The sequence below is a fragment of the Saccopteryx leptura genome, chromosome 8, assembly GCF_036850995.1.
Source record: "Saccopteryx leptura isolate mSacLep1 chromosome 8, mSacLep1_pri_phased_curated, whole genome shotgun sequence".
In the NCBI taxonomy this organism is placed as follows: Eukaryota; Metazoa; Chordata; class Mammalia; order Chiroptera; family Emballonuridae; genus Saccopteryx; species Saccopteryx leptura.
Genome location: NC_089510.1, coordinates 9,061,655 through 9,133,743, shown reverse-complemented (window position 1 = coordinate 9,133,743; position 72,089 = coordinate 9,061,655). Strand labels below are relative to the sequence as shown.

Below are 72,089 nucleotides of genomic sequence, written 5' to 3'. Positions count from 1 at the left end.
ATAATTTAAAAATAGCTGTGTCAGAGGAATGTGTACCTCAATCAAAATTTCACCCTTACTCTTACTACAGAATACCGAAGTGCCGTAGTCTCAGCATACTAATGTTACTTTCTACATCATACTTCTGCATATGATCCAATATATAGCTTTCCTACTTTCTGAAATTTCTGCAAATAATAAAATTGCTTCAATAAAATGTTTTAGAATATCTTTGTCTAATAAGTAAAATGATTTTCTTTTCCTCTTCAAGATACAATTAATAAAAATACCTGGTTTTGCAGGAAATTTCCCACTGTAACAATGTTCCATAATTTGGGACATATTTATTTTTTTACTTTCATAAAATTGAATGAAAATGTAGGATGTTGTAAAAATAGAAAAGTTACTTATTATACAGTATTTATTGATAATCTAGTATGCGCCAGGCCTTGGGAATATAAGAATGAGCAAAATAAAGAGGTCTTCGCCCTCCTTTGGAGTAACCTATTTTAGTGTAGGATGAAAGACAGCAAACAAAATAAGTAAATAACATATTGGAAGGTAGTAAGTGCTACTGGGAAAAATAAAGCAGGAAAAAAAAAAAAAGGATGGGAATAGGAGAGGCTTGTAGTTTTAAATAGCACAGCCAGGGTAGGTCTCACTGAAAAGGTAACATTTCAGTAAAACTTGAAGGAGGTGAGGGAATTAGGCATGCAAATATTTCAGGGGATAAGCAGGAAGTACAGTGCATGCAAAGGTCCTGAGGCAGAAGAGTACTTCATGGAATCAGACAATAACTAGCAAATTTGAGGGTTACCAAATTTGAAGCAAAAAAAAAATTGTGAATGTATTTATGCGCAGGTTGTTGCATGCAAAACCAAGACTATAAACTTATCCTTTAAGAGTCTTGATTCATAAAATTATAGAACCAAAAAGAGTCATCTTCTTAATCAACCTCTTAGACTGTACAGATAAAAATATGAGACCCAGAGAGGTTATGACCTGTCCAAGGACAGGAAGCTAGCTAGAATGCTACAGAGTCTACAAACAGATCAAAGGTTTCAGTCACCCCATTTTCCTTCTCATATTTTAATTACTTTCTATCCTTTATGTCCTTTCAATTCCCTGTTTATTTCATAAATTAACTCTTTTTTTTTTTTGTATTTTTCTGAAGCTGGAAACGGGGAGAGACAGTCAGACAGACTCCCGCATGCGCCCGACAGGGATCCACCCGGCACGCCCACCAGGGGCGACGCTCTGCCCACCAGGGGTCGATGCTCTGCCCCTCCAGGGTGTCGCTCTGCTGCTACCAGAGCCACTCTAGCACCTGGGGCAGTGGCCAAGGAGCCATCCCCAGCGCCGGGGCCATCTTTGCTCCAATGGAGCCTCGCTGAGGGAGGGAAAGAGAGAGACAGAGAGGAAGGAGAGGGGGAGGGTGGAGAAGCAGATGGGCGCTTCTCCTGTGTGCCCTGGCCGGGAATCGAATCCGGGACTTCTGCACACCAGGCCGACGCTCTACCACTGAGCCAACAGGCCAGGGCCTATTTCATAAATTAACTCTTTAATGTATCTTTGCATTAATTTAATTCAACCACAAAAGGCACTAATTATTCCTAATAATATCTTTTGATGGCATTCAAATATATACTATTTCTGAGGGACAATTTATCTTTGGATAGTGATTATGAAGAGACATTCATCACATAACTAAACTGTTGTCTATTGTTATACTTTTACTTTTGATTTAGGTGATGTGTGTGGGTACAATTTTTACATAAAAATCATATGTTATTATTGTGGGAAATTTGGAAAATATTTTAAAATCAGGCAAAAAAAAACACCTATTATTTCATTACCTAGAGATAGCCCCTATTTAAATTCTGATGTATTTCCCCAAAATTCTTTTCCTATCTATGCATGTAATTTTCTTTCAATGATGAGATACAATTTTGCTTAATGTTTTAAAATTTTATATTCTACCATATTTAGCATTTTAAAAATATCATTAAACAATGTTGCTACATTCATCTTCAAAATAGTTTTGATTTTTGAAAATAGAAGTCAACTAGAAATAAAGTTCATTCATTAGGCGGGCTATATAGGTAATATTTTTCAACCCATAACATGGTGCTATTATAAAGTAATATGATCAATATTCATAAACTTTATAATTTAGTCATAAAATTGCTTCAGAGTTTTAGAGTAATACTTAACAAAAATGAAACAATAGGACACGTGTATCCCTCTAAAAGAAAGGCGACCCACCAATACCACAATGTGTGGTCTGGCCTCCTACCTCTTCCATCAGTTACCTTCTCTGTGGCTCCTTTATGACGATCTGAATGCTTCAAAGTGTCCCTAGATTTACCTATGTATATCTTTATCTCATCGAAAAAAGGAGGCTCAGCTCTGAGCCTCCCTAAAATTAGCTCTACTTGTTAGAAGTTATCCTTGTCAGGTGGTTCTCTCACACTTATTTAATAATTACATTTAAGCAAAATGGTTTCTTTTTTCACTGTTGTTCAGAGTTGTGGTTGGTTTGGTGTTTTTTTTAAGTGGTGCATTTCAAGTTCTTCTCAAAATCACTGCCGTTAAGTTACTTAGGGTTTCACTGAAGAAAAAAAATGTTTTTCTCTCTTTTTTTAAGATTTAAGATTTAATTAGTAGTTTTGCTACAATGTTATTAAGTCTCTGCCTAAGAAATGTCATGTAAATTCTTAAATATTTCTACCATTTCTGTATGATATAATATTATGGCCCTATAAAAGTAAACTTATCTTTGACTCTGTAAGAGACGTTTCATTAGACCTGTCTAAACAAAATACTCAGTATGCGCTAAACTACTAGAGGGAAAGAAAATAAGAAAGGTTACTTTTTACATGTAAATCGGGTGATGTTAACCCTGTGCTTATAATCTTCTTTTGGCTTCCTGTTACATTTAAAATAAAACGCTAGTTCTTTTATTTGGCCCCCAGAGTCCATAAGGTCTGGCTCTTGACCCCCTCAGATACCACCTTCCTCCTGCCCGCCACACACTAGCTTCTGTCACAGGGCCACTGTCTGCACCTGGCTCTCTGCCTTAAACACTGCATGTTCTCGGCTCAAAGCGCCTTTCCTCAGGCGCACCTGCCAGACGCCCAGGGTGCCCTTGCCCCCCACCTTCCGCTGTTAGTTTGTTTCTTCTTAACACTTAGGAGTATTTGAAAAGACCACATTTAGTTGTTTATTCCTTGGCTATCTGTTCCCCTATTAAAATATAAGGCCTATTAGAACAAGGCAGTGGTGGGATTCAAATAATTTAACAACTGGTTCTCTGCCCTAATGACTGTGTTTAAGTATAAAAAAAATAACATACCAAAAGGCAGTTTATTATTTCATGCATTTTATACTTAAATAAGAATAATAAAAGAAGTACACAAAACTAGTTTGCTATAAGAAAAAGTTTTAGCCTGACCAGACGGTGGCGAAGTGGATAGAGCGTCGGACTGGGATGCAGAGGACCCAGGTTGGAGACCCTGAGGTCGCCAGCTTGAGCACAGGCTCATCTGGTTTGAGCAAAGTTCGTCAGTTTGGACTCAGGGTCGCTGGCTTGAGTAAAGGGTTACTCGGTCTGCTGTAGCCCCGCGGTCAAGGCACATATGGGAGAGCAGTCAATGAACAACTAAGGTGTCACAACGAAAAACTGATGATTGATGCTTCTCATCTCTCTCTGTTCCTGTCTGTCTGTCCCTATCTATCTCTCTCTCTGACTCTCTCTGTCTCTGTTAAAAAAAATTTTTAAATACGAATGAAAAAATATTAAATAATACCTGACAAAAAACAATAAAACCGTTATGTAAGGTATTGCCATATTGCTTCTTGACTGGCGTCCTCACTTGCAATTTTTTTTTACCTATGGACAGAATGAACATTCCTATGGGCGTTTAGAATATTCTGTTGCACAGATGAACTTAGTTAAAGAAGAGTAAGGAATGTCAGTTTGTGACTTCCACATTGGGCGGCTGCCCTGGTGCCCCCCTTAGAGAGGACCCTGATGATAAATACCATTTTAACAACAGGGCCACTGAACTCAACAAAGAATTAGGTATCAGTTCTGCCAAACTGGCGTGAACCAGCTGAATCCCACCTCTGGAACAAGGGCTTCCTTTTCTGGTCTGGTTCATAACTGTTGTTCACAAGCGTGGCAAAGAAGCCTATGCATAGGCGGCTTCTAAATATACATTGAATAAACGAACAAACAGATATTTGGAGCTGTTTGTTCAAACTATAAAGTTGCCGTTACTAGGAAGTTTGTTTTTACACCAAAATAAAGTATTTCAAAGGAAACAGTAATAAGCAAAAATATTTTAAACATAGTAGTTAAGCTTCCAGATAGATATTCAGCAGTGAATACTTGACCAATATGAATCTTTACCCCATAATTGATCTTTCTTGAAAAGATGCATTTTTGTGGGATAGGTTGATTTTTTTCTCCTTACCTAGTAGAACCATTGTATTAATAGAGTACTTGTAAAATGGATATGAGTGTAGTATTTATCATCTAAAAACCTAGAATTAGATTAGTTGTTGAATAAACATATGCAATATGCAAAAAAAAAAGATTAGTATCAAACACCAGAAATAAAATGGGATGAAGATAAAAAAATCTTCTAAATATTTGAAGATGAAAATATATTTGTATCTAATCAATTTAGTATAAAAACAGGTGCCACAAAATGGGTGTCATAGTAATGCGGTTCTAATTACTCAGGAATATCATGGCCACAACTGAATTGACTCTATGGTTAATATTTCACCTTAATTTTGCATCTTCCACCTATATATTTCTACTATCTTTCTTCTTCTCCAAAGATCCCACTGTACAGATGGGGAAGGGGAGTAAGTATAAATATGTAGGGAAGCAAGCTTATTATATAGCCATTTAAAGTACCACCCAAGTCCTTGCGCAAATATAGATCATGAGTTGCTTTTAATGAGTATAAATGCTGTCAAAGTAGGATTTCAAGTATTCTAACATCAAATGCTAAAAGTGTTTTGTGTTTAGTGACTAAAGAGCTAGTTATTTTGGAATTAAAACATAATCTGTGAATACAAAGTAGCCAAGATCATCCATACCTTTCAACCCTTGGTTCCTATAAATTACAAATAGTTCATTCAGCCAGGTGAAAATGACCTTCAGATAGATTATCAATCAAGAAAAAAGAGAGAGAGAAATAGAGGACCCAAAACAAATAAAATAAGAAATGAAAGAGAAGTAACAACTGACATTACAGAAATACAAAAAATTCTAAGAATGACTATGAACAACAATGTGCCAACAGGTTGGAACTAAACAAAACAGATACATTCCTAGACATGTATCAATATATAGTCTTCCAAAACTGAATAAAAAATCTGTATAGGCGAACTACAACGAATGAAATTGAAGCAGTTATAAAAAAAAACTCCCAAAAAATAAAGTCCTAAACTATATGGCTTTGCAGGTGAATTTAACCAAACACTCAAAGAAGAACTAATACCTATCCTTCTCTATTTCAAATTACTGCAAAAAATTAAGAAGGAGGAAGGACTCCAAAGCTCATTTTACGAGGCCAGAACTATCCAAATTCCAAAACCAGATAAAGACTCTACAAAAAGAAGAAAATTATAGGCCAATATCCTTGGTAAACAAATATGCTAAAATCCTCAATGAAATATTAGCAAAACGGATTCAGCAATACATTAAAAGGTCATTCACCACGATCAAGTGGGATTTATTCCAAGGATTCAAGGTTGGTCAATAACTGCAAATCAATAAATGTGATACACCACGTAAACAAAATGAAGTATAAAAATCAGATAATCATATCAATTGATGCAGAAAAAGCATTTGCTAAAATCTAGCATGAGTTATGATAAAAACTCAGCAAGGTGGGACTAGAAGGCTTCAACATAATAAAGGCTTTCTATGACTCACAGTAAACATCATACTGAATCGCCAAAATCTAAAAGCATTTCCCTTAATATCGGGAACAAGATGGGTGTCTGCTTTCATCACTCCTATTCAACATAGTACTGGAAGTCCTAACTACAGCAATCATACAAGAAGAAGAAATAAAAGGCATTCAAATTGAAAGTTAAACTGTCATTATTTGTAGATGACATAATTCTATACATAGAGAACCCAAAAGATTCCACCAAAAAAACAACTAGAAGTAATAAATGAATTCAGTAAAGTGGCAGGATACAAAATAAATATCCAAAAATTAGTTGCAGTTTTACACAGAATAAACTATCAGAAAGGGAAACTAAGAAAACAATCCCATTTACTATTGCATGACAAAATAAAATAAAATACCTACAAACAAATTTAACAAATAATGTGAAAGACCTGTACTTGGAAAATTATAAGACACTGAAGAAGATATGAATAAGTGAAAACATATACTGTGTCCAAAGATAGGAAGAATTAACATCATTAAAATATCTGTACTATCCTGTGTGCACCCAAACCAGAATCCACCTGGTGACCCCATCTAGGCCAATGCTCAAGTACCCCGCTATTTTTAGTGCCTGAGGGTGATATGCTACAATGGAGCTATCCTCAGGGCCCAGGGCTATGCTCAAACCAATCAAGCCACTGGCTGCAACAGCAGAAGGGGAGGGCGGAGTAGATGGTAGTTTCTCCTGTGTGCCCTGACCAGAAATCGAACCCAGGACCTCCATATGCTAGGCTGATGCTCTATCCACTGAGCCACCAGCCAGGGCCCCCCAATTTTATAAAATATCCAAAACAGTAAGTCCCTGAGTTAGACATCTGACTTACCTACAACTTGTACTCAAAAATGAAGCGCCATGAGGGCTATTAGTAATCAAATGCAAACGGACATCAGTGAAAATGATATCATAGAGTTACTCGACTCTCATGGCACAGAACTAACCAATGAAGACCTTAGGGTAAGAGAGTGGCGGATGATAGCATTTAGGGAAGAAAACAGGGACCTAGAAACTCCAGAACTGAAGAAGTTCTCTATAAAAGAGTTAGCTGATGCTTTCTGTCTCACTGAAGCAGGATAGGCAAAGTTAGAGGAGCGAGACCCTGACACAGAGAGGTTCACCAGAGTTTACCGCACAGAAGGCCTGAGATGCTAAAGGGCTATCTCTGATGAGAAGAAGAAAAGCTCTGTGCAAACCTCCCTTGCAGCCTATTTCAAGACACTGACTCCAGCAGCAGAATCAAACCGTGACTGTAACACCAGTCCCGTACTCTCCAAGTCCATCATCTTCTGCATCATCCAAGATTATTTAACATTGTATTTGAAAATGCTTAAGTATTTATATGCACAGAAAAGTAAAAGTAAATACTATGTTAAGTCAAACATCTATCTAAATTGCATTTAATAGGTAAATGTACTTGTTCCAACTTACATACAAATTTTACTTAAGAGCAAGCCTACAGAATACAGTGCGTCTGTAAAGTCATGGTGCACTTTTGACCAGTCACAGGAAAGCAACAAAAGATGATAGAAATGTGAAATCTGCACCAAATAAAAGGAAAACCCTCCCAGGTTCTGTAGGATATGTGGCAGCATGTGCGCATGTGCGCATGTGCAGATGTAGACGTAACACTGTGTATACAGCGGAGCAGCCCACGACCATGCCAGTCGAAATGTGGACGGTACAGAGGCAAGTTCAGTGTGTTCTGTGGCTCGCTAAATGCGAATCCATGACCAAAGTGCAACGTGAATATCGGTGCGTTTATAACAAAGCGCCACCCTATAGGAATAACATTACTCGGTGGGATAAGCAGTTGAAGGAAACCGGCAGTTTGGTGGAGAAACCCCGTTCTGGTAGGCCGTCAGTCAGTGATGAGTCTGTAGAGGCTATACGGGATAGCTACCTAAGGTGCCCTAAAAAATCTGTGCGTGAGCCCACATCGAACTGCACTGAATAGGTATGAAACTGGGAGAGTTTTTCTTTTATTTGGTGCAGATTTCACGTTTCTATCATCTTTTGTTGCTTTCCTGTGACCGGTCAAAAGTGCACCATGACTTTACGGACACACTGTATATCTTGTTTGTAACCTGGGTACTGTCTGTGCCTGAGTAGTCAGGGCCACTGACCTCTTTTCCCTTTGATTGTCAAATATTTTTTAAATGACACCAGCCATCACAACAATAATTGGCTGGTTTGAATGTCCTGTCTTGAACTTTTAATATATAAGTCATAAAACAGAGTTGTATCTTATTGGACACATCATATAATAAGTTTGCATCTGATTAGTTAATTCATGGTACTGTATTAGCACTCCTTAGAGATAAGTATAGGCACCTGATTTTTTTAAAATGTCACTTTGGAGCAAAAAGGGTAGGTAATTACTACCATTATTATTATGTAAATCAATCAAAATTACACAGATTTTTGGTCAGATCAGCAAAAAATATATTTTTTGGTGTGACACAGAATTTTAGTAATTAGTTTATGTGTACCATGAGATGAAAAAGGCGAAAAGCACTGCTCTAGGTCCATCCACGCTGTCGCAAATGGTAAAAACTCATTTATTATGGCCAAGTAATAGTCCATTGTATATAGTACCATAAAAACTTTATAAGCTGATAATAGCAATATTCAGAAGGAACTACAATGCAGAAGTCTAGAAATTGGCAATGTCTTTTGATGTTCTTTTGTGTTAAAGTTACAACTTAAAATTATAAGAATATCACCCACCAGTTAAAGAGATACAAAATCCCACCTGCTCATACAATCCAAATTTATATACACAAGAAAAACAAAACAGATGGTGATGATTTACCTTACAAAGGATATACCACTAAATATCTGTAAATAACTACTTCATCTATGATAGAATATGGCTTCTTAAAAAAATCATGAACACCTTAGAAACTGTTTTCTTTTTTAACTAACAAATGGCATTGAAAACATTATTGCCAATAGTATCACATCGAATTATACTCCTTTCTCCCAATGCTGCCAAAACACTGCTACATGTGTTACCTTTTCCCATCCACTGTGTCAATGGTATTGGTGGTTTAAGACCTCATCAGCACTATATTGCTTATTTTTAGTCACAGGAAACTGAGTGATTAACAGACTGGTGTGCAATCACAAAACAAGTTTATAGGAAAACTAGAGTGTGTTCTTGACCTCACGTTTTTCCAACTAGGCAATGTAGATTTCTTTCATTTTATCCCGGGTCGTCACATGTAATATAAAAAAGAAGACCCTGGCAGGATAGCTCAGTTGGTTAGAGTGTCTTCTCCACAAGGTTGAAGCTTTGATCCCCAGTCAGGACACATACAAGAACCAACCAATGACAGCATGAGTGAGTGAAAAAACAAATCAGTTTTTCTCTCTCTCTGTCTCTGTCTCCCTTTCTTCCTCTCTCTCTAAAAAATCAATATATAAAAGTTAATAAAGAAGAAATATAGTCATTAATAGATTTTCTACTAAGGTTGCCATACACTGCATCATTTAAGCTAGATTTCAGAACCACAGAACATCTTGGATTCTAAATTAAGTTCCATACTAAAAGAAAACAGGCTTTAATGGGACATTTGTTATTAGTTCAAAATGCACCCCATTTTCCTCCACCAAATTGCTGTGTTTTGCCTGACTTTCAAAAAAGGTCTTTGAAATTCAAGGAAATCTTTATTATTTGTTTCGTAGTATAGCAAACTCTAGAAGTGTCTTGTAGAACTTTTCTTAAATGTGAACATTTGTGTCACACACTTTATTCTCAAGTAAAATTCGTGCATCTTAATCAGATTATGTTTTCCTTTATAAAAGTATTCATGGAATTTCATTAGTATTAGTCCTTCTTTCATTGTATTTATTTTTTCCCTTTTTGGATAATATTACATAGTGGCCTCTCTACAAAGAGTTATTAATAAGATATTCTTCCAGTGATGGGACCCTAGGAAGATCATAGTAATAAATCAAGAGCTGATTGTTTAGACAACTGATATTTATTTCAAGCAAATGCTTTTTGGGACATGACAACTGTCTTCCATTTTTTTATTTTTCTAACAATTTGGTGATTAAAACCTAGTAAATAAATAAAAGCTATTTTTAAACCCCAGTAAAACTTGTTGTCTGGGATACAGGCTGTCCAATTCCTATTGCACACAGGCAGTGATCAATAAATATCACTGTCCGACTGACAGCATTAGTTGTAAAGGGTTTCTTCTCTTAACCTAAGCAGTTGCTTAATTTTTACAAAAAGTACAATTTTCTTTTCTCTATCCCAGCATGTTTAGATTAACATGCCATTAGTATTTTAAATACACTATGCATTCATTCAAAAAACAGTTTTTCTTGAGTATCTGCAGCTCACATTCCAAGATCTTATGACTATTTACCATCTGGTACTGATATGGTTGGAAAGCTAGTAGAATTTGGGGGTATGGTGCTTTCAAATGATGAAAAGATCTTGCTGCAGTAGTTTTCTTTTTCATCAGTCTGAAATCCTTAGTTTCTAAGTGGTTCCCCGCCCCACCCCTCTGCATCATTCTTCCTAAATGCACTTCGCATACATTCCCTCAAACTGTCTTTGAGGGAAGTACCAGGTATAGGACAGTCAAGTTGGGGACTCTGGAGCGGTAATCAGAGATTCCCACAGTTTACACCTGTGGTTTCCGGCTCAGGCTTGGAGTTAGGATTGCATTAAGACCCCTGGTTTTGAGGTTTGGGGCTCCAGGGATCCCCCCATGTCCAGTGAATTAGGGTACCATGATTACTCTCTATCAGCTCTCCACACACACACAGCACACATACTGGCATATAAATCCTGCTTTCTATTATTTTAATTAATTATGTGAAGGCTTTTAATCCTTTGTGGACCAACCATGAATCACAGAGCTTTTTGTAGTTTGATAGTTATACAACTTTTTGACTATCTCTAAAATGATTTCAAACATACTTGCAACAACTGAAATTCTTATTATTTATAGGAGTTTTATGCAATGAAGTCTTTACATTTTTAAGGAGCAAATGTATAAAAGAAACTAGGACCTTTAAAATGCACGGAAAACTTACTTTTAAGAGAACTATTTTATTAGTTTAAAAACGCACAAAGCCTTCAACATATAAGTAAAATATTTAACTTTATATTTTTTTGCCAAGATGTGACATTTTTAACCCCATTCTTACCAGAAATATAGCCCACTTACTGATGATCTCCTCTAAATTATCTTTATCATCACTTTAATTTTATAATAAATCCTAGAAATGGTTTTATAGATTAAGATTTTCCTTAAACTGTGTGATCTAAGAGTACCCTAGCAAGTAATCAAGAAGTTTATGTAATGGGACAAGCAGGCATACAATACTTATTCTTCCAAAAGCTAAATGCTCAACATCATGCATTTATCACCACTTTTAACATCTGGTAAATCAGTACAAAATTACAGTAAGCTTTTATAAATTCATATAGGATTTAATCAGTGATCTAACCTATTGATGAAAAAAATGTCTCTAACAATTACTGAAATTACAGATTCAGAAATGAAATATTCCATTAGCTATCTCTGCCACAATAGTAGCATAATGCCTGACCTGTGGTGGTGCAGTGGATAAAGCGTTGACCTGGAAATGCTGAGGTCGCCAGTTCGAAACCCTGGGCTTGCCTGGTCAAGGCACATATGGGAGTTGATGCTTCCAGCTCCTCCCCCCTTCTCTCTCTCCTCTCTCTCCCTTTCTGTCTCTCTCTCTCTCCTCTCTAAAAATGAATAAATAAAATAAAAATAAAATTTATAAAAAAAAAAAAAAAAAAATAGTAGCATAATGTTACACTTTGTTCCTTTATTCTCCCTGTCCCTTTGAAAAACAGGAATGTGGTTTTATTTCACATCCTGATCTCAGTGACTTGGGTTTGGAACACATGATTACTAAGGTTAAAAGATGTATCTCCATATATTATTTATAACTAAGGACCTAAAATATTCTGTGTAAATTATAATTATCAAAATATCCTTTGGGGGAGAAAAGTATTTCTATTCTTCAAAGATTAAAGAACTGAATATAATGACTGATTTATGTAAGTGATCACATGACTGCTAAAGCTGTCATAGAAATGACATGATCTCCAGCAACACTCTTAAGCTTTACCTAAAAGATGCATTAGTATGTCAAAGTTCAAGAGCCTTCTTCCTCATTTAAAAAAAAAAAAAACTATTTAAAAGAATGGGTTTACCATTTTCTTTTGCCTGAAAGTAGCTAAAAGATAATAAATTTGCCAGTACCTTCATTGCTGCTCTCTGTACTGGGACAGGAAAGGGTGCTTGCTGAATTGTTCTGGTTTTCATGGCCCAATCCAAACCATATAACACTCTGGCTCCAACTAAGAGTTTTAAAATAAACAAAAGAAAGAACTGTAACCATTTAACGCAGTAGGTTCTACATTTATGGAGCCTATAAGCTGATTTCCTGGGGCAAGTGAAAACAGTCTCAAGACTTTAAATGAACCCTCATATGCTGGAATCAAAGCAAATGTAGGAAAATTAGGAATATGTTGGTAACCTCTAATCTTTTTTTAAACTGACCTCACCCTGGGCAAGTAACCATCTCCTGATGCCATTGTTGGAGACAGAATTTCTGGCTGAAAGATCATTTTTCTGATTCAATCTGGCTTGCTATTCTTGGTTAATCATCCGCATTTCTCTCAACATTTCACGCCTCTGACTATAGTGGTCAACATTTACTTTCAGGAAAGACTAAGTGATTTGGTTCCTCCAGCCGGCTCCCTCTTTAATCTGGCTAAATCCCCCAGACCCCATTTCTATCGCCCTTGTTTCACTAAGATTGTGCTCAACATTAGACACAGCACACGACCTCTTTCACTCCTCGGAACAGATACAAAAAACATTCGATTGGTCTGGCTGCAAGCTTCTCTAGGCTTGGAATTTAATAAGCGACATTAGCACTTCGGTTCTTAAAGACTTACTGCACAAAATTTAAATTTAAAAAAATTTAAATAAAATAACCGCTCCTTCTTTTTAAGCCTTAGCCACGCCCACCGCCTCCCTCCTTCGAGCCTCCACCCGACACTGCAGGAAACCGGAGGGGGCGGGGCGGTGACGTCACGACGCCGGTGCGTCACGGCACGGCGGCGGCTGTGGCGCTGGCGGTGGCTGCGGCAGCGGCGGCATTTTAGTCGACAGCGGCGGCGGCGGCGGCAGCGGGGCCGCTGCTCCTCCCAGCATCCCTGGCGCGGCCATTTCAGCCCCATCTTGGCCGAGGGGAGGGAGCTGCAGCCGCCGCTTCAGCAGTTTGAATTTCAGTTTCTCCAGGGTCAGCGAACCGGGCGCACCGAGGAGCAGCCGGAGGAGCGGCCGCCGCGACCTCACCTCACACAGCCGGAGCGCGTCCGCTCGCCGGCCGGCCGCCGCCCCTCACTCTCAGGAGCTGCGAGGGGAGGCCGGGGCCGCCGCCGCCGCCGCCCGCGGGGGTGGCTCCCCCTGGAAGGGGAGGACCGAGCCGGCCTTCCCCTCCCTCCCCCGGAGCGGGTTTCCGCCGGAGACGGGCGACATGGCCCTGGGGCTGCGCTCCGGCTAGCGCCGGCGAGGAAGGGCCGCCCGCCAGCCGGCCGCAGCCGACAGCCCGGCTCGGGGCCCGCCGCCCCTTCGCCCCCTTCGGCGTCCGGGAGCCCGAGCGGAGCAGCGCCGCCCCCCACGCCGCCGCCGCCCCTCCGCCCGCCCACTCCCACCCCCAGCCGGGCCTGCTGACCGCGGCGGCCGGCAGACGGGGGCCGGAAGCCGCCGGCCCGGCCCCGGGATCGCGCCCGCTCCGCCGGCCGCGGGATTGAATTGAGGCGCCGCGGCCGCGAGAGGCGAACGAGGAGGAGGAGCCGGCGCCGCGCCGAGAGCCCGACCCCGGAGGGACCCGAGCGGAGGATGCCTCCCCGAGCGGCGGGCGCCCGCACCAGCCCGTGACTGCCCCGGCGGCGGGCCTCGGACCCCTGCGCGGACTCGGACTTTGACTCTGGGGGCCCGGCCCCGCCCGGCCTGCTTTTCAGCAAGTTCGCAGAGGAGCCGGAGCGCCCCTGCCCTCCGGCCTTCTTCACCATGTCCAAGATGCCGGCCAAGAAGAAGAGCTGCTTCCAGATCACCAGTGTCACCACGGCCCAGGTGGCCACGAGCATCACCGAGGACACCGAGAGCCTGGACGACCCGGACGAGTCCCGCACGGAGGACGTCTCCTCCGAGATCTTCGACGTGTCCCGGGCCACGGATTACGGCCCCGAGGAGGTGTGCGAGCGGAGCTCCTCCGAAGAGACTCTCAACAACGTGGGGGATGCGGAGACTCCCGGGACGGTCTCCCCGAACCCCGTCCCGGACGGGCAGCTGGCGGCCGCTCCCGCCAGCGGAGGAGGAGCCGTGGCGGCCCGGAGCGTGGCCGGGGCGCTGGCCGGCACTCTGGCGGCCGCCGCCGCCACCGCGGGCGCCCCCCAGGTGGCGGGCCCGTGTGCGGGGCCCGGGACTGCGGCGCCTCCGCAGCCCCCCGCCGCCTGCAGTTCCCGCTTCCGCGTCATCAAGCTGGACCACGGCAGCGGCGAGCCGTACCGGCGCGGCCGGTGGACGTGCATGGAGTACTACGAGCGGGACTCGGACAGCAGCGTGCTGACCCGGTCCGGGGACTGCATCCGGCACAGCAGTACTTTCGACCAGACCGCGGACCGGGACAGCGGCCTGGGCGCCACCGGGGGCTCGGTGGTGGTGCTGGTGGCCTCCGTGCAGGGGGCGCACGGGCCCGACTCGGGGCCTGACAGCTGCTTGACTGCTGTGTCACAGCTGCCCCCGTCGGAGAAGGGCAGCCTGCCCGCCCCGGCCCCGCCGCCGCCCGCAGGGGGGGCTGTGGCTCCGGGTTCGGCTCCGCTGCCGCCGTTCGCGGGCGCCCCGGCCGGGCCGCCCAGCCAGCCGCAGGGAGCCGGGCCGGGCGCCGTGCCCCCGGCGCCCAGCGGGCAGGGTCCGACGCCGACGGCTGTCCCTTCGGCTCCGCCGGGCCCTGCCCTGCCCCCGCAGCCGCCCCCGCAGTTTGCGTACCCCCAGCCTCAGGTCCCGCCCGGCCATCTGCTGCCCGGCCAGCCCTCCGGCCCGACTGAGTACCTGCAGCAGCAGCAGCCCTCGGGCACCGGCCAGAACGCCTCCTCGGGGACCGCGCAGGTGGGGGCCGCCTCTTCCCTGCCCGCCGAAACCGTGGCCCCGGGACCGGGACCCGCGCCGTGTCAGCCGGCTGCTGGGGGAGGCGGGGTGCAGCCGGGCATGGCGCCCGCCGGGGTCGGGCCTGGGGGCCCTCACGCCGTGGTGCCCGGAGTTCCAAACGTGCCTGCCGCCGTGCCCGCCCCAAGCGTGCCTAGTGTGTCCACAACTTCTGTTACCATGCCAAATGTCCCCGCGCCGCTGGGCCAGCCGCCGCAGCTGAGCAGCCACGCGCCAGTCAGCAGGAGCAGCGGCGTCGTCCCGCCAGGCGGGCTGCCCTTAGCGCAGGGCACGCCCAGTGCACCAACCAGTCTACCCCAGGCCGACCTAAGCCAGTTCCAGACTCAGCCCCAGCCTGCCGTCGGGCAGTTTGACGATACCAGAAGAAAATCGGAACCCCTACCTCAACCGCCACTTTCTCTCGTGGCTGAAAATAAGCCTGTTGTGAAGCCTGTTGCCGAGAGCCTGGCAAACCCCCTGCAGTTAACGCCCATGAACAGTCTGACCACCTCTGTATTCAGCATAGCCATTCCTGTTGATGGTGATGAAGACAGGTATGGAAATCTTATTTAAAATACTTGATAGTAACGTTTGGTCAAACATTGTAGTTTAGGATGCAGCTTTGGGTGAGTTCTTTTTCAATTTGAGGCCCTTACGAGTTTTAAATATAACAATTAGTTGGTGTTTAGTAAAGTCGATTTATCAGTTCTTGAAAAAACGTTCGTTTAAGATTGCTGATGTGAAGGTGTGTAGTGAGAGAGTGTCTTGTCACAGTTTCTTAAAAGTCCTGGAGTCGACAGGAATACAACACTTTATTTAGAAACGTGAATTTTATCTTAATTCTCTCAATTTAGAGGTGGTAACTAGTAGGTTATGCCCATACGATTGTTCCTTAGATGGCAATCACACTTGAACACTTTTGGCAGACTTGTGAGTGTGAGTTTTCAGACTGAGACAATTACATTTCCCATTCTGGAAAACCAGAAGGCCCTCTAGTAGAGAAAGATCCATGCAAGGTACCTATCTCTCCCAGAGTATCTGGAAAGACTGGAGGAGAGATAATGGTGAAATGTCAAATCCCGCTTTGAAGATCATATCTTCAAGTTCAGCCTTTTAATGAAAGAGTAGAAAGTCAGGAGGCTTCCCAGTGACTTAAGATACTTTTTTGAAAGCAAAAGTGTATCTAAAGATGCTTTTATCTTCTATCAGTCTTTTTACTATAGGAAAGGGAGGTATGAGATAGATCCTGATGGTAGTAAAACTATAGTTCTTGAAATTAGAGTAATTTTAAAGGAAAGGGGTAAATGTCAACATTTGGCTCCCTCTATTTTAAGGGAAGCCTTTTAAATGGGTGAAGTGAAAAGTGCTGTATGTTTGCCATATCAATTCTACAGCAGTTGAGGTTTGGTTATGGTTTAATGAGGATTCTAAATTGTTTTGAGAACATGTCACATGAAAACTTAATATATCTAATGCAAACTTTTAAAAACTGTTATAAAGCTTTAAAATTATATGTATAAGTTAAAGTTTTAGGTACTTCCCAGGTAGACATTTTTGCTTAGGGTTTTGTTTTCAGAAAGATTAATTTTAGATGTGTTAAAAGATCAAAACTTTTTATGGATTTTTAGAATTGGTATGTAGAATACAGTGAAATCTGTTAAAGCTTTTTCTCATGTTCTTCTGGGTTCCTTCACATCCTTTTCTTTATATTTCTGTTTAGCTTTGTATTTTATACACTTCTGTTGAAAATATCTGGAAAATGCTCACTGAAATTCATCTTCTCTGCTTTTTGTAATTCAAAGTTCATCTTTTTTTGTAGGTGACTTGCTTGTGGGGATTCTTCCATTTGAGAGCTCTTAGTGAATAATACCACATGTCCATAAGTGAGCTCAGCTAGCTTCAAATTCATTGAGAAAATTTTAAACGGATGGGACTACCAAGGAAAGAAATTGATTCTACAAGACACTCAGAAAAATTCCTCTTTTTTTCCCCAGATATCACTTTTCACACATAGGGGCACACCTAAAATACAGATTGAATTTAACTGTTCACCTTTGGTAATAGTCAACAGGTGATCTTTCCTTTTCTAGCTGCCAGAAGCCATTTTTTCTGATAGGTTAATGGATAAGCACTTGCTTACCTCTCTGTTCCTTTTGTGCACAGTCCCTGTATTTCTTCAAGAAATGATGACTGGTTTTCCAATCCACTTCCCACTCCCCAAACACATGCACACCTATGAATGAAGAATGTATTTCTCACTTCTTCACACCTTTCAGTTATAGCATGTATAATTACATTACCCATAACTTGAGTATGATGATATGGCACAAAGCAGAGATCTTTTTGATAGATGGAAACTCTGGGATGTATTCTTTAGGGTATACCTCAAAGATGCATTTATTTCTCTCTTTATTAAAAGAGTTGATAAATTGAATCTCACTTCTAAACGTGTGAATGTTTAAACTACAGATACTACTGTACCAGTGCTGTTATCAATTCCTACAATAAATCCAGTGTAGGAATTTTGATGTGTGTGTAGTACCATTTTAAGTGTGGTATTTCCCTCCCCCACCAGTCTTAAAATCTGTGTTGCATATCAAATATGCACTTCTGATTTTTGTTATAGTCTTTCCCTGGTTTTTGATTTAACATGCTAGTACCAAGATGTAATCTTCCACATTTGACTATTTTGTCACTGGACCGACATACCTGGTGAAGGAATAAATCCATTAAGTAGAAATAGTTTTTTTAGTAGATTTGTAAAAAAGGGGATTTTAAAGTTGTATGCTTGAAATTATATAACACAATTTGTCCAGGTGTAGGTTTAAATTATTGAGTTGAATACTGTTGAGACAGTAAGTACTAACAGTACCATAATTTTAATATGGTGATTTGGGGTTGCCTTATTAAATTAAAATCTGCATATAGTTTTTAAAAAGTTTTATTGACTTTATTGGGGTGACATTGGTTAATAAAATTATAGAGGTTGCATCCAGTTTTATTTAATCATTCAAACATAAAACATTGGAGTGAGAGGTCTTGAGTAATTATAACTTAAAGTTTATGAATGGGTTGAAACAAATTTCAGATTCTAGGAGAATACCTATCAATAAGGTGTTTGCTTTAAAAAAATATTGAGAAAATAATGGAAAATTAACAAGAATGATTGCGGTGATTTAGGTTGATATATTGAAAACTATCGTGATTTTTGGTTCCATTACCTAATACAAGGCCCCATAGTGGCTCATTTAGAGATCATTTATTTTAAAGAATCAGGAAAGATTATATTAATACATCATTATGTTATACCTTTAAACAGGTTGCACATACTAAGTAAGGGAAGGTCTTAAAAAGTTCTTGGTTAATGTTGCCCATTGGCCATATATTATTAATTACCATAAAGTTCTTAGCTTTTCTCATTAGACATATGATCATTTGTTGAGCTTCAACAAATTGATTTTGTGTAAACTGGAGGATATGATGGTTGAAAATATAGTTCATAGAAAAATGTGTGACCAGTTTCATAGTGAGTAGTACAAACTGTGTTTAAACTACCTGTGCATTTAAAAGGCTGGTAAATTGGGGAGGTACAAAATATTACTGGCCCTTTTTGAAAATGAATGCAGTACAGATAATTTTCCATAGATAGCTGACCAGTGTGAACTCTGTAGGCTACATTCCAGGAACTCTTAGGAATGGCTGCAATTTTGAACTGTCAACTGTAACCAAAAGACTGTTGAAACCTGATTGTAAGGATCCCTTAGTGGCAAATATCTCTATATCTGTTCGTGGTTTTATTTGTGTAGTTTGCTAATTACTACTGATAAAGTATGAATTGTGAATGGTTATGGGCATGTCCTGGTATGTGCTATAAATACAAATTTTGTTTGTATAATTATATGTATATGAGATAAAGATTTATCATATATACATGTAAATGCATATTAGGAGGGGAAACTTGCTCTCTGTAGACACTTAGAGCTCTGAAAGTCTTACTATTACTACATTTAATCTTTAAAAATGAAAGCTTCTTAAATCTATTTTTTGGGAGCTTATTTTTCTTTATATTGAATTACGGAGGTAATTTTGCCCTTCCAGTTTTGTAGGTAATGCTTATATCACCCACTAGATACCATCTTATACCTATATCTAAGTGCTCTTTATCATGGATTTTGTAATCAAAATGTAAAATCCTATGTATTGGTGACATTATTTACTATAAAAACTGATGTTGATGCATTCATCAGAGGGCCATGTTGATGACTCAAGTATACTTTAAAGTATATTTTAGTCATCAGATGGCTCTAAGTTAAGGAAATTGCCATAGATTTCCAGAAAGGCTGATGATCCAAAAGTGCTTGTTCCTGAAACCAAGAGTGGATTGAGTAGGATTATGGCCTTTTTTATTCACAGTGACACATACATTGTTTAAATTTTTGAACTGAATCACGTAAGTTGAATATTGATTAACATTTTAGAAAACATTTGGACTTGTAAAGTAGTAACTGTTTTAGTTGCTCTTTTTTTCTTATAGGGGAAGGAGAGGATCTTGAACTTAATTGCCTTTATGAGAAGTCATTTTTTATAGTACTGGTAGGATATATGTGTTTTCTAAGTCCTGAGAATAAACGTAATACCAATCTATTTATAGCACTAATTTGGAAATAGTAAAACATGATACTAGATTTATGGATCTGGTACTTGCTAATTTGGAGTGTTTAGTCAGTCTTTCTCTGCACCAAAAGAGATTGGAAGCAGTCATGCTATCTATCTAATGTCCTCCAATAACAGAGAGCAGCCCCACCAATCAGATAGTAAAGAAACCAGAACGAATCACTTTCCTAAGGAATGGCTGATAGGGGAGTATGAAAGGATCTGGGCTTTTCTTTCTTAAAATGGCAAAATGTGGGGGGTATGTCAAGGTAGAGAGTGATGGCAGATAACCAAGACAGAAAATACAGTGAAATGACATGAAATGTGGTGTCAGAAGGAATAGGAACACCTATTAATAGTGTGGAACCATGGTTTAACCAGTACATATGTATTTCCTTTTCTGAATAGACACTTTATTTCTTAATTCCATTACTCTAAATACTTGAGTATGAGAAAGGAGAGGCTTTACAGATCTGTCTGGTTAAATGTAGCCTGAATGATGATGTTCCCTAAGTAATTCTTAATGGAAGAGCAGATTTTTAATAAGAAATGTTTATAATTGACATTATTAAAAGAGTATATGTAAAAGAATTCTTGAACTGGAATAAATCACTTAAATTTGTTTTTTTTAAATACTAAACCAATGGACTTGTGATTTGAGGGTGCTCTTTTAGAGAGTATAATATGAATTACTACATCCACAAGAATATGAGTCCCTAAATCATTGTTATAATTAGGTCTTCCACAGCAATTCTTGAACATATCAAATTACTCAATATTTGTTATTCTTAATTCTTAAGACAAAATATTGGGGGACTCTTCCATAAAGATTTTGGAATAGTAACAGATTTGTATCATTACCTAACATTTGTAATATATTTTGATGTATGCACTTCAAATTTGACTGATATATTAAGATATATTGATTATCTGCTTTACTTGTAAAAAATATGTGCATAATTTCTACTTCTAAATCAAGTGAATTAAATTTCACCTGTCACCCTAGATTGTTTACCTCTCAAATTGAATGCCAAAAATGATAAAAGTTCTTAGTTTTCTTTGTACCCAAACTAACATTCATTTAAAAGAATGAATTCTCATCCTTTAAGTTGTACATATACTCAAGATGGTTATGTGAAAATTCTGTGAATCACTGAGTTTATTTTAATTCACCTAGTACACAGGTTATTAGTAAATGTCATGCTAAGTAAGATATACTAAGTGAAGGCAAGATATATAAGTGAAGTCCCAGTGTTAAATTATGTAAAGCCTCCCTTCCCATTGCCTTTCACTAAAATTGACCAGAGTATTGATGTATAGAAGAGAAACTGATTAATGTGTCAATTATTTGTAAATACTGCTGGTATATTTTAATATTTTTAATATTTTGGGCTATTCTTTCTTATTATTACACAAGTAAATTATTTAATTTGTGAATGAAGGATACCCAAAGCAAAGTTTAAAGCCAACTGGTTTATAAAGTAGAATTAGAATTCAGTTTTACTAAATGATTTTGTAAGCTAAACCAAAACAATTCCTTGCTTGGTATATGGCAGGGGTCAGGAACCTTTTTGGCTGAGAGAGCCATGAACACCACATATTTTAAAACGTAATTCCGTGAGAGCCATACAACGACCCATGGTACGTTATACATTATGCAATAAAAATTTGGTGTTGTCCCGGAGGACAGCTGTGATTGGCTCCAGCTACCCACAACCACGAACAAGAGCGGTAGGAAATGAATGGATTGTAATACAGGAGAATGTTTTATATTTTTAACATTTTTTTTATTAAAGATTTGTCTGCAAGCCAGATGCAGCCATCAAAAGAGCCACATCTGGCTCGCGAGCCATAGGTTCCCGACCCCTGGTATATAGTCTACCTAGCCTTTGAAAACAAAACAAAAACAAAAAAGAAGACAGAGGCTCTTGTTCAAAGAAAATCAATGGTGGGTTTAATTATGCATTAGCATATTATATGACTGACCATTATAGACAGTGGAGTCAGACAGGCCTGGGACCAGGTCCAACTTTGCTGCATACTTGTGGCATTTGTCCTTGAGCCATTTATTTAGCCCCTAAGCCTTTTGTTTCCCCATAGGAAAAATGTGGATAATACCTCTCTTTCAGAGTTTGAGAGAATTAAAGGAGTTTGCAAGTAATTGAACAGTCCATACTTAACGTAAGGCAGTATGTATGGCAAGCATACATCATAGAAAATAATTAGTATGAAAATAATTAGTAAATATAAGGTGCTAATGGGAACAATTTAGGATATCCATATGTCAAATTGGTGTGGGGAGGAAGTAGTTAGACTGCCTTAAACTTAAAATTAATTTATTCTCTGCATAGGTAATACATTTACACAGTTAAAAATTCAGAATGTACCAAGAGTCTAAATTGAAAGCCTCTCTGAGACCTCTTTCCTCCAGCCACCCAGTTTCTGTCTTCAGAAGCAAGCCGGTATTTCTCGTGCATTCCTCTGAAACTAACTCTTTAACTGAAATCTTTAAAGGGGTTATTCATATGAGGTCACTGATGAAAGAAGGGGATGATTTTCCAAGTAGAGGGAGAAGGCAGTTTGTATAACAATGTGGAAGAGTGAGAATATGTCATATTTAGGAAATGATGTGATAAATTTGATGGGAACTAGAGTGAAGGGCTTAAATGTCATGGTAAGAAATTGAGATTTTTATCATTAGTGTATATAGTTGCTGTTGAAGGTGTTTCTTGAAGCTTTTATTGTTAAAGTAGTATGTATCTTGGAACCATTACAGTTTACTTTGCAGGGAGTATTTTATTTTTAATTAAAATCTTGTGATAAAATTGTGTATAAGGAAATCCTAAGGGAGTTCTGAGTCCCAGAAGTCAGGATTCTCATCCAATGGAAAGTACTAAAGAGTTTATATATCTAGCTCTAGCTTAAAGTCTCTTCTTGCCTTAAGTAGCTTGTTTGCCTCAAATAGTACTTTAATAATGATGAAATATTTTAGTATATGTTAAGGTAGTCTACCAAAATTGATTTTAAATACAGCAAGACTTGGAAACTGTAACCCTGTGTTAAACACAAACCAAGCTTGTGTTAGGCCCTATGTGTACATAATCTGATTTGATCTTTTAAGTAACTCTAAGGAAGTGTTTTTATCCCCTTTTTATGAATTGAACTGAGGCTCTGAGGATTTGAGTCACAGAGCTATTAAGTGACAGCATATATTCAGGCTCAGGCCTTCTGAGTCTATAGCCAGTGCTCTTGGATGTTCCCACTTAGTTTTGTTTTATTATTTTGTTGACTGTAAGATAGGAGGAATAAAAACCTACTGTAACCAGTGATCTGTTGTATTTTAACCTTTTACCTAAAGGATATTTTTAATTGTTTAAAATCCCTAGATAAAATGTTGAAGATGGCCCTTGTTCCTCTGCTTATTGTTGTTCCCTGGTTTCTATTTAAAGATCTCTAAAGCTGAGTTTTGACATAAGAAGAAATTTGCTGAGTTCAAGAGCTCATGAATGTACCTCACCCTTTGAACTTCAGTGATTTGTGTAGCTTAGTTTTGAGGTATAGTATGTCTGTGCAGTTGTTTTGTTTTTTTTTCTATTCTAGTTAGTTACCCTGCGAAGATGGTATCTTATTAAAGCCAGTAGACATAGGTCACATTAGAATCAGCTTTCTTCTGTGTTACTTCTGTGTATTTGGAAATTAACATGATGAACTATTTAGTAGATAAACTCAGTGAAAAAATAATATACTTTGTTCCATTGGTCTTGAAAAATGATCAGGCCTGTCAGTATTTACAAATGGCTCTTTTGAAGTTGTTGATCAGCTAGGTTTTACAGATTTCTTTAATCTGTTTGTTAATCAATATTTTGAGGCTAATTATTATTACTCTTTGCTAAAAATCCCTCAGTTTATGGATAACATCCCAGTTGAAGTACTCCAAAAACAAAAATTTTTATATTTTATACAACTATATATATATTATATATATTTTTATAGTATATTCTTTATCCTTGGAATATGCTCTATTTAAATTTTCCTGTAGTAGGCCCTAGCCAGTTGGCTTAGTGGTAGAGTGTCAGCCCAGCTTATGGATCCCAGGTTCGATTCCAGATTGATGCACACAGGAGAAGGACCATCTGCTTCTCCACCCCTCCCACTTCCTCTTCTCTCTCCTCTCTCCCTCTCTCTCTCTCTCTCTCTTCTCCCACAGCCATGGCTTGATTGGTCTGAACACATCGACCCCAGGTGCTGAGGATGGCTCTGTGTAGCCTCTGCCTCAGCTGTTAAAAATAGCTCGGTTGTGAGCATAGCCCCAGATGGGCAGAGCATCGGCCCCAGATGGTGATTTTCGGGTGGATCCAGGTGGGGGCACATGTAGGAGTCTATCTCCCCTCCTCTCACTTGGAAAAAGAAGAAAAAAATTTTTCTGTAGTACATAGACTGTGTAACTCCATATAGTTTCTTCATTTTGAATATATGTAGTAAGTGATTGTTAACTGCAAGTATTTGCAACCTAAGTATATTTGTTGTGAAATTTAGGTCCATTTATAGTATTTTATTTCACAGGGTTTTTTCTAACCCCAAGACTAATGCAGATCAGATCAGTTCTTTTTTTCACTTCTACATTTGACTTATGAGAACATTTCATTATTAGTCTATGCTATAAAAATATTGGAATTTCATAACTTCAATCCTGTCTTCATATAAAACCGATTTTTTTGGCATATGAGTTTGATTCAAATTAAAGATATATATATATATATATATATATATATATATATGTTTTTCCAAAGTCATGATCTGAAGTTGTTTTAAAGAATGTCATCCTTATAAATATATTGTAAATACTCTTTAATGAATTTTAAATTGCAAACTTGCAGAATAACTTCCAATTTTACTCTTTTTTACTCTCTTGTATTTATTACCCTCTTTTTTAAGTCATTCTGTTTATGTTAAAACCAAGGTCTCCAAACAAACCTGTGTGAATAGCACGCTTGTTCCCATATGGTCTGGGTAAGCCTTGTAAAAATGCCAAATTCAGTTTTCAATTGGTTCAGTTGGCTTTCATTTAATTTGGCAGACTGATTTTAAGTACAGTGAAAAAAAAGAGGCCTGACAAATATATCTTGAGAGGATACAAGCTGTTAAATAAATAGTAGTTAGCAGCCTCTTAATCCTTTCTTGATTCTAGTAGGTTTAATCGGTGCTTTTGATTGCCTTAGACCTGGTCAAGAGAAAAGTAAAGAAAGGGTTAAAAGACTAGAAAGGAATTGAAGTAGGACAAGCAAAGAGTAGTACACATACTGAAGACTACTAATTAATCAAAACAGTTGCTTCGGTGACACTGTGGTATCTAGTGTCTGTCTACCGTTCCTAGTTTTGGATCATCTAAGAGGTGTCCTACTGGTTAAAATTAAAGTCTTTTTAAAAATATTTTTTAAAATTCAATAGATAACACAATGAGTCTTAATCTGATCTTTAAAGTCATGAAATTCTGTTAATTGCTTTTATTTGATGATCATTGGCATTTCTTTGTTATTCCAGTAGAATGGTGATATAATTTTCTTACTGTACTAATAATTCTGCAGACACTCTCCTAAGGTACCTGTTAGGGTCTCAGAATTGTCATATTTTACCTGAACCTCCTTTTGGTGATAAAATGATAGCTGTCATTTATTGAGCACTATGTGCCAGGAGCTTTATTTACATACAGTCTCAGTTTCAGCCACCCTGCAAAAGCTAGATAGGAATATCCTCATTTCACTGACACAGCGACAGACCTAGAGAGATTAAAATTAAACTCTGCTCTATGTTTCGCATAGTTGTTTAAGAGTATGAACTCTGGGACCAGATTTCCACCTACCAACTCGGTGACATAAGGCAAGTTTCTTCTATCTGACCCAGCTTTCTTATCTGTGAGATGGGAATGGTAATAGCACCTACCTCTTAGGGCTGTTGTAGAATTGAGTTAATAAATGTAAAACATTTTGAGTAGTGTCTGGTACATAATAAGCACTCATATTCTTAACTTGCTGCTGTTGTTCTGCTACAGCATGGATTGAGAATTTTAGAAGTGATGTTTCAAGATTTTGTTAGTTCCCTAACGTACAGGTTGGAGGTTTGAGAGACTTTGGAAATACGCTGATCTGGAGGAGGAGCTGTTAGAGAACAGGTTTGTCAAAGTTGAGTCCCTTGAGAAGCCACTCCTGAGATGTGAGGTGAATCATGCTTGCTGGGAGCTTGCCCAGATGAACCCATCAGTTAAGATTCTATGGTTATAACCCTAGGGAATTATGTCCCCAGGGAATAGTAGAACTGGAATGTAATTAAGGTGCATAAATTCTTACCCCTTAAAGGTACACAGTACTAATGCTAGAAATTAGAAACCTGCAATACAGTTTCAGCACCTTTTTTTGCCCTAACCCAGAGAAATCACACATAAATAAATAGATGCTGAGGGCAGAAATTTTGTCAAGTCCAACCTAGAAAAGGACTCATTGTTCATCATCAAACTCTATCAGATCCTGTAAAAAATTTTTGTATTATGAAGGTACAACTTACTTTCGTGTACCTCTGAACAGCTATATAAAACCACTAAATATAGAGGAATTTATGAAGACATCTGATACAGAGTAGTGTTCATTAGGCAATGAACTGGTCACATTCATTATATGTATAAATGTGTATCCTCACACAGTTGAATACTAGTTAATATTTCTACTAACTCTTTCTTTTATAACTGTGATCCTGAATTGTAAGAGATTTCTGAAATTTGTCTAGTTTTAATTTCTTTCAGAATGCTTTTAAGCAACCTTATTATGGTTTTTCCCCTCTTTTTGTTGAAGCAGTTATACTGTAGTAGAAATCTAAAATCTTCCATCTTTTTTTGAAAAGTAGTGACTTGACTGTATTTTCTCAACCTCGTTTCCATTTGATTCTTGGATCTCGCAGGAATCCTTCAACTGCTTTCTACCAAGCGTTCCATTTGAACACGTTTCAGGAATCAAAGAGCCTCTGGGATAGGTATGAATACTTAACATGTGGAATGCATACATGCAGAGGTGTATGCATGGATTGCTTTGCACTGTACTGGTTTCTCATCACTACAGCTGAACTTTGTTATTTGGAGCAGAGGGCCGATCACGTATCTAGCATGGGACAAAGCAGCAAAATAAACCAAAAGGACAGTCTATATTATAAACAAAATATAAACATTTCTTCTTACTGAACCTTTAATTATACTTATTTTTTGGAAAGACTTACATATTCTGTTGGATTATATGAAATATTTACTTATTCTTGTGTATTTTAATGTATATATTCTATAAAATAAACTACCTACAGTTATTTTAGTTTTGTGCTATTTTTATTTCTTTGTAAGAGCCTAGTGACTGAAAGCAAAATGTTACTTTATATTAAGAAATTGAAGGCAGGACAAGTAAAAAGAATCAAAGTAGTAATTGTTTAACTCTTGGCGAGAAATTTGACCTGACAAGCTTGTTTGCTAGAATTCAGTAGATCTGTATTACTGTTTTGTAAACCCCTAAAACAGTTTGTTTTCTCACAGAAATGTTGTGTAAATTTTACTTTTAACTTTTAAAAATATTGAATGGAGTCGAGTTTATTTATGGTAAAAGACCTTTGGTTTATCTTTCTGCTTACACACATTTTATAGTATATGCTCTGTCGAATTATTTTGCTGAATATTTATTATTAGCACTCCATCGTTCTGTTGCTAATTAATAGACGTTCAGCACAAACGATGTTTTTTAAATTCTCATAAAGCTTTGTAAAATTCTTTTAACTCTGCCTGGCAACGCATTTGTGTCTTCTGGCATAGTCTGGGTAACACTCGTGGACTCAACTCTGTGTCTTTCATTAGAAAATAGTATTGCTAAGTGCATGTCATGCTTAACATATGTTAATACATGATCTGCATTGCCTAGAAATGGTAACAGTCTTTTAATTCTTTGGCTTGATTTGCTGTGTGTGTCACTCTAAAGAAATTTTCTAACAAAGTATCTTTTTGGTGATGTGTTCCTTAGTTACTAAAAATGTTTTTAAATAGTTACTTGTAAAACAAAAAGTTTCAAGCTTTATAGTACCAAGTTTATAAATTCAATTTTTAAATTGTTCGGCTAAAATAAATAATTCGGTTATAGCAGTAAATTAAGACATAAATGTAGACTGTGGCATGAAACAAATATGAAGGTTTAATTATTCAAATGGCTTACCAGATGTAGCCAGGGTGAGTACTCTGGTGTGTGCTTTCATTTTTCCCTTAGAAAAAAATAGCACTCTATATAGAAATGTAAGAATAGTTTTCAAATGTATGGTGATTTATTTCAAAGAGCTGTCATGAGCTGCCATGACATCAGTATGAAGATATATTGTTTTCATCAAGTCACTATAGAAAAATTTGAGCTTTATTTTTTTATAATGTTGATTTAATACTGAAAGATCTTTTGTTTCATTATAAAACAACCATAGAAATTGCCTGCTCTTCATTTGTTTTTTACAGCTAAATATTCCTTATCTGTTTTCTTTTTTAGATAAGCAGAAACATTTAAAGTATCAGAAATGAGGCAAGTTGTTGTATCTGTAGTTTCTCATGGGTTGAAAATACTTTCTCTTCTCCTTGGAGCCTATTGTCCAGAGCCAAAGAAGTTAACAGATACTTGTCTATAGTATGTCAAAGCCAGTATATAATCAGAATTCATATTCTAGATCAGCCATTTTCACTGTCAGTTGGCCTGTTGGTACTGAGGTGACCAGCCAACCCAGTAGAAACTGACTAGTGGCCTCTCTTTAACTTTTTAATCAGTTTATTAAATTTTCAATTGAGAAGGGTAGTGGGTAGTAAGTGGCTAGCTTATTAATTCCAACTATTTACTACTTCACTTGGCAGGTATCTCCAGACTTTAATTAGCTAAAAAGGTATTGTGGGACTATTCTTTTTCATTGTAGACAAGGGTTGAAAATTTGTGTTTGTTAAGCTTTAAAAATATTACATATAAACTTCTGAACTTGTTTGTGTTAGATCTCACCAAATTTCCTTGTTTGTTTTTGGCTATTATAAATTCAGAATTAAAATTTTTTTTCTAATTTTTTTCTGACAAGTAAGCATTTTGCTGGGATGATTCTATTAAATAGAATCATTCAGGAGTTTAAGAAACTGTGAATCCCTACATCATCTACTTGCTTTGAGGTATAAATTTGCCTATTTCAGGCTCCTTTTTATGAAATTTTGGAAATCATTTTCAGTAGGGACAGCTTTAAGCCCTGTGCCAGTTTTCATTAGACCTGCCCTAGATATCTGCACATCCTGGTTTTGCCTTACTGGGAAAGAAGGCTGGAGTCTTTTTCCGCCTTAAGCATTCGGCCATCACTGCTACTGCAGGATTCTTCTCATAGCGTATATTTTAATCAAAATATAAGTAACTAACGGACTTTTCTCACATTGACTTAAAAGTTCTCTCATGGCCCCTCTGTTTTCTTCCCCGTTTAAATTAGAATTAATCAGGTTGAGAAGCTTTTCACCAGTCAGTCTGCTTCTGCTTGTGTTTAGATACTCTCTCTTCTTTCTCTTTTCCTATAGGTACCATCATTGTTTTCTGGCTCCCCCATTTGTTATTTGCAGGGTCCTCGGGGAATCAGTCGCTGAAACGATCACCAAATATAAAAGGAATAGATACTGATGTCTCAAAAAATAATACAAGCCTTTCTTAGGAAGCCCAAATGTTTGCATAGAGTATTTATGAAAATGAGTAATATAGCTTCCATAGTTAACTTCCTGGGGATTATCTTATCAAGAAGTTCATTTGTAGTGATATCATAGACTAGTATCATTTTATTATAGTAGCTTTAAAATTTGACTATTTTTCTGCTTTAAAGACTAGCTTTCCAAATTTAATTATTGGCATTGCTTTGTTAAATCAATAGAATTTGTATAGAAACTTACCTTGATGAACACTGGGGAGCAAACACTCATGATGAGTCCTTTGTCTGCCAAAGCTCTAAATAAGGATTTAGCAACAGCCTGACAAGGCGGTGGCACAGTCGATAGAGCATCAGCCTGGGATGCTGAGGACCCAGGTTTGAAACTCATGGTTGCTGGCTTGAGCAAGGGGCACTGGCTCAGCTGAAACTCCCTTCCCTCCCTTCAAGGCACATGTGAGAAAGTAATCAATGAACAACTAAAGTGACACAGCTACGAGGTGATGCTTCTCATTTCTCTCCCTTCCTGTCTGTCCCTGTCTATCCCTTTTTCTCTCTCTCTCTCTCTCCTTTGCTAAAAAAATTAACAAACAATTTTACTCTCTTTTAACTATCAACTCAGGAAGGTAAACAAGTACTAGAGGGAAGAAACTTCAGGTCAGGTAGACTAAACAAAGAAATCAGGTAGCTTTAAGGATTTAACCAGTTGATAAACAACTTGCAGTACTGCCTTAGTGAAGAAAATACATAAATGTACTTAACAAATGAGAGTAATAGTTGCTAGGTTCACATTTTCTTGTCCTTCCTTATGACTGCACCAATATTTTAACCCTCTGGGGAGTGAGTTTTTTTCATGCTCGCTGAGCCCGGGAATTTTTTTCAAAAAAATGAAATTAGTTACAGTTACAGTTTTATTAACTTAAAATCATGTTTGTATGATAACCAATTTATGGAAACAAAAAGAACATACATTTGCCTTTTTTTAATGTTGCCTTCCACATATACGACTGTACTCTGGATGGTCAGGAGGCACGAGGACGTCTATGAACGTTTGTACTACTCAGAGGGTTAAGAGGAATAATTAAGGAAAATAGTCCATGTGGGTTATGAACTTAGTTTATGGTGTGTTTTTTACTAGATACTGGGTGATTTTACTTGAAATTTTATACAGAACTTATTCATTTATAGCTATTTTAAAAATTATTAGATTAAAAAACTTCTTGTTTAAACTAAGGCAATTTGTTAGAAAAGACTTTCAGTATTTATTATCATTTTTTTCTATGAGATTTTGTTTTTGAAATTAGGAGTAAATCAGAACAGCTGCTTGTATGAAACAGTTTGTTTTGTTTTACTCATACTCCAAGAAGCTTCAGTTCATCATTAACACCCACCAGCACTTGTCAACCCAACTGGTAAAACTCGGGTTTCAGAACTTGGCTAATCTAGTTTTTAAATGCTCAGTGATAAGACGTTTTAAAAATCTTTTTGTTGAAGTATAATTTGTATCAGAAAACTACACTATTATTCATAAATGTACAACTCAAACTGAACACACCTGTGTAAGCAACACTCAGATCAGGATACCAGAATATTACAAGCTTCTTCATGACCCCTTCCTATCACTTCCCATCCTCAAACTAACTTCCACTAAGTGGAATCATACACTGTGTATTTTGTTTCTGTCCCCTTTGCCCAGTAGTATGTTTGAGATTTGTCCCTATGATTCAGCATAATTGTAGATCTGAACTACATAATTTTCAAGAATCACCAGTAGTGGTTACTTGTTTGAGATTGTTAATGGTTTAATGTCCTCTCTTAATGATTATATTGTTAAGAACCTTGAAGATATGAATCTGAACTGTTTTAAAACCACCCAAAATATATTCCCTAATAATTTGTATCTAGTACTTACATAACTTACCATCTGATTACATTTTTACCTATTCCAGTTCAGAATAGCTAGTAGAAGATAATCAAAGACACTAAAAATTAGACAAATTTTTAACAAACTGTCACTTTGTAATACTGGATCTTTTTTTTTTTTTTTTTAGTGAGAGGAGGGGAGGCAGAGAGAGACTCCCACATGCTCCCTGACTCCCTCACCGGGATCCACCCAGCAAGCCCACTAGGGGGAGTGATGCTCTGCCCATCTGAGGTATTGCTTCATTGCTCAGCAACTGAGCCCTTCTCAGGGCCTGAGGCAGAGGCCATGGAGCTATCTATCCTCAGTGCCCAGGGCCAGCTCGCTCCAATTGAGCCATAGCTGCAGGGGGTGGAGGAGAGAGAGAGAGAGTAAGAAGAGGAGGGGTAGAAGAGCAGATGGGCACTTTGGTGTTCCCTGATCAGGAATCGAACCCAGCACATCCACAAATCGGATGAACCCTCTACCACTGAGCCAACCGGCCAGGGATCTCAAATTTAGGTGAAAACCTAAGGAGATGATTAAAAAATGTTCAAATGACACTAAAGGAGGAAGTCATAGCTATTACTGGTTGACAGCATTTATAAATTTAATAACCTGAAGCAGGTACAGAAATTGAAAGGACTTGTATGTAAATTGAAGAAGGTTGAATAGGTAGAGTAAAAAATACCTTAGTGTATTAGTTGACCTCATTTTTAGTTTTGGTTAGCAAATGACAGGCCTGCCACAAAAGCTAATGAAATTTTAGGCAGTGTTTCTAGAACTAGACAGGGAAATGGTGACAGACCTATTGTGCTCTGTTTCTGTAGAATAGTTACGCTGAATACAAAGCCAACTAGACAGTCTGCTTTCTGTATACTCTGTCTCAAAAGCCAGGTGGGTGTTTCAGCAAGCAGGCTTGAGCTTACTGTCTGAAAGTGGATGGTTCCCCTGGAAAGTAGTCTTGCAAGCATTAGAAAAAATAAAGCTGTTTTCCTGGCTGTTAATCAGGAATGTTAACTTTGAGCAAGATTTAGAGCCATTTACTTTAAAATCCCTACTTTGTTTAGTTTTATTTCCCTTACTTAGTTCTGTATGGAAAAAAGATAAGAAAAGCCTTAGAATTGAGTTCCTTTACTTCTTTTTTTGTCACTGTTGGCCATGATTATCAGAAGACCTCAGAGTTATATATTTGCTTAAGGAATGGAAGCCTTGTATTCTAGGCAATTAAGTAGTGGTCCTAAATAGGGCAACCAATGAGCAGTTTCTTAATATGGAAGAAGATAGGTAGAAAGATCATCACATGATTGGAAGTGATAACTTAAAATTCAAGCATTTTATGCCTCTTGAGTACAGCTGGAGGGATCAGTTAAGGCTTCTTCATTAGAAGGTAGCTTTTTGAGTTGGAAGCTGAAAGGCCTAGAGTTTAGTCATGAAGAGTAAAGAAATGAGGAAAAGGGAACATTCCAGTTGGAGGAAATTCTGTAAACCACTGAAAAAACAGGGCTTATGTGAGAAAGATGATTAAATTTGATTGGTGCATCAGCCATTTGGAGGTCCTGAAGGCCTCAGTTAGGCAATGGCAATGAGGAAAGAATGGTTATCAGAAGGTAGGAGTTATACAGTTTAGCAGCTGTTGGATATGATAGGGAAGCAGTCAGATCTGACTCCAAAAGGTCAAAGCTAGTAGAGGGAATGGTGGTACCATTGGAAGTTTTAGTGAAAGGGTTGGTTTGGGAAGAAGAAAATAGTGATATGTTTTTAGCTACTTGTGGATGAACTGAGATGGTGGGAAGTCAAGGTGGATACTTGGATACAGCTGGAACTTCAGACCTTCAGATTGGTAGAGAAATCAAAGCTACAAGAGTTTGAGGATCTATTGACTTACTGATTATATATAGCATTTCTTCTCCTCTTAGCTTTTCTGTGGCTAGCTGAAATGGCATTCCTGACATGCTTACGTTATTTTTCGCACATAAACGGACTTCAGAATTGATGATGAGAAATTATTAATTGCTCGTGCATTATTATATGCTTCTGTTCAAGTGTTTACTACCTTCCACTTTAGTTAATGATTTTCTCAACTTAATCACCACAGCCTGCCTGCTCTTGACAGGTCACAGTAATTATTTTCAGGATGAAATTTGAGAACCAGTTTAAAAAGTTGGAAATAGTTGGTAGGTTGTTGTTGTTTATTTTATTTATACTTTTGACCAAATAGATTTGAAGTAAACCCAAGTCTGAACAGAACAGAAACATGTGTTTGTGTGTTAAGTAATTTGCTAAACCCAATTAATGTTTTTCTATAGAATTTAGAACTCTGTAGCATTAAGAAGAAACTTGCTGAACTTGTTTAGATGAGAAGAAAATTTAAATATAGCCTGGAATTGTTGAACCAGGACAAATATGTATGATATAAACATCTGTTTTATCTTGTTTCCATTCTGGTTCTCAGTAATTTAAAATTTTAAACTCATACTTCTTCAATATATTTAAATCTGCAGATAGTCTGGCAGCCTTTTAAAAGGAAGCAAGAAATACTAAGTGAAATTTTAATTTTTTGTTTTCATTAGGATTTGAGTTGATAATAGTTAGGTGAGAGAAATGACATTATAAGCCAACATTATTTGTGTGTGTGTGCATGCACACATATATAATTTTAAATCACTGAAATCAGGAACTATATTAGATTTTGTGATTGATAAGAGCACTTATATATGTTAGCTCACCAAAAATTAGCTGTGTTGAGGTTCAGTTGACTGCTTCTAAAATATTTTTCATATTTGACAAATTTAAGCACATGATAATTTAGACTGTATATTCATTGACAAATATCCTTAAGAAATAGCATTTTATACCATTTTGTTTCCTGACTGTTTTCTAAGTTTGAAGATTATAATTACTTAAAAGATTCAGATGCTCACATTGTAAATTTTTTTTCTTTTTAGTTTTTTTTTAGTTTTTGTGATATTTAGCCCAGAAATAGTAGTGTGTATAACCTATGTCCTGGAGTCCAAATATAGATCTTTCCTACATATCTCCGTGGTAATACCAAAATAAAGACAGTAATCTCTCCCAAGACCTACACACTATTAGAAGGGAAACAAGGAAGGAAAAGACTTGGTCTGACTAATCCCATTCCCTTTGTTCATAGTGACTATTAACCATTGAGTTTCAGAAAATTTCTGTTTATTTGCAGCAGCCATTTGTTTTAGATATTGCTAAATTTTTGAGAAAAAAATATTAATAGATGTATGGGATGTTCGTGACATACTTTGTTTAAAGAAATGGGGTATCAATTCTAAAAGCATAATATGTGATAGTATCTTAAATTATAAGAACAGGTATATTTCCTTTATGTTAGCTGTTAACTGATAAAAGCTCAGTGTTAAATATTCAACTTTCTGTTAGCAAAGCCTTCAGGTCCTTATTGTATATATTTGAGTTATATATAACTGGCTTCCCATTTTTGTGTTTTCATTTTATCTTCTTTTCTCACCCCCAGTTTCAAATTATTTTTTTTATCTCTGTAATCTTTCTACTTTTGAAAGAATGAGGAGTATAAGACATTGTGAATAAACATGATCTATTAAAAATGTTAATAACCTAAGTAGTATTAGAATTGTTTTTTCAAAGCTGTATTAATGAAATTCTTCTATGCATTTTGCATATCTTCCACCTATTGATGCGTTTGATATAATACATAATATGCCTAATCAACCTTTTATTTTATATTTAATATCTTGGCTAAACCACAGACTTGTGAGGTTTCCTGTAATTGTGTATGTCTTTTAATATGTGAATTTTTTGGAACACAGTCTTTCAGCATTCTCATCGTATCTGTTATATTTGGACTAATTTTTTTCCATAAGTTTATTTTTGCTATCTCTAGTATTATTTTTCCAAAACATAATGTATGGAAAGTCTGTATGTAATTTACTGGAGTCATACAAGCTTTCTCCATTTTCCTCTTTCTGCACTCAAAAATAAACACTTGTGACCTTTGGAGAAGTAAGCATTGATTTATCATGTCTAGGATTTCTCAAAACAGTGTAGTGAACTTTTTTAAAAATGTGGTTTGCACTTCAAAATGAAATTTCATATTAAATGAAGCTAAGCATATTTATTCAATAATAAATTCCTTTAAGAATGCTCTTAGGCCCTGGCCGGTTGGCTCAGCGGTAGAGCGTCGGCCTGGCATGCGGGGGACCCGGGTTCGATTCCCAGCCAGGGCACATAGGGGAAGCGCCCATTTGCTTCTCCACTCCCCCCCCCCCCTTCCTCTCTGTCTTTCTCTTCCCCTTCCACAGCCAAGGCTCCATTGAAGCAAAAATGGCCCGGGCGCTGGGGATGGCTCCTTGGCCTCTGCCCCAGGCGCTAGAGTGGCTCTGGTCACAGCAGAGCGATGCCCCGGAGGGGCAGAGCATCGCTCCCTGGTGGGCAGAGCGTAGTCCCTGGTGGGCGTGCCGGGTGGATCCCGGTCGGGCGCATGCGGGAGTCTGACTGTCTCTCCCCTTTTCCAGCTTCAGAAAAAAAAAAAAAAAAAAAGAATGCTCTTAGATTTGATTTTATATAGCAATTTTCATATAATAACTTGGAAGTTGCAAATCATCCTCCTTTTTGCCCCATATGCTTTATTCTATTAATACAAATTTGCCATAAAACTAGCTAAATAATGGTAAGCTTAAGCCTCGTTCTTGCTGGACTATACTATAAGCACTTAAATAGCATATTCTCAGTTAAATGAGATTTTTCCTTCTCACAAATTGAAAAAGAATGAAATGATAATTTAGAAACGATCAGGATTTGTTTTTGATAGCAATCTTGATTAATCTTAATTCACCCACAAACCCATCAGTTACCTAATTTTATTTTAGATTTTTAATAAGGATTTTCTTATGTTGGAATTTAGTAATTGAAACTCATATGTGACCCCCTCTAAATTTGAAAATGCATGCTCAGGAAAATTTTGATATAGAAATTCTATTTTTTTAATGTCTATAGCTCCAGAATTTACCATAGTTTTGTATCATGTATATCACTTAAAAAAAATTTTCTGTGAGCTACATAGTGAAATAACTAAATTTGCTTTTTATGGCTGGTTTAAATTCTGTTTTCTAAAGGCTATCCAGACATTTATGCATAACAGTGTTTGTGGTTGGCAGGCCTTTTAACAAAATATCAGGTAGTCTGCTTCTTAAATGACCAGTTAACTCATCAAAGCCTTTACAGGCGAAGCAGATTACCAGAAGACATATATTTCAGAAAGCATTTACTTTGCTTAATATGGCCAGGTTGTGTATAGTCTCGTGGGACTTGTCTCACAAAGTGTAAATTATCAAAGTAACATTTTAAAAATATATGGTAGTATTTTGGTTGATAGGAAATACGAGTTGCATTAAATTTTCAAAAACCATTTCAGTAATATTTTGATGAAATGACCACAACTTTAAATTATTATTTATCCTCATAAATATGGATTTTTGCCTTCACCAGGTGATTATATTATAAGGCTGTGCTTTGACAAATGACAGTGAAGTTGAATGATTTTATTGAAGTCAAATGTGTTGTGAGATTACATTTGGGAAGATATTTGGAAATTGGAAAAATCCTAGTAGTTCTTCAGGTTATACGGGATACTTTAAATGACCATGTGTGATAGAAAAATTTCTCTGCAAGTTAAAACCTTGAACAGCATAACTCCAGTCCCTACATTTGGGGCCGATATCTCCAGAGTGGCCGAGAGTTTCCTTTACAATGCTGTCTTTGAGCCTTCTATAGCTTTGCACATATTGATCTTCCTTAACAATGGCCTCCTTCTTTCCCCTCCCCCTCACCCCATTACATCATTAGGGGGGTAATTTAGGCAAAAATATGCCCCTGAATCTGTGGGTTGCCTTTTTTGTGGATTACTAACAACTGAAAGTATAAATGACAATTAAGACAGAAAATACTGATTTTACCCTTCACTGATTAAAATAGATGCCCAAATGAAAGCTTTCTTGTAAAAAATAAATTTAAGATTATAGTCTTAATGAAATAATTGTTACCATGATTATACCTTCCTACTGTCAATTTGCTTTAGTGCCCACACACAGATGAACAGTAGGACCACTTCTGAATAGAACACATAAAATGACATTTTATTATTCCCACCATGATGTCTAATTTTGAAACTGGGGGTGGTAGGGACAGACTAGGATTTAGGTACAAAAGTTGCTATCTTGAGCATTTAAATGATCAGTGTAGATTATTACTGATCCAGCCATCTGTGCTACAAGCCAAGAAAGGCATAGATGGATGTGGACCAAACAGTAGAATTCCAGTGCCATTCTGTAGGACTACAAAGTTGTCCATAGCAAGTTACGGTGTTCCATCAGTTACTGGATCATGAGCTTAAACCTATAATTGATTCCATTTCTGTTGACTCTTTACTAACAAGTATTCCTGATGGCCTGAAAGTCCATGTTGAAATTGAAAGTTTGAAGTATACAGATTAAATATGAAATTATTTTACATTAAAAAAATACTTTTAAGTACAAAATATCAGTTGTGTGATCATGGTAAAAAGCATAACACTTTGCTATAAAAGATTTTTAAAGGCTATTTGATTAAAACATTTATTTACTTAAACTCTTTGCTAGAATTTTTTTTAGAATTCAGCATCGGAGGAGGAATGTGACATTATAATGATCGAAAGCCGAAAGTTTAAAAGTTGTGATGCCCTCACATGGTTGGAGGGTTATTCTAGCTTCTAAGGACTGAATGTTGTCCACAAGAGTGTCTCATCAGGTCATAAATTGGTAAGACTTAATGGATTAGATTTTATGTATTATACCTGATGTTATTGTATTGAGATGAATATTGATGAACAAAATGAGCACATTGTATAACTAAGTATAGTATTAAATATAAGTTAAAACTTGGAATTTTAAATACTTGATGTAATCCTTTTGAAGTCTCATGAAGCTAAAGGCCATATCTTTACAGTGGTGTTTAATAAATAATCAGTTTTTAAAATAAAGTGACCTCCTATATTATAGTAAGATTATTTAAATATTGCTATTGCATCTGCTGTAGATGCTTATTATAACATAGGTGAAAGCCCCAAATACTTTCTAGTTATTATTGCAGGAGCTATTTGAAAAATAATAAGTTAATCTTTAAAAATAAATTTTCAATCATTTCCTTCATACACTAAAGTTTAATTAATTTTATTGCTTTGGGGGTTTTATTTTTCTTAATAAAGCATCATTCTTCTTGATGTCTCTCTAAACATAAAGCCAAGAAAATTTTCACAGTTCTTAGATTGAGAACACCTAAGATGCCAATATCAAATCAAAGTATGTTAGAAGTCAATAAACATTTTTTGTATGCCCCCAAAATTAAAACATTTCTTTTGGAATTATATTTTAGGGCTTAGAAAACAAAAAAAGTTTAACCTGTTTTGTGTGCCTATTTATTTTGCTTTGTTTTTACACAGCTGTACTTTGGAAAGAGATTCTTGGAATAATACAGTTTAGATTAGAATGAGATCTTAGTCTGCATTCTGAAGATCATATTTTTCAGATAAAAAAACTTGGATTACGGTTACATGTCAAAGGTCATACAATTGTAGAATTAATATTTTTATTTAAATGTGGTGCACGGATCCTGCAAGTCTATTAAGATTATTTGAAATTATCATCTAAACAAGCTACCATATCTATTTCTGACTTCATTCCTAACCAGAGATGAGTTACTCTCTATCTTAAACACACACACACACTCCCTCACCTACCTACCTACCCACCCACCCATCCTTATCATTTGAATAATGTTCTGATTTGTTTTTGATAGGATATTCTATGATTTCCTATTGATCATATTTTATAAACTGAGATTTCTTAAACCAGTAATTGAAGACTTGTTAGACACCTAAATGTGTAACTTACTAAAGAAATTTTTAATGAATACATTGTAACTTACTTGTATTTATCTAAGGCTAATTTATTATAAGTGGACTGATGGAACAAATAGAGTCTACTTCCTTTTAGTTTAGGAATGTCATACTGTCAGTCTCTGTGCCCAGATGTTGATTGGATTTCTACACAGTGTAGATGTGTCCTGATACTGAGTGGTACTGCTTGTGAGACACAGCTGAATATTTTTGGCACATTATTTAATTTTCACAGCAGCCATGTTATTACATAGATATTATCAGGACCCTGGCCAGTTGGCTCAGTGGTATAGCGTTAGCCCAGAGTGTGGCTGTCCTGGGTTTGATTCCCGGTCAGGGCACACAGAAGAAGCAGCCATCTGCTTCTCTACCCCCCCCCCCTTCTTCTCTCTATCTCTCTTCTCCTTTCCTCCTGCATCCATGGCTCAATTAGAGCGAGTTGGTCCCGGGCTCTGAGGATGTTCCATGGCCTCCTTCTCAGGTGCTGACAAATGCTATGGTTGTAACAGAGCAAAGGCCCCAGATGGGCAGAACGTCACTGCCTAGTGGGCTTGCCTGGTAGATTCCCTTCGGGGAGCATGCAGGAGTCTGTCTCTGCCTCCCCTCCTCCTTCTCCTCTTCCTATAAATAAATAAACAAACAACATACATATATATACATGCATACTATCAGTATCTTCAATTCACGGAGAAGGAGATTGAAAGTTTTACAGAGCTTAAGTAACTTGCTCAGGTCACAGAGCTGTTAGCTATGATTCAAATCTAGCTTTCTGAATAGAACTTGGGCTCTCAATTGACTGCAAATTGGAATGCAGAGTAATCCTGGAAAACTTGAAGGATAAGAGAATGAGTGAATTGATACTGTATATTGATGTGAATGCATAAATTTGATTTCTTTTGAATTTAAGTAGTGATGGTTCATCCTCTGTTGTAAAACCATCTTTTTAAAGCACTTGCCAAAGTAGTAAATTTGGCAAGTTGCTTACTATCTAAAATTTTGTTTTTATTACATTAGAAAATAACCTATTCAAATTTATTTATTTTTGTGATAGAGACAGAGAGAGGGACAGATAGGGACAAACAGACAAAAAGGGAGAGAGATGAGAAGCATCAATTTTTCGTTGTGGCACCTTAGTTGCTCATTGATTACTTTCTTATATGTGCCTTGACCAGGGGGCTACAACAGAGTGAGTGATCCCTTGCTCAAGCCAGCAACCCTGTGCTTAAACTGGAGAGCCCAAGCTCAAGCCAGCAACCTTGGGGTTTCGAACCTGGGTCCTCCACATCCCAGACCGACACTCTATCCACTGCGCCACTGCCTGGTCAGGCTCAAAATTATTTTTTTATTTAGAAATTAAATTTAATGGATGACATTGAGCAATAAGAACCTATTTAGATGTAATACTTATGATTATAAGCCCATTTTATTATGTATTATAAAAGTTTTAGTACTTACTAGAATAGTATTGTAGGACAACCATTAAGGAACTCACTGTAATATTTAGGGTGTATAAATAGCAAACACTGGGAAAGGGGTTAAAAAGCTACTTTGATGTTTCTTGGTAAGGGGATGAATCCCATGTAAAACGCTCTACTAAGTGCTACATCAGTTTCCCATTTGTCCTTAGTTGTGAATAATTCTATTAAAATTTGTTTTTATTAAAAATTTTCATAATAATGTTAGCAGAGTACACACAAGAAGCAAAGTAAATGCAGTAGACTGTAAAGACTGGGATGGACCTCTTTCTTAATGTCCAGTATCTTTTGTCTTAAGATTTGGTGCAATATGTTAAAAAAAAATTTTTTTTTCATTTATGTCTACTTTTAAAATAGTTATGCAGCAAAATTTATTTTTTGAATACATGGGATTTTTATTGATCACCTACTTTGTGCGAATTCTTTTGATTAGTTTAATTTTATTCTCAAATGAGCTCCAAACATTATAACTATTTTCCCTTTTTTGAGGGAGAGGCAGGGAGAGAGAGACAGGAACATCAAGCTGCTCCTGTGTGTGCCCTGACTGGGGAATCGAACCAGCAACCTCCACACTCCTGGACAGCTGAGCAGTCCGGCCAGGGCATGCATGGGTTTGTTTGTTTGTTTGTAGGGTGAGAGAAGGAAAGGAGAGAGGGGAGAGGGAAGGGAAGCATTCATTTGTTATTCCACTCAGTTGTGCATTCATTGGTTGCCTCCCGTGTGTGCCCTGACCAGGGATCAAACCTGCAACCTTGTCCTTTCAGGATGACCCTCTTAACCAACTGAGCTAACCGGCAAGGGCCCTGTTTTCCTATTTTTAAGTGTTTAAAATAAAGTTTCTTTGTCTAAATATGGCTTAAAAGTTAAATGCACAATAACAGTACTGCTTAAAAAATAGTGGAACCATAAGAATTTGTTTAGTCTTCAGTTAAAGTGAAATAGTGTGCAGATCAAGTAGAAACTTAATTTGTTCAGGGCCTTGGTTAAAAATATACAGACAACTTGACAGGTCAGCAGAATATGAGAATCCTATTTTAAAAGTCTTTTAGGTAATTAATTTGTATGTCAGCTTCTTTAGTAGAAATATACATATTTGCCTTTTCAAAATTGAAATTGTAGTTTGGGAAATAGAATGAGAACAATCAAACTTAACGCATGTTTTTACCCCTATTACTCTCTTAATGTTCGCATATTCCTTTCCTGACCTTAGTATATTTGCATTAATAATAATAGTTGCCTTCATGGATAAGTAGCTTTTAAGGAGTTTTTAGTGTTCCAAATATTTGTCTGTTTGCACAAATCTCATAGTGATATGTCATGGGTTTTGAGTTTTGGATTGCTGTTTTGACATCTGTGAAACCATTACTTCCCGTTTCTCTTTCTGCCTCTGGTTATTTCTTCTCAGTAGTACCCTTGGCAGGCTTTTCCTTTCTGTCATTTCAAGTGTTACTGGTGTCCTCAGGATGCTGTCTAGACCTTCTTTTTCACATTTTCCATCATGCTAAGGCATATAGGTGATGTTGGGTGTCCCCTGTACGCTATAGGAAGCTGTCTAAGCACTCAAACGTGTTACCTGGGAATCTCTCCTTACATTCAGACTTCCCTGGCGTCTCATCGCCAGTTAACCATGTAGTACTGCCATGCTTGTCTCCTGAGTATTTCTGCAGCCTTTTCACCTCTCATCCCCATTCAGAGCACAGTCCTTTCTTACGTGGAAATGCAACAACCGTCTAACTGCGCTTCATTATTTGAGCTTTCTAACATGGCTAACTATACCTACTGCTGTTTTCACGGGGAACATTTTTGTGTGTGTCGCTTTTTATCCCTACCCAAATGTGGCAATTCCTCTACTGAACATTCTTTCCTGACCCTAAATCTTGATTATGTGCCCCTAAAATATCCTGCAAAATTTTAACCTGTCTTAGCATTTCTCACACTAACTTATCTATCTCCTGCACTAGACTGTAACCTCAAACTCTAGAATTATGTTTATTTGATATCATAACCCTATTATCAGCATCTTATAAATGTTCAAGCACATTAAAATCCCTTTGCATTGTGGTATCTCAAAATTTGGTATCTGGAACAAATGTTTAAAATTATTATACACAGTTAAAGGTAAGAGCAGGTGTAGAAACCAAACCACCTGACTTCTAAGTTAATGTTCTTTGTGTGTTTCATGATATTTATTTAGATTTTTATTACTAAACCTTACCAATACAAATTATATAGTTAACGTATTGAGCATTTACCATGTGCCCAACACTAAAATAATGCATTATCTCACAGAATCCCAGTATGTGGTCCCATTAATTACCCTTTGGAGAGGCTAAGTAACTTGGTCAAGTCATATTGTGAAAGTGGTGGAGTTGAAATTCAAATCGATGAGTATGGCTTCAGAGCTAAAGCCTTTTGTTCAATACCATTTCTCAGTTTATCTTCTGAGTCCAGAATTATACATCTGACTTGGAAGGGATTTTAGTGGTCATTTATTCTAGCTACTTTTCTCATCCTTGAATTATGTCTACAACACACCTTTCAAGTTGACATTTAACCTTTGAATACTTCCAGTGATATTTATCTTGGAATCCTGGTCTTCTTTCTTTTCCCATTTTACGTTCAAACCTTTTCTAAACCCTTCCTGTACAACAGAGAATCTAAAATGTGAAGCAGGAAAACCAGATGATTGCCATCACTAAAAGCATTTAGTGAAGGGATTAGGGTCATGTGAAAATATACGCTGCGCTGCAAATTGAGTGCAGACTTTAAGCTGAGAGCATTCTCTAATTAGTTACTTGGTTTCATAGCCGCCATAATCAAGAATATAGGTTCCTGTTCATGGCCATAGTTACTGCTGTTAGTAAAAAATAGTTCTAAAGATATTTTTTGTTTTTTTCCAAAAATAGATGAGACAATAAATATAGGTAAGCAGACATTGTTCAATATATTAGAGATCACAAGGATGTTTTTCCACTTGGTAATTAATGATTCTGGTGATGATGCAAAGACTTCATGGGACTCCTTTAGATGTACTTTGACCCACGAGTGTGGAAAGAGTGAATCAGTGCATCTGAATTCTTCAGACTCCTGCATCTCGTTCACTTAGCACTTCTATTTGAGGCATGTTTAAAGGCATGACGGTTTGAATTCTCTTCTCTCTCTGACCTGACCAAACCAGCAAGCTTTCGGTCTTCCCTTTCCACCTCAAGGCAGCTGTTAATTTCTCTTATTTCTTCCCTTTAGAGTCAGTTCTCATTGTCTGTAGAGTAGCGAACCCATGTGAATATTTACAAGGCATGAGTCTTCATTTAAGCCTTTTACTAGGTTTACAAAATGATTTCTCCCTGGCCCTGGCCAGTGGGCTCAGCGGTAGAGCGTCGGCCTGGCGTGCGGGGGACCCGGGTTCGATTCCCGGCCAGGGCACATAGGAGAAGCGCCCATTTGCTTCTCCACACACACCCCCTCCTTCCTCTCTGTCTCTCTCTTCCCCTCCCGCAGCCAAGGCTCCATTGGAGCAAAAATGGCCCGGGCGCTGGGGATGGCTCCTTGGCCTCTGCCCCAGGCGCTGGAGTGGCTCTGGTCTCGGCAGAGCCACGCCCCGGAGAGCCTCGCCCCTGGTGGGCGTGCCAGGTGGATCCCAGTCGGGCGCATGCGGGAGTCTGTCTGACTGTCTCTCCCCGTTTCCAGCTTCAGAAAAATACAAAAAAAAAAAAAAAGATTTCTCCCTAAATTCATGATTCTAACATAAAAATAATAGGTAGAACATTAAGAGGTTTTAAAATCCACTTTATTTTCTAAAAAGTCTTCTATGACTGTCATCACCATAATCAATATCAGTATATGGAACTGCTAAATTGCACTGGCATAATTTTCAAGTAACCTGAAAATCCATGGAGCTTTAACTCTTATTTCTCAAACCTAAGTTTTTCTCCTCTCTTAAGTTACCTGTAATATACAGCTACTACTACACTGTCTTTCTCCTTAGTGAGTAACAGCCAGACATAAGGAACATCACAAAAAAAAGTTTATTATTTTTGTATTTATATTTAAAGTGTCTTGTCAAGGAGAAAAAGACTTAAGAGATCTCCCTGCTTCTACTGAATTCTAGTGACACTCTTCTAAATAGTTTCTTCGTTTTTTTTTTTTTAAGTGAGAGGAGGGAAGATAGAGAAACAGTCTCCCGCATGTACCCTGACTAGGATCCACGGATGCTCTGCCCACCTGGGGCCATGCTCACAAGTGAGCTATTTTTGGTGCCTGAGGTGGAGGTTTCACAGAGCCATCCTCAGCACCCAGGACTGATGCACTCAAACCAATCAAGACATGGCTGTGGAGGGGAAGAAAGAGAGAGAAGTGGGAGATGGAGATGGGCACTTCTCCTGTGTGCCTTGACTGGGAATCAAACCCAGGACATGCACATGCTGGGCTGACGCTCTACTGCTTAGCCAACCAGCCAGGGCCTAATTAGTTTCTAGTAGTTGAAAGAGCTAATTAATTTTTTAGTTCTTCTTACTGGCATAATAAGCCTAACATACTGAACTTACAAATATAATTAGATAACATATTATGTAATAAGTTTTATTCCATCTTTGCTTCAATTAAATGTTTAACATCAGTTATATACCAAGTATTGTAATAAATAAACCCTTGAGGTGGACATAGTTTCTGCCTTTATGGTTTAATTCAAGAAAAATATTCAAATTATCTGTGGAAGAATCACAGAGAGCTGGGGCCTTTTGGCAAGAAAGGAAGAGAGCAAAGAGAATGTATGTGAAGTGTTTTATTTCAAATAAGAGTCTGATTCTAGAATCTAAATTGAGTGCACAGATTTTCAGGTTATGATGGACGTCTAGAATGCATCATAAAATTTTACACAAATTATGTTTACAAACTTGTAAAATTCTATCATTTACTATATATTTATAGAGTTACTGGCTAGAATTCAAGGACATGGCTTTGTATTGAAATGAGGAAAGGTTGTTAGCTGTTAAAAGCTTTTACGATGTACCTATTTGAGTACAGTTCTGTTTGATTGAATAAAAAGAAAACCTTAAAACCCTTTAGATTTTATAGTATTGCTACTTTATACTTTATTGTCCTATACCAGAATCCCTTTTTGAATTAGGTCATTACAAAGCAGTGATTCTCAAGTAAATACATGGTTTTGAAGCAAAGCAACACTTTTTCCCACTCTTTTGATTTGTGTTGAGTAATATTTATTGTTGAAATTTCACATAACACTAAAGGAAGGCGTGGGATAATTTTAGTTAAACACTGTTGGAATTCTTTTTTAATTAATTCAATTATATCTCATTGGCCTTTGGAACTTCCCACAGGAAGTTAAGATTGTTTTTATCCTATACAATGAAACATTAAGATTCTATAGAGAATCAGTAAGAATTTTATTAAAATTCAGTCCACAGGAATGCTGTGCTAATAAGTAATACTTTAAATTTTATATCTCAAGTAAAAAAATTTAATAGCATATATTTTGTGATTGCATTAAATCTTTTTTTAATTTATTTATTAAATTTAATGCAGTGACATTAATAAATCAAGGTACATATGTTGAGAGAAAACATCTCTAGATTATTTTGACATTTGATTGCGCTGTATACACCTCCCCCAAAGTTAAATTGTCTTCTGTCATCTTCTATCTGGTTTTCTTTGTGCCCCTCCCCTCCCCCAACCCCTCACTCCTTCTTCGCCCCATCCCCCCTCCCTCCACCCCCCTCCCCTGTTGCCATCACATTCTTGTTCATGTCTCTGAGTCTCATTTTTATGTCCCTTATATGTATGGATTCATAGTTTTTTTCTGATTTACTTATTTCATTCCGTATAATGTTATCAAGGTCCATCCATGTTATTGTAAATGATCCGATGTCATCATTTCTAATAGCTGAGTAGTATTCCATAGTATATATGTACCAAAGCTTTTTAATCCACTCGTCCTCTGACGGACACTTGGGCTGTTCCCAGATCTTCGCTATTGTGAACAAAGCTGCCACAAACATGGGAGTGCATTTCTCCTTTTGGAGCCGTTCTATGGTGTTCTTGGGGTATATTCCTAAAAGTGGGATAGCTGGGTCAAAAGGCAGTTCGATTTTTAGTTTTTTGAGGAATCTCCATACTGTTTTCCACAGTGGCTGCACCAGTCGGCATTCCCACCAGCAGTGCAGGAGGGTTCCCTTTTCTCCACATCCTCGCCAGCACTTACTCTGTGTTGTTTTGTTGATGAGCGCCATTCTGGCTGGTGTGAGGTGATATCTCATTGTGGTTTTAATTTGCATTTCTCTAATAATTAGTGATGTTGAGCATTTTTTCATATGCCTATTGGCCATCTGTATGTCCTCTTTGGAAAAGTGTCTATTCATTTCTTTTTCCCATTTTTTGATTGGATTGTTTGTCTTCCTGGTGTTGAGATTTACAAGTTCTTTATAAATTTTGGTTATTAACCCCTTATCAGACGTATTGTCAAATATGTTCTCCCATTGTGTAGTTTGTCTTTTTATTCTGTTCTTGTCTTTAGCTGTGCAAAAGCTTTTTAGTTTGATATAGTCCCATTTGTTTATCCTGTCTTTTATTTCACTTCCCTGTGGAGATAAATCAGCAAATATATTGCTCCGAGAGATGTCCGAGAGCTTACTGCCTATGTTTTCTTCTAAGATGCTTATGGTTTCACAGCCTACATTTAAGTATTTTATCCATTTTGAGTTTATTTTTGTGAGTGGTGTAAGCTGGTGATCTACTTTCATTTTTTTGCAGGTAGCTGTCCAGTTTTCCCAACACCATTTGTTAAAGAGGCTGTCTTTACTCCATTGTATTTCCTTACCTCCTTTGTCAAATATCAGCTGTCCATAGAACTGTGGGTTTATTTCTGGGTTCTCTGTTCTGTTCCATTGATCTACATGCCGGTTCTTATGCCAGTACCAGGCTGTTTTGAGTACAATGGCCTTGTAGTATAACTTGATATCAGGAAGTGTGATACCTCCCACTTTATTCTTCTTTTTTAAGATTGCTGAGGCTATTCGTGTTCTTTTTTGGTTCCATATAAATTTTTGGAATATGTGGTCTATATCTTTGAAGTATGTCATTGGTATTTTAATTGGTATTGCATTGAATTTATAGATTGCTTTGGGTAATATAGACATTTTAATGATGTTTATTCTTCCTAACCATGAGCACGGTATATGCTTCCACTTGTTTGTATCTTCCTTGATTTCTTTTATCAATGCTTTGTAATTTTCCGAATACAAGTCTTTAGTCTCCTTGGTTAAGTTTACTCCTAGGTACTTTATTTTTTTGGCTGTAATTGTGAAGGGGATTGTTTCCTTAATTTCTCTTTCTGACTGTTCATTGTTGGTGTATAAAAATGCCTCTGATTTCTGAGTATTGATTTTATATCCTGCCACTTTGCTGAATTCATTTATCAGGTCCAGTAGTTTTTTTACTGAGACTTTAGGGTTTTCTATATACAATATCATATCATCTGCAAATAATGATAGTTTTACTTCTTCTTTTCCAACTTGAATGCCTTTTATTTCTTCTTCTTGTCTGATTGCTGTGGCTAGGACTTCCAGGACTATGTTGAATAAGAGTGGTGAAAGGGGGCACCCATGCCTTGTTCCTAATCTTAAGGGTATTGCTTTTAATTTTTGCCCATTGAGTATGATGTTGGCTGTGGGTTTCTCATAGATGGCTTTTATCATGTTGAGGTATGTTCCCTGTATTCCCACTTTGCTGAGAGTTTTGATCATGAATGGGTGCTGGATGATTGCATTAAATCTTTAATGTGACTAATTGAATACAAAGAAATCAAGTAAAATTAAGGCATAACCAGGACTATTTTATTTTTGAGGTGAGACATACTTACAAAGGCTATTTTTTAATACTAATTATATTTTATTTTTATTTATACTTCACTGCTTTATTTATAATTTAAGATATACTGAGATTGTAGACCTTATATAGTGTTAAAGTCTAAATTGATCCAAACAAAAGAAGAAACTAATTTTTTTAAGTGTTTACTATTATCAAAGGTCTTATATAATCCTCACAACAATCCTTTGACCCCATTTTAGAGATGAGGGGACTTGTATCAGTATGTTAACTTGCTAGGATCACCCCACTAGTAAGTGGAGTTGGGGTTTAAAACCAGTTTATGTAATGCTAAAGCGTGTGCTCTTAGCCACTTCCTTATTCCTTGAGAATTCAGCCTTTTGCGTGGACAGGTGCTAAGAGGTAAACTCTCTTAACCCCAGAATGAAGTAGAGAGCAAGAGAGGTAAGAAGTGGTACTAAACTGACAACCCACGAAACTAACTCTTCAGAGTATATATTCCCAGTACTTTCTTTATATTTATTGAAGATGAGCAATGTGATGCTTGGCTCAAACCCAAGCCACTCTAAATTTTTGAAACATCCGAAATGCAAAACATTTGGTTTATTAAAGGTAAAATAGATCAGATTTTTTTCCCCTAATATAAAATTATCTTCGTTTTATTAGGGGTGATGATCATGCTTAGTACTGACCCATTGGTTTAAATGTGAATGAAGCAACCATTTCTTTAAAAACCTAATGGTACTCTTACTTTTATTCTTCTGGGTTAATCCCTGTTTTGAAACAGTTCCTCTGTAACCTCTATTTTTTTATTTATCACTATCCCTGGACTTTGGGGAAAAATTAGGAAGGATTATAACGTAGCAAAGAAAGATTAACAATTAAGGAACAAAAACTGGGTTTTGATCAGATGATCCTAATGGCTAGCCTAATATAATTTCACTTTGTCAAATATGTTGCCCATAGAATTATTCTTTTCCTATAATGCTATTTTAAGTAACATCTCTGCACTTTCAAAAAATGGACATAAATGAAAAGATTCTCTATGAAATGAGTATAATTATCTGTGCTCTTCACTAATATTTAGCAGTTGGTATTCCAGGGGATAGTCTTCTTTTCTCTCATTTGGTTAAGCCTTGTTGTAGAAATGGCAGGGAGAGGATTTGTTCAGGAACAGCTGTTTAGTCGGGAAGAGTAGTAGAAAGCTTGAGAGAAAAAACGGCAAATACAAAGCCCGTCATAACGTTTCCCGTGTTGGTGTTCAGTGTTGGGCCCCGTTTGCCTTCTCACTGTGTAAGCAAGCTCCTCTCTCATGGTTTGAGCTGCCTGCCACGTTCTGACAGCTCTCAAGTCTACATGTCCAGGCCAGAGGTGACTCTTGAGTTCTAGGTACCTGTTTCCAGCAACCTCCTTTTCATATTTCCAGCATCTACATTTCAGGTGTCTCAGAATTCAGTCCCAAGTGGAACTTGTATTTCTCATTTTCTCATCTTTATTCCCAGGTTCCTCTGATACTCCTCACCCCCAACAAAATCTAGCTTTCTTCCTGTAGCACATTAATCATCTCCCCTTGGCATTTTTTTTTATTATAGGTGAGTCCCTGTCCTTCATCCTACCATCCCCCTGATCTCTCACAGATTCTCTGTGCTTCAGTTGTGAAGACTGGATCACTTGACCTTGCCTAATGTCCACGGCCAAGCATTTTGTAGTGTCCTGCTGCACCTCCTTACCTTGCTTGCTTAGGGAACTTCTTTTCCGTACCTGTCTTAAATGTACTGTCTATCCCTCTTACCACTCCCTAGACCAAAAAAAATTTTAAAAAATTTTTTAAATCACATTTCATGATTGGTTACACTAAGTTCTATAAAAGATTTTGAAACTAATGATGAAGGGAAAAGACCCAAGGAGAGTAATTTGCCTCAGGATGCAGCAAATCTGAGGCAAGGCCAGGCTGCACATTATTTACTAATTCCACATCTAATGATCTTCCCACTGGTGGACACTGTCCAGCTTCATATTATTCCAGCCAGTATTCATCAAGCGTTGGACATTGTGCAGAGGGGACAGATTGAGATTTACCCTTTTTTACAAAAGTGTCATCAAGAAAGATAAATGTTACTGAGACTTGGCTATATAGGAAATAACGTTAGTTCACGGTTTATGACTCATTGCCTCCAGAGGAATTTGGATTACCTAGATATATATGAATTACATATTAGGCAGCAAGAACATATGGCAAGTTTGGCTTCAGACTGAAAAGGAGGAATGAAATTAAAGAATACTTCCTCAATTTTAAAATGATAGCATTAACCATAGCCAAGGACTGCTGGGAAAAAGTCATTTTCCTGTTACACATAGGAAATAGCTTTGGGGATGATCCAGTACAACTGCCTTGTGTTACAGCTAGGGCAACTACAACTGTGATACATTTAGTACTCACATTCCCAGTGCATGATCTGTACGTCTGCTCCTGCAGCATACCAAGTCTTCGGCAGGTGGCTGCCAGCCTCCGGTGGGTTTTGTACTGTACGAAACAGGTGCAGCTGTTCCCACAGCGCCTGTGTGGCGAGTGCCGGGAGCGGTGTGGGGCATGGCCTACTCGGCTGCTTCTCGTTTTACTTTTTTAACGTAGTTTGACGACTTATTTATTTATTTATTATATACTACTGCTGGAAGCGTTCAAGAAGCCTTTGTGGAAAATATTTTAGCTGAACGGTGGGATAGCCACAGAAGTATTCAAATAGTAAGAGAATGAGCAAAGAGAGGGCCGGTGAACCATGGAGCGTCTCAGGGAGTTTAGGGTGCCCAGTTTCAAAGTGGAATGGGAGAGAGAAGGCAGTGGTTAGCCTTAGAAATCATTAGTAAGAGAGTTTCTGATTCTCTCTCCCCACCCCACCCCCAGCCCATTTTTATATCAGAACAGTCAGTGCTTGTTGTTCTGTGAAATGAAACAAATCTTACTAGGGTTTTTATTTTTCTTTCCCCTGATCCTCCAGTTTTGTTCATTTTTGTGCACTTACACCATGAGAATTTCCTCAGGCAGGGTAAGTGCTGTTTCCTCGTAGTCAAAGGGAAGGAAGGCTGTGTTAGCCTTTTGAAGGAGAATTGATCTTGATAACAAAATGGCTGTTACATGCAGTCCTTTCCCTGGAAGGCTTTTTCTAAGTCTTCCCTCTTTTCCTGACAAAGCTTGAAGTAATCTGAACTCCTGTTGAGGTCTATAACGTCTTAATTTATGTTAACAATCCTTATCAAACCTGACGTGTGGTGGCACAGTGGACAGAGTGTCAGCCTGGAATGCTGAGGTCGCTGGCTCGAAACTCCAGGCTTGTCTGGTCAAGGCACATATGGAAGTTGATGCTTCCTGCTCTTCCCCCCTTCTAAAAATGAATAAATTTAAAAATCTAAAAAAATTTTTATTGAAATTTTCTCTCCTTTCCTAATAAAAGTTGTACTTTCTTAGAAAGATAGTTTTTACAATCAGTATTGAAAAATCATAGATCATTTACTAGATTATGGTATACTTTAATTGGTAAATTCTGATGATTTTAGAAGCTGGTTGCCAATCAGCTTCTATCCCAAAAGTCTAAGGAATGGTTTTAGAATATCCAGAATGACTATATGGAACTACCTACACTTTATTCCTTTTCGTATAACTATGTTGTTTAGAGTCTGTTCAGTGTTTGAACAAGAAATAAAAACAAAATTTGAAATCCTGTCTAATCTCTTTCCCCTTTTTACTCTTATGTACCAGTGTACAGCTCCATCTTGATCATTGTCAGTCATGTGCTATTTTTCTAGTCTCCTGAAAGTATTTTTAAGTTGCCAGTGTCAGATTTTTAATTTGGTCTTAAACCCCTTAGCATGTATCCTTCATTCCCTGGTAATGAATTGTGCTGTCATCACATGTGTATTGCTGCTGTGTAAACAGTGCAATGAAATCTCTTTCAAGAGTGCCTACTCTAAATGTAAGCACTCCACCACTGAAGAAACGTCGCCTCCTCCTCCTCCTACCCCTTTCTCACACCTTTCTTATTTCACTCTGACTCAGAGGAAGGAAATACATTTTTCATCCTGTCAAATCTTGCTTAATGTTATCCTGATAAGAAATAACTAGCTCGTGCATAGACTCATTTATCTTAGGTAGATATGATTTCATGTTCTTATAGCATTTAAGTATTTTAACTTAAAATAATAAAATATTAAACTTTCTCAGTTTATTTGGAATACTTGGGTTGTAGTGGTAAAACTTCTGTGCATATTTCAGTTTTGTATCAGTCTAGTATTTTAGACTAAAGTTGTACATCTCCCATCTTGAACTTTATCTATTAATTTTTTTATTAAGTGGGAGGTGGGGAGGCAGAGAGACAGAATCCCACATGCACCTCAACTAGAATCCACCCAGCAGGCCGCCTATGGGTCGATGCTCTGCCCATCTGGAGCGTTGTACTGGTCATCTGGAGCATTGCTCTGTTGCTCGGCAGCTGAGCTATTTTAGCGTCTGAGGCCATGGAACCATCCTCAGTGTCCAGCTTGAACCATTTGAGCCATGGCTGCAGGAGGGGAAGAGAGAGAGAGAAGGAGATGAGGAGGGGGGAGAAGCAGATGAGCGCTTCTCCTGTGTGCCCTGACCAGGAATCAAACCCAGGACTCCTACACGCTGGGCTGATGCTCTACCGTTGAGCCAGCTGGCCAAGGGCTTGAATGTTTTAATAGAAAACATTAAGCTGGTTTTTGAATTGTTTATTTAAAGTGGCTCTACAAGAAAAAACTATATCAGAATTTTACTACCAAATACTAAAATAATTTCCTCCAAATATCATAACTTGGAAATGTGAAAAGATCTAGAAAAAGAAGGTAAAGTTAATATTAATCTTATCTGGACCTTCTTTGGAATGCAGTTTTAATGTAATATTTTTACTATGTATGTTTACATAGCCTATTGTATATTTAATACAAACTTATGCTATTTACTTACCAGAATCACTTTGAATAGAAATAACTATACCGGGAGTTATGAACATTACTTACACCATATTTTTAAATGACTATAATTCACCCCTAAACCAAGGAAATAAATTTTACAAATCACAAATAGAACTTAACATTGATTGTTGTTTATGTGGAACATAGTACCTTATCTTCTAGAATGAAATAGTTTCTAAAGAAAATGGAGTCCTTTCTCTCTTTTCTGTTTCCTGTTGGCCATTCGTTCATGTCTTGAGTTCACACTGTACAGGGTAATAACTTCATGAGTCATTTTCATTTTGGAATGGGTTTTATTCTCCAAAACTCAGTGACAGTAGTCTTACTTCTTTCTGCCCATCTCCCATCTTTTTGCCTTCCCAGATAACCACTTTCTTAGTTTGTATTTGTGTACCTTCTAGTTTCTCTATGCACATGCAAGCAAATACAGCGTATGATATCATCTTTCCCTTCCCACAAATGCTAATATACACACATTCGTATCTTTACTTAAAGGTCTCCAGGACACAAAATTTCCAATTCAGTACACAGAAATGCATCTTCGTGGGATTTTTATAGATGGGTAGGGTAGTATTCAAGTTGGATGGATGGCTCTACCATGATTTATTTAACTAGTTCCCTGTTGGCAGGAGCCTTGCTGTAATAAACAGTGCTGCTCTGTAAATACATTATTTCTTCTGTATGTATAAATATCTATAAAATCAATTCCCAGATGCAAGATTACTGGCTCACAGAGTGGATCTAGCGTGTGTGTGTGTGTGTGTGTGTGTGTGTGTGTGTGTGTGTGTAAATTGTGTTAGATAAAACGAAACTGCCCTCTAGACCTGTTATACCACTTGCAGCAGCACTGCATGAGAAGGCCTATTTTCCCACAGCCTCACTAACCATATATTAAATTTTAATATACTGTTTTGCCAGTCTGTTTAGGCAAATGGTTATTACATTATTGTTTTAATCTGTATTTCCATTATGAATGAGAGGTTAAGTGTTTTTACATGTCATTTCTTGTGAACTGTCCATGTGAATTCTATCCATTTTTCTCTTGGGCTTCTAGCCTTACACATAGATTAATAGAAGTACTTTCTATTTTATGGAAATCACTGAAGTTATTTTTTATTTTTCTACATTTGGGACATATAATTAGAGAGGCCAGAGTAACATCTGAAGCCAGGAAGCTGACATTAGTACAATCCTGCAGGTACCTTTTTCTTTGTATTTGTTTTTAAACATTCTTTTCTGGCCAAGATTTTGACCTAAAACGAATTAGATGAATGTAAAATATTCTGAGGGCATTGATGAGCAAGTTTTTGTAGATGCTGAAAACAAGTATCGACCTTGATATAAATATTTAGCTGGGTTTTTAACAACTCTTTGGTAAAAGTTTTTTTCCACACTATTGTAAGAATGGTTGCTTGAGAAAATTATAGTGTTTAGTTATGTGAGCATCCATTTAACTGCTTTGTTTAACATGAATAATAGCTTTCATCATTCATAAAAATCACTTACTTTGTGTAACTGGTATTAAAAATTCCCATGGGTCATTTCTGTGAGTTTTTTTAAATGATGAAATGTAACATTGTTTTTGTGTTGGTAGAACTTATCGATAATTAGAATACATAAAAGTTTTAAGTCATATCTTAATTTACTATTAGCTCTGATAGTTTTATTCTTAATCATAGAAGTTTGCATTTGGCCAGAGATTGTGTGCATGAATTTTCTCTATTTAACCTTTTTTGTAAGGAGAATTACTATTTCCTCTTAATTTAAGTGTAAAGCTATAAATATTTTTTTTTAATTCCTCTTACAAAGAGTGGATTTTTTTCCTACTTTCACAAGCTTGCTAAGCTAGGATCATTCAATTTTTTTTATTTTTTAAATCAGCTTAACAGTTTCTTTTCAGAAAACAAAACATGTATTTCTTAGGCAAGAAGCAAAATGTTACACAGGTTAGAATTATTGCTTTTTAGTGGTAGTGATGTTATTTCTAGAGTTTACTGTGTGGGGGTGGGGAGGCATGGTATTGAAAGTTATAGATGATGTGTAATGGATACAGTAGGTGATTCCTGAGGACTGGCCTCTTAAGAATGATTGTAGTTTCTACTTGACTGTTTATGAAGAATCATATTTACCTGGTTTGGGTAAGGAGGCTTGAACATAAGTATATCAGATTTGCCAGCTCAATCAAAGAAGTTCTTAATACAAAAGATTTGATTTTGTAATTTGGGAAATTCTAGTAGTGGATTTTGTGATAGTGACTCAACATAGAGAATTAGAAGGGTCTGAGTAAAGCATGGTCATTTTTTTTTTTGTAATATTTTGTGTATAGATACATATATTTTAAAGATATCTTCAGCTTTCTAACACACCAAAAGAACATTCGTTCTTAGTGAATAGGTAAACTCTCCTGGCTGTCTAAAGATCACTGAGCAAGTGCCTTTTCCAAGAAGTTACCTCCCTTGTTCTCAGAGCTGAACCTCTTCTAGGAATGTGCTAGATAAGATAAATGGCAATTATGAACAGTTTTAATCTTTGTATCCATGCTTAGTTTCACAACTGGCTTGTGGTACTTAGTCACACCACTCTTCAGACACAACTCTATTTCTCTTAGGTCATTATTAGTACTTGCTTTCTCTCACATTCTTACTCTTATGGTAGAAAAAGCATGTGTTTTGACTCTAATTAGGTCTACGTTTGAGTCCTGTCCCTAGCATCATGTCTTTGAGTAAGCTACTTGACCTCAGTTTTCTCAACTGTAAAATGGGAGTGTTGCTCATGTTTGTAGTAAGGACTCAAAGTAATGTCTGCCTGCCACGAAGTAGGCAGTCGTGTAAGTGTGCTTTTTCTCAACCTTGTTGATTTGTACTGAAGGAAGAACAGAAGAAAAAGTAGTCAAATGTAAGAGAAGAAATTTGTACTATTTTTATTTTAAACAAATAGCCATAATGGCTCTGTCCACATTAGGAAAAACTGCCCTGGCGGGATAGCTCGGTTGGTTAGACGAGCATCGTCCCGAAGCACAAAGGTTGTTGGTTCGATCCCCAGTCAGGGCACATACAGGAACAGATCAGTGTTCCTCTCTCTCTCTCTTTCTCTCTTTCTGTTTCTCTCTCTCTCTCCCCCCTCCTCTCCGCCTTCCTCTCTTACTAAAATCAATAAATAAATGTTTAAAAAAGAAAAGAAAAAGTTGATTCCTCATAGTTGTTGTTTAACATGAGATCAGGTTAGCATGACTCTGGTTTTAATTTTTAGAAGGAAACACAGGATGGTTTGTACCAAGTTTCCGAGCTGAGAGTATGAGTGGAGCAGTTAGTCTGTTAAGAACGATGACGCTGTGGGGAACTTGGGAAGCTGTAGGCTTCTGTCTGGCCCCTTGTCTTTTGAGCGGGTTTGGTATGAGCGAGGAGGCCTGGGATGGAGAGCTTATGGGCAGGAGCCTGTTTGCTGAATTAAACCAGGGGTGGTCAACCTTTTTATGCCTACCACCCACTTTTGTATCTCTGTTAGCAGTAACATTTTCTAACCGCCCACCGGTTCCACAGTAATGGTGATTTATAAAGTAGGGAAGTCACTTTACTTTATAAAATTTATAAAGCAGAGTTTTTACCCTGTACTTTATATCGGATTTTCGCTAAATTTGGCAGAATAAATCTTTATAAAACAACTTACAGTAGTTAAATCTATCTTTTTGTTTATACTTTGGTTGCTCCACTACCGCCCACCATGAAAGCTGGAACGCCCCCTAGTGGGCAGTAGGAACCAGGTTGACGACCACTGGATTAAACTATGAGCAGCATGGAAAGCCACGCCCTCTTGCTGTGGCCTGGATTCTTGAGTTTTACTTCTCCTCTGAATGGGGTTGCAGTTTACTTCTTAAAACTAAATTCTTGCTCATTCAGTTCTTTGGGGGCTGCAATTCCAGTAAATAAAAATCAATTGTACAAAAAATATAGTCATTCTTGTTTTTTCCCCCACAGTTCTATATTTATGTCCATTTCCTCCATCCCACAATTTTTAATTCATTTAGTAAATGTTTATCGGGGTATGATTTTATTCTAAAAGGGTGACCCAGTGTAAACCGGAAGTTTTTTTTATTTCAATTATCCCTTACCTTTATATAGTACATAGTGCTTAAAATTTTTAAGAATTCTGGTTCTATCTCTGATCAGGACACGTACAGGAACACCTCTTTGTCTCTCTCTCTCTCTCTCTCTCTCTCTCTCTCTGCCTCTCTTTAAAAAACAAAAAACAAATAATTTTACAAGAATTGTTTGTTTAAGACAGAGACAGTAAGGGATGGGGGGGGAGCATCAACTCATAGCTGCTGCACTTTAGTTGTTCATTGATTACTTCTCATACGTGCCTTGACCAGGGTGCTCCAGCCGAGCCAGTGACCTTGGGCTCATACTGCTGATCCTGCACTCAAGCTGGCACCTCATGGTTTTGAACCAGCGTTCTGGGGTGACTCTGTATCCACTGCGCCGCTACCAGTCAGGCTACAAGAATAGTTATAAAGTCTTAGGAAGCCTTCCATTAAAGAACTTAAGATCAGAAACTGGTTAAGCATCACGTTATAGTGTGGTGAATGCAGTAATAACAAAGAAAAGGTACAGTATATATACTACTGTCAGGTCAAGGAAGCAAACGGAGGAAAATTACTCTGCTTCTATCGATCTTTCTCATTTTAAAGGAGAACATGAAGCTGAAACCACTATGTTGACATTTAACACAATAAAAAGCTTGTTGCCCTCATTGAAACAATATTCTTAAACCACATTTTGTGATCTTCAAATAGAATACCCACTTAAATGCTTATTTAAGACTACCTACCATATGGATACCTTTATTTTAAATCGGGCTATTTAAAGCAGTGACCCTCAAACTAGTTTTTATCAGAATCACCTGGAGGAGTTGTTAGACTAGAAGTCCTGGGTCCCGCCTCAAGGGTATCTAATTCAAGGGTACCAAATATCTACAGTCCAACAAGTTCTGAAGTAATGCTGATACTGCTGGTCCAGGGACTGCACTTTCAAAACTACTGATTAGTCGACTCAGAAATTTGTAATGGTGTCCTAGTATAAAGCAGCTTTGTTTGAGATCCCGTCACTGCCATAGTGACTCTTGCAGCATGCGTGTGTCATTGCAGCATGCGTCTGAGCTCCCGGGTGCCCAGCACTGTCCACTCCTCATGCAGGTAAGGGAGGCCAGGTGCCTCCCTCAAGGAGCACGGAGCTAACAGTAGTAGTATTGTTGAAACTCATTTAGTCGTCACAGGGATTTATGAATTAGGGCATATAATCCTTTTAGCTGGTGGGGGAATGAGGTCTATAGAAAGAGTAAATGATTTCCCAGAATTCACGGTGAGTGTATGGAGAGGCCAGAATTCGCTAGACTATGTTCTGGTTATGCCCTAGAAGGAGTCTGTGAAGATGAGTGGACCACAGGAGGGGTGGAGTAATTAGTACAGCCTTAGGAGATCAGGGCAGCACAGAAAAGATGGCGAGGGAGCTCCTAAGGAACAAGATAAAGATAGCCAGATGAATTGGGGCTGTCAGCATTTCCATAGAGGGAGCCGTTTCTGCAGAGGCGTGGAGACCTGAGAGAAGGTGTATTCCACAGATGGAAAGTTAGGTATGTAAGACCATAATGCGATAGGCTGGATGGACGGGGAGAGGAGAGGAGACGACAGAGCTCAGGGTTCACGGCCATGAGGGTTCTGTAGACTGGGCTAAGGTTTTCAATTAGCAATAATCATGCATCGGATGAAACCTTGTTGGCTTCGATACTGCTACTGCGCAAATCTAAAAATAGATTCGTTTTTATTACTCTTTCTCTTTGCAACTTTCATCTCTGAGCCAGTGGTTCTCAAAGTACATGTGATATGGTCTGTAGGGCAGCAGAAGCAGCATCACCTGGAAACTTGTTAGAAATGTAACTTCCTGGCCACATGCCAGACCTCCTGTAGCAGTTACGTAGGCGGAGCCCAGAAACCTATGTTAACAAGACCTCCGTGTGACTCTGGCATTAGGATTGTGAACCACTGCAGTTGGTCATAGAATTCTCAAATAACACCTCCAAAATACAAAGGTCACTACAGTGATAATACTTGTACCTGTGACTGATTTAATTCTACTAAACTGCAACACTTAACAAAATTGAAGTAGTAATACCTTTTAAGGGACACGTTTTCAACATTTCTTTATGTTCTGAAAACCTCCTCTATTAAAGGAGGGCTGAGTCAGGACTCGAATTTATTAAATCATCAAAGAATAGCATGCTAATTATTGTGTCTTAGCTAAGGGAATGGTTTAGAAATTTACTAATTTTATATTATCAAAAGAAGTAGTGGGCCCTTTTTTAAAGATTTGGGGTTTTAGTTTGCTTGTTAATATTATAAAACTGGCATTAAAGTGAGCATTTAAGGTGTCTGTTTAAACCAGATGTGTTGAAAGAATTGAACGTGTAATCTAAGATTCTCAGGCAAACTATATATAATATAAATATATATTATGTATATCTATTATAATATATATATTTTTTTAAGAGAGACAGGAAAGGAGAGAGATGAGAAACATTAACTCATAGTTGTGACTTTTAGTTCATTGCTACTCATACGTGCCTTGGTGGGGATGGGGTGTCCAACCGAGCCAGTGACCCCTTGTCCAAGCCAGCGACCATGGGATCATGTTGATCATCCCACATTCAAGCTGGCGACCTCAGGGCCTTGAACGTGGGACCTTAGCGTCCCAGGCTGATGCTCTATCTACTGCACCACCACTGGTCAGGCAAGCAAAGTTTAATTGTGCCTATCACTATCATTTTTACCAAATTGTGGCCAATATGAGTATTTATTAGTGATATATGTATATTATTAATATATATAATATATATCCTTTCCAATTATTTAGGTATACAGAAGCCCCTCTTCATCTTAGAAGTAATAGCAGCAAAAAGTGAAGTAGTATGCTTTGATTAATGTGGTTACTGCTCAGATAAACAAGCTTAATGTTTTCCATATTGATTCAGAGTTTTGAGCATTTAGAAGTGGCGAATCCAGTGAGATGTTGATACCAATCCCTTCGTTTACAGATGAGAAACTGAAGTTATATAGTTAGTTGATTTGCTAATGGTCACATGAGTAGTAGGTAGCAGAACTAGAATTATAACCTGATCTACGTGAATTATAATATAAAAGGAATTTCTACATCAGATGGATATTTCTGAACCCCAGTTTGAAATAATATTGAGGGCCTACACCATCTAAAGTCTTAAGATATTTATTGGAATCCAGGTTTTTTTAGATGGGATATACTTTATGAAGAGTATTCAGTAAAGTTTTATATAAAATTGGTTAAAGACCTTTTTTTTGTATTGATGAAGTGGATTAAAGTATCAGATTTGTCTATATATGAAAACCTAATAACTGTTCTTTAGAATTTTTAAAAACACCAAGAAAAAGATATAGATCCTCACTCTTTTACTATTTAAGTTAATACATGGAACAGTGTAGACTGCCAAAGATGACAGTTATCCAGCCTTCTGTGTTACGATCATACACATGCTACGCTGATATTTGAAGTTTGAGTGTGCCTACCAGCTAGACTGCTTCCAGTTATTTCCAGGAAAAACTGGTCCAAACTACATACCGTAGTAGGTGATTTTTCCAGCTAGTAACCTACAATCAAAGCTTGTAGGTCTGCCGGAGTGTGAGTTCCTTGTTAACCAACCCTTCGAGTACTGTTTCCCCTAAAGCCCTCTGAACTATTTTTATAAGCCAGATCTAAACATTTTCAAACCAGGTATTTAAAATACCAAATCTACAGAAGAAAATTCATCATCTGAAGTTTAATGCAATAAGTAACTACTGGGATTTCCACCTGAAAGGCAATTTAGGGTAGATAATTGGTAAATGAATTTTAAGAAGTATGGACAGAGGATACTGCTCATTCAAAATTTGTCTTTTTAAGTTCACTGAATTGAGAACTCCTGAGTAAAATTGAGAGTGACTTTTAAAGTAGCATATTTAGTCATAGCCATATTAGAAAAGTTGAAACCAGAAAGGATTTTTAGTAGTAACTTATTTATTGATGTCCTCATTTTTAAAATAACTCTGAGTACTGAAATGGTGAGAATAGATTTATTTAATAAGCTTCAAATGACTTTTTTGTTTGTTGGTTTGTTTTGTTGTAAAACACAGATGTTCTTAATTATTTTAAGAGTTGGAAGGCAGATTGTATTTCTTAGAATAATTTAATGAACTATTCTAATTTTTTCCAGTGCATCTGGGGGAGGTGGTGTGGCCATTGACAACAAAATAGAACAAGCAATGGTGAGTAAGAGTTTATTGTCCTGTCATTTCAGATTGTTGGTTATGTGAAGCACTTGGTTTTGGTCAATTCTAAAGAAACATAAATAAATAACACCTAATTTCTTTAAACTGTGATAACTAAAGTATATTTTTTGATAATGAGACTTATTTGAAGATATTAGAACATTGAGATTTTTTAATCTAAAAATAACAATGGAGTAAATGTTTTCCCCATTTGAACATCTACATTTCATGCATTATTACTATATTGGTAAGGGCTTTATTGGGGGGGGTACATGATCAAAATGCATTATGTTCCCCCAAATATTTCAGCATTAAAAAATAGAGACAAAATAGTGTTAAAATGAACATTTCAGCTGGACATTTTTGTCCTCCATTGTTGGTTTACAGGTGTGTTTTACTCTGCTCTAATATTTAATAGACTTGTTTCTGTCGATTCTGGTTCTGATTTCCTCCCTGTCAAAGTTTTTTGTTCCCTTAAAGATATTCTGTTCATATTATATAAAATACTTTGATTCAAGTTTATTTATTTAAACTGTAGTAAAGCTGTAAGTAAGGACCATTAGTCTTACTATGTGTTTTTTTTTTGGGGGGGGGGGTATTTTGTTTTTTTTATTTTTTTTACAGAGACAGAGAGAGAGTCATAGAGAGGAACAGACAGACAGGAACGGAGAGAAATGAGAAGCATCAATCATCAGTTTTTCGTTGCAACACCTTAGTTCATTGATTGCTTTCTCATATGTGCCTTGACCGCGGGCCTTCAGCAGACCGAGTAACCCCTTGCTTAAGCCAGCGACCTTGGGTCCAAGCTGGTGAGCTTTGCTCAAGCCAGATAGATGAGCCCGCGCTCAAGCTGGGGACCTCGGGGTCTCGAACCTGGGTCCTCCACATCCCAGTCCGACGCTCTATCCACTGTGCCACCGCCTGGTCAGGCTAAACTATATGTTTCTAAAAAACGTTTTGAAGTTAGAAATTGCAGCTCACCTAATCGCTTAAAGCAGTACTATATAAGTAGTTTATAGAACTGTTTTAACGTCAGACAGTTTAATATTCTTTTTTCTCTTAGTCCAGCATCTAAGCATGTCAAACTTTTCTTTTTTTAATTCTAAACTTATAATTGACAATTTAAAGAGCTAGTATTTTGGAGAAACTCTCCAAATTCAGAAAAAAAACCCTGGGCTTGCTGCCCTGTTTAGAAACTTTTTTCCATCCTCTCTCCCTTAGGGCCAGGTAAGATACAATAGAAACTTTAAAAGCAAGAGCAAGAAAACTAATACGAAAAAGCACCTCGTGTTTTAAGGCACCAGGTAGGCTAGAACCAAGCGACACCTTCCCCTTTCTCTCTTCTTGACATTCCCAACTTTGTTTCTCACAGGATCTGGTGAAAAGCCATTTGATGTATGCAGTAAGAGAAGAAGTGGAAGTTCTAAAGGAACAAATAAAAGAATTAGTTGAAAGAAACTCTTTACTTGAACGGGAAAATGCACTGTTAAAGTCTCTCTCGAACAACGAGCAGCTGTCCCAGCTCCCCGCCCCGCAGGCCGGGCCCGGCGGCCCGTCCCAGGCGCAGCCGCCCGCGGGCGCGGCCCAGCCCCCGCAGCCGAATGTCTCCTCCGCGTAAGCGTTCTTGCCTCGTTAAGAAACAAACTGAAAGCAGTCTGTCCTTGTGTGCCACTGGTGTTCTTTCCACTTTATACGAAAGCAAGTAGCCATGCTTCGGTTGTGCGTTTGGCCTTTTCAGTATTAGACAATCATTCTACCAGAGCTTCTCCTCTCTCTGAGACGTCCCGCAGCGCTGTCGCTGTCCCGTCCTCTGTCCTCTGTCGTCACTACGCAAGGAGAACGACAGACGGGGTTGCTGAAGCCAGCCAGGGCCGCACTGTACCAGGTGCGCACGCGTGGGGGCGGCGAGCTTCGGCGGCTCCTCCACGTTTCTCTCCCTCGGGTGGACCCTGAGCCTTCCTGTCGTATTATCAATAACAGTTCATCTAAAGAGCCACTTTTCTTTTCAATATCAGTAACATTTGCCTACATAAGTTTTCATTTATTTGTGTTTTATTTATTACAGGGCTGCTATTTTCATAATGTACATGAACAATGTCACAGAACTTTTTTAATTTTTTGAATAATTTTAAGTATCAGTAAAGGAATTGAAAGACAGGATTACATTTAATGGATAAAACGTTTAGGCAATAATTGAACAAAAGAATCCTGGCATATTTCTAACACTAATGGCAATTTACCTTTGGTATTTATTTTTAGAGTAAAGACCCAGCTTGAATGTAAATTTTGTATAGTGTAAGTATGAAGAACATAGTGCAACTGTACAGGTAGTCACCAGTTATTGTGATATAATAAATAATTGGGCTATTTTGATGAAGAAAACTTTGTTCATTTGTTTCTACTTTCTAATAGAGAAATTGCCACGATTCCTCTGCTTTTTGACATTTCGTATGACTTTTTTTTGAGGGGGGTGGGAATAAAAAGCTGTGAAATTGTTCAACCTACTTTGTAACCAAAGAAGCAAAGCTGTGTAATGGAGTTGTTTTTTTTGTTTTGTTTTGTTTTGTTTTTTTTATAATGCACATTCTTTATGTATTTTTATTTAGTGTTTTCTTGGTCACAATTTTCTTTGCTGTCTAGCATGATCTGCATGACCTATACTCTTTGAACCACTTTCGTACCTCATGTTTTTATCCAGCACTCTTATTGTAATATGTACTAGTCTGTGAACAATGTCAAATAAAAAGAATGGACAGGTAGTATGGTGGGGCTGAGCTAGTGTACTCTACACTAGTTGTAAAATACAAAAAAAAAACAAAAAAAAAAAACGAAGTGAGCCATCTTTTGTTCATTTAAAATGGTGTTTTGAATTTCGTATGCAGAAAACGTTTTGTTACATTGCAGATTTTAATGTATTTAATAAATGCAACATGCAGATAAAGTGCAGTGTATACTGAGTATTTAAATTAAAATGTACATTTCATAAATACAGTTTCAAGAGAAAGCATCATTTTGTGTATACTAACACATTAAGTATATGTCAGAAATTGATGTATAAATATATATATTTTAACACATTTTCTGAAATTAAACTGCAGTTTTGTTGAACTATTTGGCTCGATATGTGTTCAAAATTTAATTTGATTAGATTTATATTTTCACAGTTCAAAATATTCCTTAAAGGAAAACTTGTTATTAATGACTTATAGTTCTTAAATTTTCACGGTAAAATAATGTAAAGAATGCAAGGATGATGAGCAATATTTGTACTTGAATATTAAGTCGGAAATCCTTGTCTACCAAAACATTTACTTGAATTCTTAGAAAGGTGCCTATAGAAATTAACATGCTCTGTATCAATAGCCAGCTAGCTAATCAGGAGTTAATGAGAACCAAAAGATAAGTCTTCATATTAAAAAGAGGATGAATAAGAGTTATCTATTTAAAATAAAAACTTAATCAGAGTAGCCACAAAACTAAATGCATAAAACCGGGTATATGTGGGATTACCTAGTGCTTTATATTCCAGTTGTGCTGCAGGATATATTGTTCAATATAAACAAATTTAGTGTGAATGGATAACATCAGAAATAACTACAGGACCTAAGTGCACAGTCTTGAAAAAGCAACCCGAAAGAAAGTGTAATTTCTGTGTCGGAATGTGAACCACACAGCTCGCTAGCTGTGCCCTTCAAGTGCGAACAGCATGATAGCTAATACGGGTGGGGGAACGCTACTATTAGGAAAGACAGGAATTGGAAAACAACTTTTGGTTCTGGGGATAGAAAAAGTATTTATAAACAGAGAACAGTCACAAAGGAAATGATCAATGTTCATTTAAGATGGTAATTAAAAACATCACTTTTACACTTACAAAATAACAATAGAAAACATGGATAGTTCACAGAAGAAATGGCAGTTTCTAAAGATTCAACAGATAGTGACCTAAGTGATGCAAATTAATATTTAGCAAATTCTTCTCTTTAGCAGGACCGAATGTAAAAAGACAGGCTTTCCTGTGTACTTCAAGAGAATAATCTGGCAGTAGGTATGTATCAATAGCCTTAAATATTAGTACACTTTTCAGTTTAATGGCATGAGAATACTAAACTCATGATGCAGTGTTCAAAAATGCAAAGTTCTAATTGTGCCTGTCCTCTGCTCTTTTTCCTCCCTTCCCTTTGAACCCAATTTCCCCCACATACACCCCAAAAATAACTGAAAGGAAGCCTTTACAAACAAACCTACTCTCATAAGGCACGCCCCCCCACTCCAAATCGGGGCCAATTTAAGGGTGCAAAAACTATCATACTTTTCAGCATCAGATACCTGTATTTGTAAACGTCAGGCATTCCAATTGATTGTTTAGGATCTGATATAAATTTCAGTTGTACCTCAGAGATTTAAGGTCTTCTGCTCTACGCAGCTGGAATATTAATTTATTGAGATGCCAGTTGTGAGGCACAGTCTCATAGGAATGCTATCCATAATTTTCTGTGTCGTGTGCATGGACCAGGGTGCTGCATAAGTTTTCTGTTAGTTTGCTTTAGCTGCCCGGCAGAACATCCTAGGTAGAAAATGTTGTCTGTGATATGGCCATGTGTCTGTAATACAAACCTCACTTTCCCCAGAGAAAGTTCACACGAGGTAGTTCCAGGGTAACCACAGCTTGCTGCACCCCCTCCCCTTTGGGCTTTACATGCAACAACTTGAACTGGGTATTTCCAATGCTTTTCCCAAAATTCTGAGCTGAGGAGAAGTATTACAACAAGAATGCTTTATGGTCAAGCACCCAGTGATGGATAGTCACAACTACCATGCCTCACAAAGGATTGTCCCAGGTCACAGATTGTATTTCCCCAAGTTCCAAACCCTAGTCACTCTTAGACCTTTAGAAAGGAAGGGGCGATCCTTAAGATTAGAATAACCAAAATCGCTGTTCTTCATGGAAATGTATCTTTCCATGAAAGATAGAACTGGGAATCATTCATTTTCTGGAAACAGTTTTTTAGATGCTCTGGAGTCCCGTACTCTGCTTTAAAGGGCAACTTTCTAGTTCAACGGCAGGCACTTGGTGACACGGCTCCATTTTCTTAGAGAATCCTGCTGGAAGGCCAAAACCAGCCCTCAACACTCACCATTGAGTCAAGGTTAGAGGCAAATCATCAGATAATGAAGGCCATCAAGGATGGCTTTGTCAGGGTAGGTCTCCTCAAGAGATGCCGCCTGAATGACACTCGAAGGTCCCAGAGGAAGAAAACAGCTCAGCGTTTCGAAGGACAACCTAAAGCCACTTGGTCAGCCACAGATCAGTGTCGCGGCCCGCCGTGCTGGTTGGGCTTCTGTATTCATTCACAAAGTATGGGTGATTCACGGGGTGATTTTAAGCAGTGGGACTGGAGTCAGATTTGCAATTTTAGAAAAATGAATCACTCCAGTGGCAGATGGGAGATAGCTGGGGGGCTGAAACTGGGAGCTGAGGACACACTGAGGAGGGACAATGATACTCCCGGCAAGGAAGAATGGATAAGCCAAGTTACACAGGCCACCTTGTGCTGCTCATGGAAGAAGTCTGTCCTGGGCCTTTCTGTACCGTTTTCTTCCTCCACAAAGAACATTCCATTCCCAGCATCAGGTTCCTGTTCTTTCTGGCTCCAAGGGAAGATCAGAGAGCTGCAAGTCTTAGAAAGTCTGAGTCAGACATTTTCCTCCGACAGTCATATATCTCTAGGAAATGAAAGTCTTTGTTTCCTGTTAAAGAACTTTCAAGAATTTAGCCAAAGGGGAGTGGGAGTAGGAGTCGGGCGATGGAGTCTTGGCCGTCACTGTATAAAGTCGGCTGTAAAGGGAAACCCAGTTTAGTCCTTTCATGGTGACTAAGGTTAGGCTGGCCCAGAAGCACGAGTCCAAAGCCTGTCCCTCAGAGCTGTCCCTACTTCCCCAGAAAGGATACTAGGGGTTCTGGGTATCCTTTTACGGGTCCTGAGAGCCCATGTCAGAATAGGTCCTGCTTCAACCTTGCATTCTTCGCCACAATCCAATTCAGAGGGCTCCTTTCTTTCCTTCAAGCCCATCCCTCGCCTAAGTGAGACTGGACCTTTTTCTCACCTCTTCCTGCCGCAAGCCCGGAAGTCCATGTTTCTGTTTCCTAGCAACACTCATAGTTTATAATTGAGTCGCATATATTTGAACCCTATTTTCTCCTTTCCAATATTCCAGAATACATCCGTTTCATATATTTCTACACCAGATCACAGAATTTCGGAAGCAAGGTCTGTTCTCCAGATGTACGTTTCCTTCGTCAGTGGAGAGATTACTGTACAATTTTAACAATTTCTGTAGTGGCCTACAGTCGGGATGACATGCTGTGTTCCCAGATGAACGCTAAGTGAGGCACTATACAAAGCAAGCTAAAGGTCATAGACTTTTTTTTTTTTCCTTAACAGAATCATCACAAAGTAAAGACAGCCTTTCAGGATTGGTAAGGGTAACAGTCAGAAGCTGGTATTTTGCACTGGCATGGTCTACTTGGTCATAGAATTTGTTCAGCTTACTTAGATGGTGAATTCGCTTTATTTTTCCTTCTCCTTTTCTGAGGAAACAGATAGATTTGGTCAGTTTGGAGAATTTCCCCATGGTCTAATGTCATGGGTTGAGCTATAAAACAGTCTCTAAGTCTCTAAGTTTCTGGACTGAGACATTGTCCGCAGAAGCCAAAGGGACCCATCCCTCTGAAAATGCGAAGGTCATCCACAAAAATATCTGAGGCGGGGCCACACGTCTCCTTTCATAGAAGAAGCTGAGTTTATCTTTCCATTTCATTCTTTTGCGTGCCTGAGATACAGCTATGTGACAACTATAAGGGTACTCTTGCCCACTGCCACCTGAGATGTTTTCCAGGTCACCGTCACGCTGTCATTCTGCAAGCACGCGATCCATCTGTCACTAGAGTGCCCCCGAGAAAGTGCACGGACAGGAAGGGGACATTTTCCCACACCTGGGCATAAATAATATCAGATCACTGTATCTATAATTCAGTGCTTCTACTTAAAAAAAAAAAATGCATCTATATAATGTATCAGGTGGCAAATGGACGGAAAAAAATAAGTATGTGTGACTTTGTCAAGCCTCGAAAGAGAAGGTTTTGTGTTGGAGAAGCTGGGGTTTTACTTTGTATCTTATAGAAACACTGTTGAAAGGCAGTTGGCACACAGAGTGCAACGCTGCACACCGGACTGTGGGGAGAGAGAGAGATGAGCGGACCCTGATTTGAGCTCATCGTCCAACGTAAAAGGAAAAGTTACCGTGCTATTCAAAGTGTATGTCATCAGCCATAGTCTGTGGGCCTCATATCTGTTGATTCGTGTCAATCAACAGTAAAATTGTCATGCCACGTGACATTCTTTGACATTGCCAGGAGACGACCTGTAAATCACCAAAAAAAAAAAAAAAAGCTTTAACATGAAATAATGCTTTTAGAAAGAGGGGACCTGGTGACAAGCCTCCCCATCTCTCCACTGAGTTATGAGGTGTCCCCTAAAAAAAAAAAAGAGGAACCAATCAGAGAGAGAAGTTTCTTTTTTTTTTTTTTTTTTTTTTTAATACTTCAGGTCTGTAGACAACTGAACAGATCTAAATCGATCTTAACTCAAATAGGATTTGTATGCCATGAACCATATCATCAATTGTCTCGTAACAACACGTTTTCTTGGCTGACATCAGCTGCCGTTCAGCTAGCCAGGTTAAAAATAACTCGGGTGCCTGCCGCCAAACATAAATTTGACAAGCGCTGGGACCTGGACATAAAAGCAAGTCTCCATTGAGTAAATGACAAAAGTGACCTTCCACCTCGGTAGGGGAAAGAAAAGTTTATTTAACAAACTACTGAAACAACATAACTAATTGGGGGGGGGGGGGGAGTAAGTGTAGGTCTCTAACACATAAAAAATGAACTCCATCTCAACCAGCAGGGAGTCCTCAGCTCTTGGTCACATCTGCTTTTTAGAACTCTCCCTGTGAAATGCACGTAAGCAGAAAGTTTTACAACTAGGTTGTAGGAAGAGGTGCCCAGTCTCGGCAAAATAAAGGAAATGCTCAAGAAAACACAAGAAACTGTCTCAGATCCGATCGGCAAATATTTAAAATATCTTGTAAATCAAGAGTGTGGCAAGGGTGTGGACACACCAGAACCCGGCATTGCCGGTGGGAATTGGCACAGCCACGTTTAAATGCAATGAACCATTAAAATTTAAAATGTACATGCCCTGTGACTCAACAGTTTTCAGTGGGACACACTCTACACACTTGTGTTCACCAGGTGGCTTGTCAATGATGTTGATGACAGCTTTGTAAGAATACAAAATTGGGAGATACAAAATACCCATCAAGAGGATGGAGCATGGTGTATGTGTTATAAAATGGTAGGCAGCAATAAAAAAGAGATGAGAATCCTACATGTACCGGCATGGAAAGAGCTCTAAGATACAATGTTAATTTTTTTTTTTTAAGTTTGGGGGAGAAAAATTGAAGGACAATACATGTACTACCTATGACACCATTGATGCTAAAACACAACACAATCCACACACATTCACACACAAATACTGTAGAGCGTACTTCGTAAGTACCGACTTGTGTATTACAGGAATGTACAGAGGGGGTCTGGAAGGTAGAGGCCAGTTAACAGTAGTTTGGTGGTGTGCGTTAGCTTTAACTGTAATGTTTGATGTCTTTTGAGTATGCATTCATGTATTGTTCGTGTAATGACAAAATTAATAAATTAGAAGTAAATAAAAATAGAAGGTGTTTTCTTCTTGTCTGCTGCTAACGTGCCCCCTGGTGCTCTGGGTCTCAGCCCTCTCCACCCCCCAGGACCAGAGGCCCCTCTGTGCCGTCTCTTCCACTTTTCCGGTCCCACTGGCTTCATCGCACCAGTCCTTAGGCAAGCTCCATAGGTAAATAAATGATAAAGCACCCTCCTCCTCCACCTGGGCGTGTGCTTTCTCCTCTTGCTTTTTCTGCTACCTCTGCTTGCTTTCCACCACCCCCCACACTCCCTGCCTGTCACTCGCGTGGGGCTTCCCACGCGCCCCCCGGACCGTTCCCATCACGGTCACCAATAACCACGTTCATTCCCATTCCATCTGAAAATGTTTCCGTTCTTGTCTCCTTGCTGTTTTACCTCATTTCTGTTTATCATTTGTTTTCTCTCTCATTTTCCTCCTTTTCATTTTCTTAGGGTTTTCTCTATGTAAAAAAAAGAAAATACATAGCTGAAATTGTTAACCCACTCCGTCTTTTAATAGATAGATTCCTCTGTTCCCATGTATGATCATGACTGTGGCATGCTGGGATGATTTCTGTCATCTCATTTGGCGATATCTGCTCAAAATGCTATGTTGTGTTTTTTTTATTTTTTTATTTTATTTATTTATTTATTTATTTTAGATTTTATTTATTTTAGAGAGAAGGGACAGAGAGAGAAGGGGGAGGAGCAGGAAGCATCAACTCCCATATGTGCCTTGACCAGGCAAGCCCAGGGTTTCAAACCGGGGACCTCAGCGTTCCAGGTCAACGCTTTTCCCACTGTGCCACTGCGGGTCAGGCAACTATATAATTTTTTTACCCTTATCCTGGATTTTATTTAATTGAATTGTTTTCTCATTCATTTTTCTACTCCACGGCCATTCTTCCAGTGATTTAACCTTACAATGTATCATTTTGTTGTGGAAGTTTTCGATCATATACAAAAGTAAAGTGTATAATAAACTCCTGTGTAGCTATAACTCAGCTTAAACAATTACCTAGTCATGGCCACTCTTGTATTATTCACATTCATACCCATTTGCCCCAGTATCCTCAGAGTTATTTTGAAAGAAATTCAAGATATCATAATACTTTATCCATATATACAGGTTTACAGTTGTGTTGACAGTCTTTTAAGTTAATAAAGCTATTTTAATCACCATAACCTGCATGTCTTTTTCCATACAAACAACTTTTGCTCACCCTTGTATATTATGTTAGAATATATTTCTCTAAAAGATTTTTTTTTCTTAAGTGAGAGGCAGGAAGGCAGAGA

General features: G+C 38.1%; 1 protein-coding gene and 2 pseudogenes across 3 annotated transcripts; 2 read left to right on the top strand and 1 right to left on the bottom strand.

Annotated features, from left to right (window-relative positions):
- Positions 1 to 13,895: 13,895 nt before the first annotated feature.
- TSC22D2 (TSC22 domain family member 2) lies at positions 13,896 to 66,296 on the top strand. Of its 3 annotated transcripts, none has more exons than XR_010746772.1 (4): positions 13,896 to 15,727; positions 38,085 to 38,243; positions 61,954 to 62,005; positions 63,381 to 63,467. XR_010746772.1 is itself a non-coding variant. In XM_066346798.1 (4 exons), exons 1-4 carry the CDS (start codon positions 14,040 to 14,042, stop codon positions 63,624 to 63,626), a joined length of 2,058 nt encoding a protein of 685 aa, XP_066202895.1. In that variant the 5' UTR covers positions 13,896 to 14,039; the 3' UTR covers positions 63,627 to 66,296. The 3 variants fall into 3 exon arrangements, 2 of the variants coding, with proteins under 2 accessions (XP_066202895.1, XP_066202896.1); XM_066346798.1 differs by lacking the exon at positions 38,085 to 38,243 and adding an exon at positions 26,775 to 26,846 and having other exon boundaries at positions 63,381 to 66,296; XM_066346799.1 differs by lacking the exon at positions 38,085 to 38,243 and having other exon boundaries at positions 63,381 to 66,296.
- LOC136380272 (small nucleolar RNA SNORA81) lies at positions 41,011 to 41,168 on the top strand (annotated as a pseudogene).
- Positions 59,395 to 59,479, bottom strand: LOC136380189 (U4 spliceosomal RNA; annotated as a pseudogene).
- Positions 66,297 to 72,089: the final 5,793 nt, after the last annotated feature.

Coding starts and splice junctions, on each gene's coding strand:
- TSC22D2 (XM_066346798.1), top strand. CDS start 14,040: ATGTCCAAGATGCCGGCCAAGAAGAAGAGCTGCTTCCAGATCACCAGT. Junction 15,728..26,774: donor GTTGATGGTGATGAAGACAG/GTATGGAAATCT, acceptor TGGATCTCGCAG/GAATCCTTCAACTGCTTTCT. Junction 26,847..61,953: donor TCAAAGAGCCTCTGGGATAG/GTATGAATACTT, acceptor AATTTTTTCCAG/TGCATCTGGGGGAGGTGGTG.